The 72,089-nt window shown below is 40.0% G+C and overlaps 2 protein-coding genes across 2 annotated transcripts in view; both read right to left on the bottom strand.

Moving 5' to 3' along the window:
* LOC136696499 (V-set and transmembrane domain-containing protein 2-like protein) overlaps positions 1 to 7,228 on the bottom strand; it is a 47,644-nt gene extending 40,416 nt beyond the window's left edge. Inside the window, exon 1 of the mRNA XM_066670949.1 lies at positions 6,925 to 7,228. Coding sequence (XP_066527046.1) covers positions 6,925 to 7,024 — 100 coding nt within the window. The 5' untranslated portion in view covers positions 7,025 to 7,228. The remainder of the gene's footprint in view (positions 1 to 6,924) is intronic.
* Positions 7,229 to 13,483: 6,255 nt separating this feature from the next.
* On the bottom strand, positions 13,484 to 57,377 carry ctnnbl1 (catenin, beta like 1). Its single transcript, XM_066671816.1, has 16 exons — positions 57,193 to 57,377; positions 55,567 to 55,749; positions 55,221 to 55,327; positions 54,607 to 54,746; positions 53,349 to 53,446; positions 51,231 to 51,324; positions 48,067 to 48,158; positions 45,331 to 45,403; positions 43,840 to 43,898; positions 43,512 to 43,660; positions 40,656 to 40,837; positions 31,472 to 31,569; positions 30,574 to 30,654; positions 22,789 to 22,926; positions 22,009 to 22,081; positions 13,484 to 14,436 (listed from the first exon to the last, which is right to left on the bottom strand). The coding sequence occupies exons 1-16, from the start codon at positions 57,220 to 57,222 to the stop codon at positions 14,348 to 14,350; spliced, it is 1,686 nt and encodes a 561-aa protein (XP_066527913.1). The 5' UTR covers positions 57,223 to 57,377; the 3' UTR covers positions 13,484 to 14,347.
* Positions 57,378 to 72,089: the final 14,712 nt, after the last annotated feature.

Genomic DNA, 72,089 nt, shown 5'->3' with positions numbered 1-72,089 from the left:
AACACCCTTAAGTGTCAGCACACACATAATTAAGTCTCCAGAATGAAGTAGTGCATCGGTAAATGGTTAATAAACAGTGTAGTTTGTTATGAAATGCTCAGTTCTAAAGAAACCTAATGGATTTTTAAAACTTATCACAATAGTTTTTTAAAAGGTTTTAGAACTGTTTTAGAACACTTTTAAGATATTATTAATGCATAATCATGCTGTAGAGACACTGACACCCACAGGTCTAATTCAGTACAGAGAGTGTGTGCCTGGGGCTCTGGCCTTGTGTGAGGCAAGCTTGTGGGGGTCCAGACCATGGACAGAAGGTCATTCTTCACACAGCAGAAAAGCCGTGACCACAGTCACTCAGACACTGCTGCATCATTACACAGCGCCCCCCCCCCCCCTCTCTCTCTCTCTCTCTCTCCCTCTCTCTCTCTCTGTCTCTCTCTCACACACACACACACACACACACACACACATGTTAACACTTAGTTCACTGAATAACAAAGAGTTTGCTGCAGTCACACATTGACAGTAACAGATTTACTGCACTAAAAATGGCAACAGACTGTGTTAGAAATACACATTATGCTTAAACAGAAGGACAAATGAGAACACTAGACTGGACGAATTAGACACTGGACATCCACTGTGTTCTGTTTTCGACACAGAGATGGATTTACGAAAGGTGAGTTGTGAAATAACGGTTAAGACAGCTCTCATCAACTTTATGTCTGAGTCAGAGACAGCAGCAGACTTTATTAACTTCTTTAACGGTAACTTTCATTCATTCATTCATTATCTGTATAGGCGGAAATACACCCTGGAGGGGGCGCCAGTCCTTCACAGGGCAACACACACACACACACACACACCTACGGACACTTTTGAGTCGCCAATCCACCTACCAAAGTGTGTTTTTGGACTGTGGGAGGAAATCGGAGCACCCGGAGGAAACCCACGCAGACACAGGGAGAACACACCAACTTCTCACAAATAGTCACTCGGAGCGGGAATCAAACCCACAACCTCCAGGTCCCTGGAGCTGTGTGACTGCGACACTACCTGCTTAATGCACGGGTCGAGAAACCCTGAAAAACTGAAAAAACTAAAGTTGGTCAATATTAAAAAAATCCCAAACTGCTCCAGACCTTATGAGCTGGCCATGACTCATTATTCTGGTCTACACTTATAAACATACTAGACATACTGCGATGTTTTTGTTGCACTATTTTATAATTTGATGTGGGTTTCAAACACTAAACAAACACTTGAATGCAGATGAGTTGACAGTTCTCCTTTTAGTCTCCTGCTGCAAACACAAGCCATGCCCAGGATACAAATGGGACACAACACAGCAACCAGTCAACATACCAACTCTGTTTTAATAAGAGAAGCCCCTGAGACAAAAGACTGTGTATCTTTTAAAGAAATAAGTATTCAATGACAGTAATCAAACAGTGGTTCAGACAACAGCCAATGAGGAGCAAGAATATTTAACAACGTTGAAGTATCAGGACCCAGTTTGCTATGTAATATTTCCCAAGCTCTCACTGTGATATCTGCATTACTCAGCTACATGTACTCATCCCCAAGTTTCATTTTCACTTCTATTGTTTGCATCAAAGCACAAACAGTGTTGGGGTTCTGAGAGCTGATTCATAGCCAAAAGTCATGTCTGTTATACAAGGTTTCTGTTGTCATCTAGTGTGGATGCCCTTACGACATAAACAGCACAGCCTTCAGTGAAAGACTAACAGTAAGCGTGTGATGCTCTACATTTTGGGATTGTGAAGTCAAAGTGCTTCAGGTGACTACAGCAATTGCATCTAATTTGTATAAGAAAGCACATCAAAAGCCTATTGTGCATGGACTGCTTTTCTATATTACTGTGAATTATTAGGTGTTATTTACTGAACAGTCTGTTTATTCCGTATGTCATCGTTGTCGCTTGTGGATTTACATCACAGTGATTTATCCACAAGGACTGGCGCCTCCTCCAGGGTGTGTTCCCGCCTTGCGCCCAATGATTCCAGGTAGGCTCTGGACCCACCGCGACCCTGAACTGGATAAGCGCTTACAGACAATGAATGAATGATTTATCCTCATCTAGGTTGTTTAGGAATGAAAGAAGGAAGGTTAATGACTCTCTTTAACTTCAGTTACAACAGAGAAGCACACAGTGGCTTATTGCTTTTATGAAATGACCACAGATTCTACGTCCTGAAAAACAAAAACAAATCAAGTAATCAAAAAGACAGTCTGTTCAGTTTGTTATCCATTCTTCAGGAGCCATTTTTATCTGTACTCCAGTAAAACACACACACACACACACACACACACACACACACACACACACACACACACACTCCAAAAAGAGCACTGAAAGGCCAGACCAGCCATGGTATTTGAAGGCCTGATGCAACGTGTTGTAAAAGTAGACAGACGTGCTTCTATTTCACTTTAAAGCCCTAAGCATGAACAAAAACCCAGAAAATTAACCCTTTACCTCTTGACTGCACCAAACCATGCAGTTTCTCGTTTACTTCATCGGCTAAGGAGGAAAAAATATAAAATATAAAATAAAAACTGTTGTTTTACTGTCTCTGTGAACTAATTAGAGGTAGTTACAACCATGCCCGAGGCCAGTTTGATGCCCCTTGTGTTTTGTATACAAAAGGTGATGGCATTGATTTCCATAGAATCATATTACTGAGAGGTGAAAAAGCTATTAGAGGAAAATCACTGGAGGAGAAAGCATACGAGTATGAATCGTCAATATTCTAAATATGGCTTTGGCCAAAACAAGCAAGCACTGCAGATCCGTTCGAGGCGCTCTGTTTCTGCTTCGTAAACTCTTGAGGAAAGAGCAAGTGATTGAACAATGAAGAGGCACGGAGCATTTGAACCTGATCCAAAGAACAGCCTGGTGTCCCAGCTGTTATTGAATAAGCCTCAGTGTGATTAGTGCAGGACTTCTCTTATCACTAAACTTTTATTTTGCACTGATGAAGGTGATTAAAAGAGCTATAGGTATCAGAACCATGTGCAGAAAATGCAGGGTGGAATATATCTATAACCCTTATCCAGTTCAGGGTCGCGGTGGGTCCAGAGCCTACCTGGAATCACTGGGCACAAGGCGGGAATACACCCTGGAGGGGGCGCCAGTCCTTCACAGGGCAACACACACACACACACACACACATTCACTCACACACACACACATTCACTCACACTTTTGAGTCGCCAATACACCTACCAATGTGTGTTTTTGGACTGTGGGAGGAAACCGGAGCACCCGGAGGAAAACCACACAGACACAGGGAGAACACACCAACTCCTCACAGAGCGGGAATCTAACCCACAACCTCCAGGCCCCTGGAGCTGTGTGACTGTGACACTACCTGCTGCGCCACCGTGCCGCCCTCAGCTGAATACAGTGGTTATGAATGAATGAACGAATGCATAAATTATATTTTAGCCAAATCACCCACCCCTCTGCAATAGAAGAATGTTTGAGTATTTTGATCAAAACAGCCAAATTTTAGATGTTAATTGCGAAGGAACATTTGCAGTTAAATTAAAACATGTCACGTCTATTAGTCAGTACGTGCTGTTTAACCCGAACTGCTGTAAAATAAAATCAAAGCATTAAATAGAAATGTCTATTTCTAGTCAAACAACTACAGCAGTTTTATCAAAGTCAGATTCATTGCAGTGACATATAATTACATTATAGTTTGTCATTTGCTGCATCCAAAGAAAAAAAAATTACATACTACACTATTGAATCCAATTCGAATAGTGGTGGGCAGTTTTCCTCTATACTATTTATGTTGTTTTGGGGACACAGCCATGGTTATTTATTTATTTATTTAATATTTTTGGGGGTTTTTTGGGGGGTAGCAGAATATTTGGACCGTTGCTTTTTCATACTGCACTTTGCCATCTTGCATGTACAATGCTGTGTTTTGGTTACTATCTTTTCTTATGGATAAGTAGCAGAGTATAACAAACACACACAGAGTTTGTGACTTCATTCTCTGCTCGTGATACTTTTACTTCACTATGTCTTCACATTGAAATTAGTTGTTTGCTGCTAGGGCGGTGGCGCAGCAGGTAGCGTCGCAGTCACACAGCTCCAGGGACCTGGAGGTTGTGGGTTCGAGTCCCGCTCCGGGTGACTGTCTGTGAGGAGTTTGGTGTGTTCTCCCTGTGTCTGCGTGGGTTTCCTTCGGGTGCTCCGATTTCCTTCCACAGTCCAAAACACACGTTGGTAGGTGGATTGGCGACTCAAAAGTGTGAGTGTGTTTGTTGCTCTGTGAAGGACTGGCACCCCCTCCAGGGTGTATTCCCTCCTTGCGCCCAATGATTCCAGGTAGGATCTGGACCCACCATGACCCTGAACTGGATAAGGACTACAGATAATAAATGAATGTTTGCTGCTATATAAATGTTTCAAATATTATATATTGCATCTTTAAAGGCAAATATTAGATGTTCCTAGCAGCTTGTTAATATGCTTAAATATCCACTTAAAAACATGTTCCTCTAGCGCTCCTAAAGCCAGGTACCTGTGGCTGTCACCAGCTTGTAAGGCTAGGGTTAGAATACATTTAAATATTCATATTAAAAAAACACGGCATTATCTCCTTTAATGTAATCCTACATTTTAAATACAAAAGACATAACTTGTTTTTGTTTTAAGGAAATTTGGAATTCCTGGTTAATGAACAGAAGAAGCTACATAAACCAAACCAGAGCTTTGTGCTGCTCGATCTGTTAAACAGTGTTATAACTGGTCAAATATTGGTTTTCAGTGGTAAAAGATTTCAGCAAATCGTTCTTTGTTGAGAAGAACAGAACTAGATGCAGGTGCACAACTCAAACGCTGCCTTTTTTAGTCAGAGGCAAAAGTTAGTGAAACTAAGAGTTGGTGGAGAGCAAAAAAGGACAAAGTAGCAATAATGTATACACTACTGACACTTTTTAAAAGTACTGGGTTAACATTGATATGTCAAGGCTAATGGTCAGTTAAGTCCCTTGTAAGTATTCACAGAGCACGCCACCAATCAAATACACTCCACAGTACAGCTACACCTCCTTCAGACACAAGACACAGAAATGTGAGACCAACTCTGGTGCTTAATCATTCACAGTATGTTTTAGCATCATAAAAGACCATTTTTGTGATTTATTGCATGTTATAAATGACCACGATTTACCATCTTGCAACGATTTGTCATATGATTAACCTGATTAAAGGATATAACATGACTGCATTCACTGTGAGATTCTATAACGTGTTTCCTTTGTATGAATTATCTACATTCGGCCGTGTAATTAGTTCACATTTTTCTCCTTTTATCCCAGCAGTACACTTGGGAGGTGCTTTTATTTACAACAAAAGTCTTTACAACATTTTTCATTTTTACAGGGCCATTTCTCAACCTCTCTTTATCCCTTAGAGTTCAACAGACCAGGGATACACAAATCTGCTGATGCTCACTAATGCTGATACCTTAACAACGTTAATACAGATTTAATGACGATATTTAAGTATACAGTCTTTCCTATAGGAAGTATTCAAATTAAACCTATGTAGATATTTTAACACATTCTGCTCTTCCAGAGTACAATCAATACTTCATCTTACACCACTTTGATTTACATATCTGTCGGATAAATCAATCGAACATCTGCCGAGACTGATTTGATTCTGACATCATCAGGCATCGTGATTATCACGACTTTAGAACTGGTGTCTGTAAATAGTCTTCCCAGTAAACAATTAACCGTTGATTCAACGTTGAAATAACGTAATGACTGCCGTCTAATCAACGTTCTCTTAAGGTTGAAAATGAAAGTTGAAAAGACGTCCAAACACAGACATTAGAAAGACGACTATTAGACGTATTTTGGACATCCATTGACGTTATTAACTGGTCCCGAGATAAATGACTTGTATAAAACGCGTTTTGGACGTCCACTGACGTTATCGATTGGTCACCACTTAACTAACTTATTAAGATGGATTTTGGACGTCCATTGACGTTTAAAATGTCATTGACAGACAGACTACTTTTAGACCTATTTTGAACGTCCAGGGACGTTCCTTGTTCATTGGGTTAACACATTTTACTCCAGAAATGGGAAGATGGTTTTCTTTTATCCTATAAAGTGCCCCCCTTTAAACTAATCTTCAGACACCTACTCCATGCCTAAAACCAACTGAAGCGTCTTTTAAATGGTTATAAATGTGATTATACCTACAGTGAGGGATTTATTATTAGTGAATATGTGATGTACTGGCTTTGCCAGAGTCATAATAAAACGTGATGTCGTGAAAACCTGTTATTTATTCCAGTTTTTGAAGGTTTCTATTCCTTTCCACCTTTCCACATCAGCCTCTGCATTCTGCTGCAAACAAAAGATAATGGCTCTCTTTTGTATGGCAGGCAAACAAGGAGTTTTCATTAGTTATGTCCCATTTAAAAGACCACGACAGAAAATAAGATATGAATGAGCTGATGAATGAACGAGGAGAGCTTTAACGATATTAATCAGGCAATTTTCTTGTTGTTTTGTTCAACTGCATCAAAAGGTCCCCTCCCAAAACAAAACACTAGGTCTGTGAAGAAATTACCAACAAGCAAACTAATTTTTCTAATTGAACAATTCAAATCAGAATCCACACAAGCTGCAGACTGACAACCTGTGACTAAAACGTAGATGAACTTGACGTCTTTATTGGAATTTCCCCTTCCATCTTAAATGGCGGCGCTGAAGTATATGTTAACATCTAAACCGCTTAAGGTGGAACTAGAAACGAGATGAAACTTGTTTTCATGTTAGTTTGTGAAGCTAGATTTTAATCCTCATTAATCCGAGGGATTTCTAAAAATAAAAAAAAACTTCTGGTGGTTTCTTTACCGTTGCTGGAGATGTGGTTCTCCACCTCTGTTTGGCCGCTGAGTTGAAGGTAGAGTCCCATGTAGTGCAAACTCCCCAAAATGACTCCGAACGCGCCCATCGCTGCTGCTAGCGACCACCGTCTCGCATGAGGTGAAAATTTAATACAGATCCAGGAAAGGCGACTTATTTTTCTGCCCGTTTTCTTTTCCTATCTTTTCTCTCCTTCTCCTCTACACACACACCTCGGTTTAATGCGAGTGTGTATAAGGGAAACGTCAGCGTCTCCTGTGTCTCCTTCAACTCCCTCTCCTTCTCCTCCTCCTGCTGCTGCTGATGCGAGTGAAGGATCTAATGTTGTGCGGCTTCCTTTTGCTTTTCTACTTTCGAAACCCACCCGTATTCGGGACTAGGCCCCGCCCACCTGGGCTGTGATTGGCGAGGAGTTTAGAACTCTGTAACAATCCTAGGGATGTGCGATAGCGCGTTAGAGTGATGTTATCACCGATCTGGAGGCCAAACATGAATGTCATTACTTTAGAGATAATAGGTAAATTATTTTTGAGCTCTCGCGAGATCTTGACTTGTTATGGTTTTTGTGTGTAAACCCACATATATTTTATAAATGGTCTCTGTTTGATTCTAATTAACCATTATGTGATGTAAAAAAGCATTTAATTATGGTTTTTGCTTCGACAATACATTAATTTTGTGGTAACTTGTTTTCTTACGACAAAATCCTAAATTTTTAAAACATATTTTTTTTCCCAAATATATTTAAAATGTGATATCAGTACTGTGTTCTACGCACAATAGAAACTTGAAAAACCATAGTTTTCTCTTGGTTCAGGCAAATACAACGGAAGCATATAAATATGGAGAGCTAGTAAATGGTGAGGAAGCATCCTGAAAAATGTTATGATTACAATCTGAACATTTAAAGCAACTTCATGTCCTTAATGTAAAGGTTCTTTATCAATTTAAAAGTCATTCCCCAAAACAAAAGGTACTACAAATAATTATTTGAGTGATCCCATAGAAGAACCACTTTTATTTCCATAAATAACCATATTTATGGAAATAAAAGTGGTTCTTCTATGGGATCACTCAAAGAAATATTTGCAGTACCTTTTGTTTTTAGGAGGGTACACACAACTGTATCTTGTCATGCGAGCTATTACTGGTTCTCCTGCTTAGCACCATGGACAGCGTACATCAAACCTGCAGAGGAAATGTAAACTCTCTTTTGTTTCAGACCTTTCCCATTAATTAGTATCTCTATCTGGAATCTTTAATTTCCTTTATTCCATGTTTTCTAAATTTGTTTCTGTTACATATTTATCAAAAGTATAGATTAAAAAAATCCCTAGCACTACTACAACCATTATGTACTTAGACTGGACACCATTCTGAATAAGACAGGCTGCCACATGCTGTAGAGCAACTTCAAGTTTGAAAACATATATATATATATGTTAAATAACGTTTAAAATGAGCAGGAAATGCCATTTTTACAAGAGCTTTAAGACACACAATGCACTTGAGCTGACGTCACTGGTAAAATAACTGCTTTCAAGTAATGTTTTAGTGTACACCTAGATTTGTCTAGTTAAGAAATGAGATAAATTCACCTAGTGCACCTTTAAGTGGATTCCCTCTAGAGGAGTAGTTCACTTATTCAGTTACAAAGTTAGCCAAGCACGTCATCTGGCCAGGGGCATCAACTTCTGCCTGTATTCATCACTGATGTCTTTGATGTAAATGAGTGAGCCCAGGTCACTCCCGGCACTTCAAGGACTCCATGGTTGTCTCCATATCGATAGTGATCAGGAGTTTGAAGCTGTATGGGCGCGGGAAAAGGTGGGTCATTGTGACGTGTGTGGTGATTTGCATATAAAATTGGCGGGAAGTTTTTCCGCGGAGTGTGGTGGCGGTGATGATGATGAGCGCGCGGTAATTTCACACATCAGAGAGCGCGAGCGGCGAAGTAATGGCCTTTTCCGAGTGATTGGCCTCGAGCTCCTCCCTGTTCTTAACGTTAAATTCAAACAAAACCCAGACCCAAGCCTTAGTTAAACACAGGGCTCGTTACAGAGGGAGACACGGCTGTACCGTTTAAACAACTGCCCCAAACTGCTGTGCACTTTATAAACACAGCTGCCCCAGGCACAGTTGTACAATTATAAACACAGCTGCACCAGACACTGCTGTATGTTTCAAGGACACTAGAACTGCCCCAGACACTTCTGTACCATTTCTAAAAACAGAACCACTGACTGCTGTACAGTTTATAAACACAACAACTACCCCGGACAGTTCTGTATAGTTCACACACACAACAATTGCCCCAGAAACTGCTGGGATGCACTCAGGTGGTCCTAACTGTCTGTTAGGATGCTAATAATAATATATATATATAATAATTATTATTATAGTTTTGAAAAAAATATACACTTGCCAAAAAAAAAGGCTATCCAATTTTTTGGGGGATGGTTTCTTTTTTTTGTGGTTTATTTATTTATTTTGATATTTAAGGCTCAGACTGAAGGTCTAAATCTAGCAGTGGTTGTTTACTGAACAACAACAACATAAAAAGCAACAACCACAATAATAAAACCTGTGCCCTCATTGGGACCAACCACAGGAAGCTTCATGTTTTCCAAGCTATACACACAAACACGCTTGATTTTCTGCATATCTCACACAGTTTCACAGTCAGTTTTGCGTTTCCTTTTCCAAATTTACTTGGCACTAAGTGTATGTAATCAAGCTCAAACAGCAGGCCTCTTCATCTCCAGCAGCTCACTTGTGTTTTATTCCCTTCTCCAGTCTTTGTGATAATGTTGGCATGTTTAGAGAACGCAGCAAAATCTCCAGCCTTGAGTTAGTCCACCACCTGTGGTCATCTAGAATCCAGCTCCAAATCAACAGCATGACACTGAGCTGAGCTCTGAGGATCTGGCAGTTCAGAGTCAAGTTAATAAGACTCTCATCTACTTCTAAATGGAAACATCCAGAATAAAGTTGTCCTGTAAAAAACATACAGGCTTAACTGTGAAGTGAGAGCCTTGTTATCAGTGTGATCAAATATCTGCCCTATTCACTATATAACACACTATTTTGGGTTTCTGCCATTGGAGTAGTGTCTGAAAACCTAGTGGACAATTTTCAGCGCACTCAAGCAAACCCATAGCACACCACAAACTGTAGTGTACAATGCATGTACACTAGCTGACACTAGTGGATAGTGGATACCCATAATGCACTGCAATGCTTAGAATAAGGTAATGTCAGAAAATTTTCACTACCCCCTTGAACTTGGTTACCTATAATAGTGCACTGTTTAGTGAGTGATACCCGGAATAGTGAGTTTTTGTGAGATAACTATTCCCTATATTATTCACAATAGTGCACTACTATATGAGTGCAAATAAGCAAAGTTAACCTAACTAGCTCGATGACAACAATATAAAGAACAAATAACTGTCTCCATGGTAACAGTGTGAAGAGAGATGCAAACTATGGCAAATGTGCACAAAAGCTGTTAGTCTTCATGGTAACATTTCACGTAAAGTCAAAAATTTCAATGCCAGCTAGTCATTTTCTGTGGTAGCAATGCAAAGAACAACTAACAGTCTCTCTAGAAAGATGAGAAATTAACAAACAATTATGCGAAAACGTTGTGGTATCTGTCTCCATGGTAATCGCGCAAAAAATCAACAATGCTAATCAGGGCAAATGCACAAAAATATTATCAATTTCCACGACAACTGTGCAAAAACCAGTGCGAATGATCTCCTTGGTAATACAAACAACAACCACCTCCATAAACAAAGAGCCTTCCAGTCTCCATGGCAACAGCGCAAAGAAAACTAACCGTTTATTTAGCAACTACGTAGAGACGCTATCGTGTCCATGGTAACTGCGCTAAAAACAATAATGGTTTGTTGATACTGACAGCGCGTGACCTCCAGCATTCTGCGTGCGGCAGAGAATAACGAGCTGCAGCACAATAAACAAACACCAAACACTGGCATATAATTTAATAAACACACAAACTGGGGGTCTCCTGAAGGGGTGTCGAATGGTGAGGGATTAATATGCCGCCAGTGTGTGGGCCTGAAGCTCGCGCGGCTCCACAGAGGACCACACATTAAAAAAAAGGCGCAGGTAATTCCTTCAGTTCTTAACAGAATGCTTATTAAAGACCAAGACTGAACACATTTAAAACAGAGCAGCCAGTCAGTGTCTGTGCCAACCTCCATTCCTTCCACACTTAAGGCTTAGGCCTGGTCCGCACTATACCCCGGATCGACTGTGAGAAAGCTGGAGAAATACTGAGCTGCAGGCTTGTGTTCCCTCAGGACTGCAGTCAAAACTCTGCTGTAAAAAACCCCCACCACTGCGCAGAAAACAGGACAATTCACTAAACTCAGAGTAGCTTTAGCAGTAGCCACGTTTCTGAAATATTTCCAATTGCCAGCTAATGTCAGCTAGAGTTCATGGGTTGTACACTATTTCTTGCAATGCATTGTCAGATTGAGTGCACTGAAAATTGTCCACCATATTTTTAGGCACCCCTCATTTGGTCAGCATTGAAGCAAAATTATAAAACAGTACAGCTTCAAAATGGTTCCTACTTTACACAGTAGACTCTTAATTAAAGGTTCACTAGGCGAAATTTGATATTTTGCTCATTAGCTCCCCCTATAGTTGCAGAGTGTAAATTACTTAGAATGGCCTTGAAATCAAGGGGAGTCGCTTCCTACTCTCTTCCAAAAGTTACATAATACAGTTTCTGCTGAGCAATTATGGAGCATCCGTTCGCCCTATTACAGGTCAGTGAATCATTACAGTGATTTTGATGTCCTTTATTTGAGGCATTTATTTTAAAGGCTAAGCACCACTTAATGGACCTCCATGAATATTTCACATTATTGTAGTCACTGACATATATAAGTATGAATTTAAATGAAAATAGCAGCTTAATGACGGAAAAACCCGAGCTCGCTGCGGAAATTCTTGAACGCAACCGTGACGTCACTGGTGGACAACAGCTAAACAATGCCGATGACTGACTGTTATGACAGTATCTAGCTAAATAACCAACACTATTCATGACAATAGCCTAGCAATAAGCTAAACTCAAATTTAGAGGTACCGTTATTCTTGTAAATGTGATCGAAGTCGAACTCGAATTCATCCGACACTATAAACCTCCGTAATGCTACGTAGCCGAGTATAATCTGAGCCACCGAGTTTAGCAGGTCAAGCTAACGTTAACTAACACCAACTAAAACAGGCGAAGTGAGTGTCCTCACCCTGTTTACCTCCATGTTACAGAGGCTCTTGAACACCTTTCGTTGGTGTCCTTACATGCCCATATTGTTGGAAAAGCGCCAGTGAAATGAGCTACAGATAACGGAGTGAGCGGATGGTCCTTTCCAAAGTGCCCGTTTAAAGTGGACAAATTTAGTCAATTTTCTGGATATTTTGGGATCTTTGGGCCATTTGTTCACATATGTCCCACTGTACATTGAATTATTGCAGCCAAAAACAACACAGCTTCTACAGTTGTTGTCCACCATCTACGTCACAGGCAAGACGCCTATTAGAGTTTCCGAACACCATTGGGGGGGGGACTAACGGTCTTTTAAACCTTATTCTTTGAATTAGTAAGAAATAACATGTTTTCTGACTATCAATTAACACAAGTTAGGAACTCAAATTCCACTGTTTTTATTTGTTTGACACTTTCATAGAGCTGGTGCTTAGCCTTTAAGGCAAAAATACTACTTCCTAGTGTTTCTTTAATGTGTAAATGCTACAATGAAATGTAAATAATGACAAGAGTATTCAAAGTATTCCTAAGTCCATGATTATATGCCTGACAGAAGTAGACAGTTCTTTGATGGTTACACTCAATCAGATTTCTCTAGAATTGCTGAACCTTTTCGACATTAAGTTATGAAATTTAAATGGTGAAATTCCTTGATTCCTTGCACTCACATGGTGAGAAATGCTGTACTTAAAAATGTTTTTCACAAAGTGGCAAATTTCAGTGTTTCACCTGACATCTACTCAACTGTTGATCTGTGGAAAGGTCCATTGCTGAATCCATAACCTCCAACACTTACATCAGCTCTTTTTTCAGTCATTATAAATAAGGCATTTTAAATCACTAGGACAGGACACTAGAAAAGAGCAGATAAGAAACCACTGCTTTGTGCTCTTGCTAAAGCCATGTAGCTCAGCATGCTTGTCGTTAATACGAGTGGGCTTTTTTGGCTCATTAACACTGGACAAACATTGAAATACTGACCATTAGAACTCCCACATGAGCCAGATCTCAGATGAAGCAGGGTGCACAGTAAGGGAAAGAGAAAGCATTAAACTAGAACACCTTCTATCTAACATGACGGAGAGTTTAAATTAAAGCAGAGACCGTTCCTTTAGGGCCTCAGCGAAAAGCACGTAAGATCTGGGCATATTTTCCCCACTCTTAGTATATAATACCATATAAAATTCAGTATTTGTACCATACAGGATGCCAAATAAATCAAAATCCAAGCACAACACATTCAATAAAGAAAGAATTTAATAACATACATACATTTTCTCAAACTTTTTCCAAGTCAAACTTATTTATAGAAATAGCCCAAAAGACACAATGAAAAAAGGCAGGATTCACTTCTACTGTAAGACTGAGGTTGTAAAAAAAGCATCAAAAAGACTGTTCTTCTTTCCTAAATTCCTAAGCTGCTGGATGTGTAATATTAATCAGCACTGAGCCTGCAGAACTTTCATCTCTTCTCGAGAGTCCTTCCCACATCAAAGCCACAAAATACCTTGTTGGACACTGCAGTGGTCGCGCACTTAAACGTTAAAACTCTTACAGACCAGGATGTGTTTTAAAAAAGAAATTCCAACAATTTGTTAAACATCTCTGCAGAGATCAGTTGTTGAGATGGAAACAAAGTCAGTGAAAGTATTGTGGTGTACGGTAGAGGAACATACTCAAGGTTTGTTTTACTGTGTTGGTGATAGAAACCAGGCATCTAGGTTCCTACAACACATACCATTTAAAATGTTTTAGAGAACATGTACATTTCTTTATAAAATAGATTACAATCTACTTTATGCCAAATTCTAATCTGAAAACTATGGAAAAAAAACAAATATCTCAGGCATCATGCAGTGTATTCATGATTAAATAACAAAATTATCACTGGCTCCCATCACTGCTGTGAACATTTTTGAATCCATGTTTCTATAAAACAGAGCATTTCACCTCAAACCATTCTCAAGATCATTGTTTACATATAACCATTCAATTATACTTTGTTTTTTGTTCAAAATTCCCTTGAACAGAGCACACTTTATTTACAGAGGCTGCTGGAGGGAACCTGGCAGGAGAGTCATTGCCAGCGGCCTAACTCGAGATTTAGAAGCTCTCCAGAAGATCCATAATCCTTTTCTGCTCGCTCTGCCGGAACTCCTCATCCTTACCGTCGCCGATGCTTTCTGCATATTCTGCAAAACAGAGGATAGGCTGTTCAGTCGGCAGGTCACATTCATTTACGAAATAAAATGCATTTAAATCTGCTCCAGTGCAATTCTACAAGAACACACAGCCTAATTCATATAGTGAAAAAGTTCAGACACTTTGTCTAAACTTGCTTTTACAAATCCCATTTGTTGGATGGGCATTTTATAATATGCAATACCAAATATCTGTGTTTCTTCGCCTTGAAGCTTTGTTTTAACAGAAAAAAATATGCTCATCAACTGATAACATTTAAAATATGAAATAAAAAAGAGGCACGGGGGCTCGTGGCTCACAGCAAAGAGGACAAAAATAACATTTCTCAGCACAAAACTGCAAAAAGTTTGGTCTTCCGTAATCCAGCATACATAAAAAAATAAAAAAATAAAAAATCTAGAGATGTAGCAGTCAGCTGTGGGGCAGCTGGAAATCACTGTTGTATGTATGAGACCTTCAAACCCTCAGATGGCACTGCATGAGAAACTGTCAAGCTATTGTCCACAACCATATCAAGGAATGCACCATGAAACTCAATCGCATAATGAACTGCAGATCATCTGAGACGAGCTAGAACTCAAAAACCCCAGAAGTTTCTGTATAGAACTGGTTTTCTATAGTGTCCAGGGTGTTCCTGTCAAGGCCAACGACTCTGGGCTGCATCCATACACACTGTGACCCTGATGAGGATTAAGTGTTTACAAAATAGTTCAATAAATGAATGATCTGAGTCAGTGAAAGCATTACAAATCTTTTCTACATTCCTTTTATTTAATTAATTAAACTGTTACGATTTTAAATATTTAATATAAAATGTGCACAAGCCTCAGTGTGTTTCAGGTGCGTTCTGTCCATTCTCACATTTTCCCCCACATCCTCATTCCTACTCCAACTCTCTTTCTTGTCTCTCATGCTCTCTGAAGCTGGAAGGCTTGAAGCAGGCCCTCTCTCAATGCTGTGCTCTTTGAAGGCAGCTATTTGACAGTGTAATGGTGAGAGAGAAGAGGCAGGAGTGGAACAGAGACGTGTGTGTATTACTTTCTGAGTCCAACTCGTCCTCCTAGAGCGGTAGGAGAGGGATCAAACCGCTAAAGAAGGAAAGGTTAAATAAAAAAAGGCAGACTTGTATAGTGTGTCAAAAGAGGAGGGGGAGCAGCAGGGAGGTGGAGGGAGGGGGGTGGCTGCGGTAGAGAATTGAGTGTACTATATGCATACTTTATAAATGGAGAGAGGAGGAGGATAATCCCTGCTTGGGCTCAGAGGTGTTGGAAGCCTTTACACACCCAAGATATTTTATTACATAGCTCTAGGATGCATGCAAAAAAAAAAAATAGTGTGATGCCACCACCCACTTAGTAGAAAACAACACACAGATAATGACCAATCAAACACACACAATTTCACAGACCATTCACAGCAATAACGAGAGAGAAGCTGGACAGACTGCGACCAGAAGAGATTCCAGACGACTTGAAACGCAAAGTCTTATTAGCTGTAGGAAGTGAAAGAGGTCCTTATTATAAGCTCATTAATGCTCTGTTTTCCTGATAGCAGGGTTGTGAGGGCATATCTGCCTACAGTGTGTGCAGTGCATCAAATATGGTTCAGCTGTACGTGCTGCTACATTTGAGATATACCGACAAAGAGGGGTGGTTCCACCATTGGAAAACCCAATGTGCTGAACCATGATACACATAAAACAAAAAATAACAAATATTTAAAAACCGAACTATTTACTCTGTCTTCCCAGTATAGTGTCATACTTTGGCACTTAGACTTAATAAAGTAAAATAAAATGGTGCCATTCTATAAACCTAAAGTGGTACCCAAAAGTGTCCTCTCATAGCGGTACTAATCATACCGTGATATCTGCGTATTGTTAAACGGTCACTGGAAAAGAGCCGACCGGTGCGCGGCACTGCAAAGCTGGAGCTTGCAGACAAGAAAAAAAAATGACCTGTCTTTGTATTTGACGGGTCAGTGAATGGGTCTCTGCGCTTGACCCACACTGTGGTGCTGGAGGTTGCGCTGCTTGATGAAATCCAGCCTGAGGAGAGGGGAAAAAAAATAATAAAATAAAATAAAATAAAAATATGATCGCAATGACAGCAATCTGACCAGATGTGCCACACTCAGGACCCGGAAAATAGTGACAACTTGGCTTTCTGTGAAATGAGGGAACTTTGTGACTGCCTCTTTTAACTACTGTTAAAGTTTAAATGAAGTTTGACCCAGAACGATCCGGAAGCCACACGGTTTCATTCACCAGTGTCTAACTATCAAAGCTTTTATGTATGTTGTATGTCCATTGTTCAATATACTTCCTGAAGTATTCTCTAGCCTAAAAGGAGTTATTCAACCTGAGCCAGTCACACGGAATCTAATATGGTAAGTCTGTACTATACTATCTGTCATAAAGGAAAGGTCTCAAGCACAGTACAATATAGTCCAAATCCAGTTAACCTTAAGTGTAACTGGTGTTGTTGACATAATATTTCCTTGCAGTTGTTGAGAAAGTGTGTTTCACAAGGGTGTGGTTTTGTTGAAGCACTTGAACCATTTGTAATTGAATACATTTCCTAGTAGGCCAAAAGATTCCTGTTAAAGTACGCAGTTCATGGCCATGTCCAGCAACTACAGGGGTTGGACAATGAAACTGAAACACCTGTCATTTCAGTGTGGGAGGTTTCATGGCTAAACTGGACCAGCCTGGTGGCCAATCTTCATTAACTGCACATTGCTCCAGTAAGAGCAGAGTGTGAAGGTTCAGTTAGCAGAGGGTAAGAGCACAGTTTTGCTCAAAATATGGCGATGCACACAACATTATGGGTGACATACCAGAGTTCAAAAGAGGACAAATTGTTGGTGCACGTCTTGCTGGAGCATTTGTGACCAAGACAGCAAGCCTTTGTGATGTATCAAGAGCCACGGTATCCAGGGTAATGTCAGCATACCACCAAGTAGGACGAAACACATCCAACAGGATTAACTGTGGACGCAAGAGGAAGCTGTCTGAAAGGGATGTTCGGGTGCTGACCCGGATTGTATCCAAAAAACATAAAACCACGGCTGCCCAAATCACGGCAGAATTAAATGTGCACCTCCACTCTCCTGTTTCCACCAGAACTGTCCGTCAGGAGCTCCACAGGGTCAATACACACGGCCGGGCTGCTATAGCCAAACCTTTGGTCACTCATGCTAATGCCAAACGTTGGTTTCAATGGTGCAAGGAGTGCAGATCTTGGGCTGTGGACAATGTGAAACATGTATTGTTCTCTGATGAGTCCACCTTTACTGTTTTCCCCACATCCGGGAGAGTTACGGTGTGGAGAAGCCCCAAAGAAGCGTACCACCCAGACTGTTGCATGCCCAGAGTGAAGCATGGGGGTGGATCAGTGATGGTTTGGGCTGCCATATCATGGCAATCCCTTGGCCCATTACTTGTGCTAGATGGGCGCGTCACTGCCAAGGACTACCAAACCATTCTGGAGGACCATGTGCATCCAATGGTTCAAACATTGTGTCCTGAAGGCGGTGCCGTGTATCAGGACGACAATGCATCAATACACACAGCAAGACTAGTGAAAGATTAGTTTGATGAACATGAAAGTGAAGTTGAACATCTCCCATGGCCTGCACAGTCACCAGATCTAAATATTATTGAGCCACTTTGGGGTGTTTTGGAGGAGCGAGTCAGGAAACGTTTTCCTCCACCAGCATCACGTAGAGACCTGGCCACTATCCTGCAAGAAGAATGGCTTAAAATCCCTCTGACCACTGTGCAGGACTTGTATATGTCATTCCCAAGAGGAATTGATGCTGTATTGGCCGCAAAAGGAGGCCCTACACCATACTAATATATTATTGTGGTCTAAAACCAGGTGTTTCAGTTTCATTGTCCAACCCCTGTACATCCATCAGACTATTCAGCAAGAGTCAGAAGTCTACCTAAACTTAAATCTAAATCTCCAGTTCTTTTCGTTTACCATCAGCCATTAAATGCAGCATCCACTAGCAGCTGTGTCGGGAGAAGTATCCCTTTGACCGAAACAAACCCCTCAGCTAATGTCAATGCAAAAACAAAGCAAGGAGGGGGGGCAAGTTCCAACAGTGATGTTCTCCCACTGCTGTGCGCTGCCTGCAAGGCTGAGCTCTGTCCTGGCAGAGCTCCCTCTCCACAGGCCTGCTCAAGGCCACAGCTGCTACCAGACGGCAGGAGAAAATTTCAATTTATCACCACGGTGGCAGCAATTCCTCTGCTAAAGCAAGCCTCCCACACACAAGTTGCTCTCCAAAAGAATGAAGGAAGGAAAGAAAGAGAGGAAAAGGTGCCATCTGCTTGGAGGCAGTCTCAGCGCCCACACCACCATTTAAACTGTGCAATAAAGAGAACCTTTATTAAAACTTGACAGTGTGCTCTGAAAATTGCGGGGCCTTAATTCCACCACATAATGTTGGTATGTGTGGAATGAAACAAGGCGAGAAAAAAGGAGGAAAACTTGAAGCCACTTGTGAAGGACATTTCTGACAGCATTTTTATTTCTCATATATATATATTCATTTATAAACCAGACCTCCAGATTAGCAAGTAAGTAACAGAGAAAACCTCCAGGGGTTTAAGATCCTCTGAGAGGTCAGCGCAAAATATATTACCTTTTATTCCAATTTTGATGCCTGTAAACTTGAATAAAACATCCTTAAAACAGACAGAAGTGATGCTTGGACACAAAAGCTGAAATCCCTTATTTCACCTGTCAAAACCATGTGAGGAAATGGAGGAAAGAGACAAATGTGATGGATTCATGGTTCCACATACACCAAAAGAAAAAAAATAAATATATATGTTGTGCATGTTTTACAGACATGAACATCCACAGATTAAGGAATGTATTGCCGAAAGCTCAAATTTACGCCTTTTTCAAATAATTTCAGATGAAAAAGTCAGTCATCCAGGACAGAAGATTTGGGTCCCAAATTCTCCTTTAGTTTTGCGTTGGAGCTATGACAACACCGCTGAAAAACACTAGGAAAAATATGATGTCTACTAATAGTTAGCCACTTTGGCCAAGTAACTCCACAGAAAGAATATCAGAAATCTGTCCCAGAGCAGTCAAGTGATAAATAAATGTTGAGAACAGTGTGCAGTCAAAGGGGATAACAGTGTTTAATGAAGGGACTTTCTGGATAGGGGTTAAAATAAATAAATAAAACCAAAAATATAATTTCCATGGTACTCATTTACAAATAAAAATACACTTATTACACCATGGCTCTGAAATCCACTTGAAATGAATGTTAGAGTGGACGTAGTATTTTGAGTTTTGTTAAAACTCCAAGCTTTTAAAATCCAAAAACAAAAGAAGGGTTAATTAAAAGTGGAACATGTGAGAAAGTCATCCAAAATGACCAAGTAAATTCTTCAATATGATGTGTACTATTTACTTCAAAGCTGTCGTGTTTTTATATTAGTGGGGTTGTTCCCATCTGTAGGGGAGGTGGACAGATGTTCTGATCAGGAAGATGTTTTGCTGGCCTTCTCTGGTGGCCATTTTGCAGTCAGGGGCAGTTTAAACAAGAGCACAGACTTGAGCCTCCCCTTTTCATTAATCATTTATAACTGAGCTCTCTAAGCATGCTCAATGCAGGAAAAAACCAATGTCTGAGAAGGCGGCTTCAGAGGATGTTTGCTGAAACGAGGACTTAATTATATTCAAAGGCCCTGCTGCTGTTGTGTTTCATTTGCTTGATTATGTACAGAAGGCATGCAGACAGCAGAGGGCTATTTGCACCCATTCGTCCTGCAGCATAACCAGCGGGGAACGTATCTGTCTCCTAACAATGGAAATGTAATTTCTAGACTCTGCTAAAGTAGGCAAAATATACAACAAATGCCAAGCACATTTGCTGCTGAAATTTCTTAAAATTACTATAATAGCTCGACTGGATGAACAGAGGATGGTATTCATAAAGTTTCTCAAATCACAACTGCTGTACGGTCTACTGTTGTAACAAAAATCAAAATTATTTTTTGGTGCAATTCAAGCTGAAACATATTGCCGTTGTTCATGAACAGAGAGCAGACTCAGCATTGGAATAGTGACAGGGATGACTCTGTTATTCATATATTCAGAGGACTGGCTTGATCAATCGTGCCATCAGAAACATTATTAGCCACCAATTAGCATAACATAAATAGATGCTTATATGATTTTATTAATTGTTTACAACAGTAAGAATTGTCTAAAATATAACATGAAATATATTTTTCATTCATTTCTATTTGTAGATATTAAACGGTTTGTTCAATATGTTTCTCAGAAATACAGTGGAACCTCTACTAACGAACTTTCCAAGATACAAACCAGGCATTTGAATTTTTTTTGTCTCCACCAATGAACCATGGCTCTAGAAACGAACCCGAGCCTCCACCGAGCCGGCGGCTGGAAATGTCCCCTGACCCCAATAGGAGAGTCTCTCCCAGCGCCCAGACTTGAGTGAGCTTTTAAGATTAGCAAATTGTAGCTTTAGCAATTTAGCATTAGTGTAAATAGCAGACATCGAAATTCGTGCTAAATTAAGCTGTATCTACGCTTCGTCTCCCCACATTCACCCGCCTACTCTCCGTTATTCCACCCACCCCCCACCTCCCGTCATACAGCCAGTGCCTGTGTTACTCCTCCAGCCAGTCGTCACGTCTTCAAGGTAGTGATGTGTAACCACTTAAAAATGTATTATTACTTTTTTATTACTGTTTCCACTGTATTTCTTTTTTATTTTTAGTAACGCTACATGTATTTTTTTTACTAATTTGAGAGTGTTGTAAACATATATCAGTGCAAAAAGGGTGACTTTCGGGGTGGGGGTTGGAGTGCATTAATTGCTTTTCTATAATTTTTAAATGGGGAAAATTGACTCGAGAAACAAACTTTTCCACTTACGAACCGGGTCACGGAACGGATCAAATTCGTAGGTAGAGGTTCCACTGTACTTTACATGCATGACAGTGAGTTTTGGTAGGAATGCCACCATGTTATATTCATTCATTTATTATCTGTAACCGCTTATCCAGTTCAGGGTCGCGGTGGGTCCAGAGCCTACCTGGAATCATTGGGTGCAAGGTGGGAATACACCCTGGAGGGGGCGCCAGTCCTTCACAGGGCAACACACACACTCACACCTACACACACTTTTGAGTCACCAATCCACCTACCAATGTGAGTTTTTGGACTGTGGGAGGAAACCGGAGCACCAACTCCTCACAGACAGTCACCCGGAGCGGGAAACGAACCCACAACCTCCAGGTCCCTGAAGCTGTGTGACTGTGACACTACCTGCTGCACCACCGTACCGCCCTCACTATGTTACCATTAATCTTTAATTGTGAGAAACCTTTGATGTTGTGACATCATAGGGATTTAGTAAAAACATAAAAAGGCCAAGATTACGGAAATGTATATGAAGACAGGACTAAATGAAAGCCTCGCTTTGAAAAACAACACAAAAAGCTAGAAAAAGACAACACTGTGAAAATGCAGTGATGAAGAGACGAAGTCTCGACTCACCTCTCATAACGTGTCGTACAGTCTTCACTGAGCCCCCTCTCAAGTTCAGGATCTGATGAACTCTCTGCTGCAGCTGTAAGTGTAAAACAAACAGAGACACACATTTGTATTATGTCCACTTATACACTTGCACTTAGATGTCAACCAAACCAAGTTTTACGAACCAAGAAGCAGAATCCATAAGCGAGAAATTACCATTAGAAAAAGGGGAAGACTGCTTTTAATATTGAGAGCTTTAAAAACAGGTTTATAAACAGAATATTTACTTGTTATTTTATTTTCTATCAGCGCTGCACTCCTAGATTACGCTTCTCTAAATATTGTTTTAGTTCCAAAACCTCTGAGTTCCGCAGTCTTGCATTCTCTTCAAAAAGCTTCTGAGCTCCGGCTGTTTTTACTGAAAGGCGTGATCTAGTCAGCCATTGGCTGCTGGAGATAAGCCCTGCCCACAGAGTACATTCTACATGCCACGCTACGGCATATTTTACCTCTACCTCAAACTCAAAAACGACGTTTTGGGTTGAAAATTAGCGAGTAAATATGGAAATACTTTCTTTATCAACTTGTTTTTAAACCTCTCAATAATTATAACAGTCATCTCCTTTTTGAACTTTAATTTCTCGCTTATGGATTCTGCTATTTGGTTCTCAAATATTTTCGCCTTACTTTGACTCCATATCTAAGGCTTTGTGTGTAAGAGATTGTAAGAGATACAGTACGTGAAAGAGAAAAAGAGTTGTGTGTGTTTTAGAGATCGAGAGAGAGTGAGTGCATTTTTACCTGTGAGATTCCAGCGTTGCTGATTTCCACCATGATGTAACAGATGAGCTGTAAGACAAAGAGTCCAGCATCTAAACGGCGCAAATAAAACTCTTCCTCCATAGAGTCATCCAGGATTTCCCCTCGTCGCACCATTTCCTGAAGAATCAACAAGCACCTTCGTTAGAAAGATGTGCTGTGAGAAAAGCTGAGGTGCTACGGCTGGAAGATACATTTTGTTCATATTGCAATATCGACAGCAATTATTCTATCACAAACACCTCATGGATGGTCTTGAGCTGCAATCCCCCCTCCCCCTTGTGCATAATCTGCCCCTTAATTTAAGTGAATAATATATTTCTCAAAAAAAACTTTTAGATGCAGCCCATCTACTGGAGCCTTCAGGACCAGTCTCCACTCTAATCATCTGTTTGGGACTTAACTGGTGTGGAGACACGCGAGCGCACACACACACACAAACATCAATCTTAAGCACTCAGTCCATACGTCAATATCCCAGCCTTGTCAATACTCTCTAAACAGGAATTCATCACCATTAGAAAGCTTGCCAAGGTGTTTTCAGGCCAAAACAAAGCAGCCTGAGGCATAAAGCCACTCCATCATTTAATGGCACTGACAGCTAACATCTCCTCACTGGAGATGAGCTGCTGCTTCATTAAAGTTGAACACAAGAACTAAAAACCCACACCGGCATAAACACAAACCCTACACAGCTGTGGAGAACGTCTCATAAAAGCACAAGTATATACAATCATAAATAATTTTACAGTATAGAGTATCTGGGATGAGAGCAACTTATAAAAAGACCTCGCTGAACTGAAGCTTTCCAGTAGACTGAGGTCAGCTTAGCCGCGATGCTTGTTAAAAATGCATGGAGAGTGAGAGAGAGGAAAAAGTCAAGTAAGGCAAACTTAGCCACTAAATTCAAGGTCCTTTCCAGCCCTGCAGAAGATAGACGTAGACCCTGGTAAACATTCTAGACTGAACGCTTCTTTAAAAACGGCCTGGAATCAGCCCAAAATGTAGTGCAGTGAAATATATCGATAACAATTCCACTTGATACGCTTCATCCATTAATTATTGTGAAAAGGAATGGCAACATTACAAAGTGGTCAATCATTTACTGATTTTGACATTAAAGTGAAACTAATATTTACAAAGTATTCATGCTCTTGGTGTATTTCAGGTCAGTGATAATTTACCAATCACAACAAACTTTTTATCTAACCTGGTTTATAAATGACGGGGGGAAGGCTGTAATCAGCTGCACCCACACAGAGAGCTAAAGGATACGATACAATCAAAAGTAAAGGCTCAGGGATGAAAGTCTCCATGTTGCCGGAGCTGCCGGCGTTCCTTCAACACCTGGAGCGCTGCTCTGAAGGGAACATGACAGTTGGCATTTTTGCACTCTCTAATTGCTGCAAGTGACATGGCCCTCCCTCCAGGGAACACAAGCTTTCTCAGGCAGAGATGCAGTGTGTGTGTGGGGGGGGAGGGGGGGTACAGATATATACCATATTATGGGAACAAAAACCTGTCTACACTCCCATGTTACGTCTTTATTATGGGGGAAAAAATTATGTCACAATAACTACCCTCCTATATTTTACATCACTTTTGTGGTGAAGATATTTCTAAAGGTTAGTGTAAGGTAGGGTTTAGTGTGATGTTAGAATATGAGACACGGATATGAGAATTCATGGGCAAGTCTACCTGAAATTAAGGCATGACCCTACGTAATGACATGATAACGACAAGACAGGCTTTGTTTGATTGTGTGTGTGAGTGTGAGAGAGAGAGAGAGAGAGAGAGAGAGAGAGAGTGTGTGTGTGTGAGAAGTGCTGGGCAGGGGAAACAAGCTACACACAAGCCTGAGAACACAGACCAGCAGAGAGACAGTAGCGAGAGAGCATCACGAGAACAGCAAGACAGGAAAGGAAGAGCGTCCGTCATGCGCCACTGAGACCCAGTAGAGCTTTGCTGCTCTTCTCCAACAAAATCACTTTCTCTAATGAACTCCGCCTCCAAACATGGTTCTGCATGCCATCTGCTCATGCTGCAGTACAGCGAGGTAAACCTGCACAAAACTGAGGACAAATGGGTGATTCTTGGGTTTCTTGAGCTAAAAAAGAAGCTGTGATGTACAACCAATGTCAATACTATGTCCAAACACATGCAGACACTATAACTACATCTACCCACCCAGAAAAATAAGAATAGAGAGGAGAGAGAGAGTCAGAGTCTGAGACTTACTGGACCGCTGGCCACAGATGGCTGCAGAATTGTAACTACTTCCTGGGGGAAATTGTGTGAATGAGATTTTTCCCCATTTTTCAGAGGCAAAGCCTGCAGTTTAGTGGAAGTGGCTGCTTTGTATCCTTTAAAATCTAATGGCTGTAAATTCACTTAGTGTAGGAACAGGGACCTACAAGTGTATGATGACGATTACGGGCTCTAGCCACTTATCAAGCCATTACTACTTTAACTTTCTAAAAAATCTCAAAATCTGAGAAAGAGTGGGAGAAAAAAATCCCTCTGAAAAGCATTATTTTCTTCTCAAGAGACCTTGAGGCACATTGTGTCATGGGTTCCTGCTCCTTTCGACTGAGGCCTACTTTTGACTTGGACTTCTTTTAATGGGCTACAGGGGATCAAAATAGTTGCATAAGGCTTATGCAAACCCCAGGGAGTATGTGCACATGCGTGCGCGCACACACACACACACACACACACACACACACACACACACACACACCTTTCTCACACTCATTACGGGAAAAAGACAGAGAAGGAAAAGGAAAGCAGCAGAACAGGGCTTAGGCGAGTCAATTACGCCCAGCAGGGCCCAGGGGAAACAGGAAGCGATTTTTAGTCACTTTGTGTTGGAGAATCGCAGGTGTTTAATATGACAGTGGGGAAATGTTGTGAAATCTGTGCTTTTCTATCTCCCAAAGACTAAAATTAACTACACTGTTGCCGTCAGCACTTTCCCCACAGACTAATGCCATCCAAAAATATAAAGCACAAGAAAAGAACAACAGCCCAGTAGTTTCAGTCGTGTAGCGCACCACAAGAAACTGTGGAAAATTTCCAAGTTTTAAAACAAATTTTAAGTTGTTCTCTGCAGAAAGTGTCATCTGAGTCTGCAGCATTCAATCGATGCAATGTCTGAAATTTACTGTTTAAAGGACGACACCTTAAAAGGCAATGACTGAAATTTCAGCAAAATATACACTGAACAATACGTGGATTAGGATGCACTTGTACCAGCGCAACACACACACATTACCACTGTGTCACTGCAGCGCTGAGAATGACCCACCACCCAAAATCACACCTGTGAGGTCCCAACCACTGAAGTGTGGATAAGAAAGTATGCAGAGAAACAGGTGGACTACAGTCTGTAATTGGAGCACTACAAAGTGCTGTTGCATGGTCAGTGCAGCTGATAAAATGGACAATGAGTGTAGATATAGATAGTGATCGTTCAGTGTATAATAGTCACACAAATGTGAATCTGTAACATATATATTTATAATTTAAAAGAAAGTTGCTTCATCGAGGGCTGTCAAACGAAATGTCATGCGATTTACTGTTTAAAAACGTCCAACCTTGAAAACGCTGAATGTGGCACTCAATATTCCACCTCATCACACTCCACTCCATCACAACGTCCAATCAACTGGCCTGAAATACTCTGTTCTGAGTTTTTATTTCCAGTGAGTACAACTACATCCCGTACTCACTTAAAGAAAAACCCCAGAGTATTTCAGGGCTGTAGATTGGACGTAGTGATGGAGAGGAGTGTGATGAGGTGGAATATTAAGTGCCACATTCTGCCAGTAATCAACACATGATGGACATCTACTTTAAACAAAGGAGTCTAGAGTACTCTCCTGCAGTGATGTAGTGTTTTATGTTACATGTTAATTATAAAGATTCAGTTGATCTAGCTTTGGGGCATATCTAAATGTAATAATCAGGTTGATTTGATTAGAGCTGCAGTAAAACTCTACAGGATTATCACCAGGAGCAAAACTCATTAAAAATCACTTACACACTACAGCAGCAGATATTTTACACCTCGCTGAGATCTCAATTGAACGTTTCTAGAGGCTGCTGGACTTTCTTTGGAACCTAACTAATGTAAAATGTATAATTTACATATCTATTAATATTATTATTCTTTATTATATTTTAATTACTTTTATTTTATTAAATTACTAATTAATTTATTTACATATTTGTCCTATCTTACTTTTAATAAAAAAGTGTTAACATACAGTGGTTTGGAAGAGTTAAATGCTGATGATTCATTTGTGTGTTCATTTTTATTCATTTATGTATAAAAAAAAAACATTTTCAATGTTTCTATTCGCTGACCTCTTTTAAAATGTGCTACTGCAGAGGCCGTTATGCTTGGGTTGTGGTAAATGGCAGGGAACAACAGGACTGAGGAGAATCTGTGACTGCCATCTGCCTGTTTATATATAAAAAATAATAAAAACCCAGACAACCTGAAAGAAACAAGTGGCAGTGATAAGCCCCCGAACGCTGAAACACCGTCCACTGTAGAGGCAGGAACAAGCACAGGACCATGTCACACACACATTCACAAGAACATTGAAATCACTGGGGGAACTATACACTGTCAGACGTTTTGTCACAGTGGTGGTACCCTCAAGCGTACATATTTGTACCTTTAATTAGGGAATATAATTGTACCTTATTTTATTATAATTGTAGATTTTAAAATTGTGTTGATTTCATACGCCCCGTTTCATCTCCAGGACTTTTATTATGTTATTTTTTATATGTCACAGTTCTATATTGAAAGATTACAAACATGTATCTCTTTAAGGAACAAAACTGGACTTTTAAACACTGTTTGTACGTTTAGTCACCAACATGGTCCCTCCACAGTAGCTTTTTTTTCTGAGAGTATGAGGCTAGAGAGGATCCATGCTCTGATCCCTCAATCTCCTCAACTTCATCAATCTCTCAGCGCACGGCTCAATTACTGCAGCTCACACACTCACAGAGTTGTCCATAACAAAGTCCACACAGTGTGGCTTTTCAGAAGTTGCTGCAGCTCAGCAATCACCAACACCACTTACAGCTCCGGAACAACTTAAAGGCATAAAAGGAGGCCACAAAGAAAAGAAAAAGAATGAAAAGAAGACAGACAGAGAGAGAGAAATGGGGGGAAAACAGAGCGCACGAGAGACTGAGACAGAACGAAAGAATAAAAGAGTGCATTTCAGCCTGAAAGTGTTTTCCTGCAGAGAGCAGGTCTAATGTGATCAGGCTGCTGTAGACGGAGACAAGAGTGTAATGGCTCTGCAGCAGGACCTGTCAGCAGCAATAAGTGCAAAGAGGAACACAGACAAGAAACACAGTGCTCCTGATTATTTAACGCTCGTCACCATCAAAATAAATGAGCGAACGCCACAGAATAATTCCATGGCACTTCTCATCCCGTAATGCCTCGGGGCAAGTGACCCGTCCGCCCGCTTGATCACTCAGGGCAAGACAGAGCAATGGAGCTGAAAGTGCTTTCAGCAGAATTTGTACTTACACACTGCTGGACAATACTGCTGCCTTGGCACAAACACTCTGGGGTGAAATCTGAGCTAGGGGCCTTTGGGACCTTTATGATCTTTTTTTTTCTACTCTGAGATTTTAAACAGCTCAGTTCACAGTGCTGGAAGTAAGAGAAGTGCAGTTGTGAGCAAATAGAAGTTTACTAACAGAGAGTTCATTAATATTAGAAAAATACAGCTTAGATTTCCGTAAGTTCTACTATTTTTAAGTGTCGGTTACGGAGAAAAATGTGTAAACCTATCATTTTTAAATCCCTACCATGCCAATTCACTGGACAACAAGTGATACCAGACTCACTTCTGCCACAACATCTCCCTCAGCACACACCTACACTTCTGTCTGGAAGCAAAACTCTTCCACCTACTGATCAGCAACTAGACCAATAATGGGCAGTTCTCCTCCTCCATGCCACAGGGCATTCAGGTTTTAGTGGAAGTCCTAAACATACACACTCCTACGCTCAGCTCAAAAACACAGAGGGTGCTTAAAACCTTGCACACACAACAAGCTGTAGATTTCATGAAGCAACCAGGTCCTTTCTCATACAAAGTGCCACGACAGAAACACCAGGCACTGTGATAAATATCTTGTAACTGATTAATCAACTGATTATTTAATTGAGACCGGGATCATGTACCACAAATCTATAAACAAATCTGGTATCTCCATCAAGTTCACAAAAAGGTAGGGTGAACTGCACGCCTTAACTAGGGCTGGACAACATGATATATTTCTTAATTTTGGTCGACACGATATCATTCAGACATCAATATGAACGTTATAATCCACTGAAAAACTGGAAAAACAAACAAGACATCACCATCAAACATAAACCTACTGGCTTTATCGATATTAATATCTTTAAACTAAAATTTAAATTGAAGGCGCTGAACTGACAGTGCCCTGTAATGACCGTCAGTCAGTGACAAATGTTGTGAATAATGTATATTGATATTGAACAATACACAATGTGTATTCTGCAGAAGATGGTAGTTTAAAGCAGTAGGAACTGGAAAGCCAGCCTTGAGAAAAGATTTTGTGAGTTCATGTAAAGCCCACTCTGGGGCTGGACTAGTCTTGTCCTGGGGGTTGGGTTTGGGAGGAGGTCACTATTCACTATAACAAATGAGACCACGGATGAGATCTAAATTTAATCCATTGTGAATAAGTAATGTGTGTATTTATTATAGTCAGACAGTAATGAGATGAGATTTGAATTCAGTGTGAATCTGGACTGTTTGTATTTATTACAGTCTGACAGTAATAATAGTGAAGTGACCTTAATACAATATGAATTTGGAGTGTTTGTAGCTTTTACAGTTAGACAGTATTAACCGCAAAGCCTCTTTCTGTAACTGTCTCAAACTGGAGCTCTTTTTAACAACAATCCTAGTCCAGTCAAAGAGTGGAATAACAAAGCCTGCTAACAGATTGATGTTGGTGCTATAAAGTGTGTCCTGGGTTGAAATGAGAATGTGAACATATAGACTACAGCCTTTAGAAATGCGCATGGTAAATTGGAAAAATTGTACATTTTTTTTTTGGGCTATTCAACTCTCATAAGACAAATGCTTTCCCAGTAAACATTTAGCTGTTGATTCAACGTTAAAATAACGTAATGACTGCCATCTAATCAACGTTCTCTTAAGGTTGAAAATGAAAGTTGAAAAGACGTCCAAACAAAGACATTGAAAAGACGACTATTAGACGTATTTTGGACGTCCATTGACGTTATTAATTGGTCCCGAAATAAATTACTTGTATAAAACGCATTTTGGACGTCCACTGACGTTATTGATAGGTCACCACTTAACTAACTTAAGATGAATTTTGGACGTCCAATTAACGTTTAAAATAATGTCCTTGATGGACAGACTACTTTTAGACCTATTTTGAACGTCCAGGGACGTTTCTTGTTCACTGGGTTACCACCTCCTTTAGTAAAACTAATCCAGCGTCAATAGCGCTTACAGCTGGAAAGCAAGAAGTGGCTGGAGAGAGGCTGAGTGAAATGTTAAAGTCGTGCACTGGTGCTGAGTGGGGTGATGTGAGCTTCTGTTATCTCTGCATCATCTGTGTCACTCCCATCGCTCTGATCTGACCTCCAGCTCAGCAAGGTGAGAGGAGGAGCGGAGTGAGAGGGGGCGGGTAAATAAACGCCTGTGTCCGTGTTCTTACGTGCTTCTCTCCTTCAATCCTTTTGTCAGCGAGCTGAACGGCATCCAGGTACTTAAAATGCAGCTCCATCAGTCGGTCCACCTGCAGAGAGACACACACACACACACACACACACACAAATAACACCACTCAAACACAAGCCTACACGAGTATCCGGCCCAATTTTTACTTGGCTGATTATTCTCACACCAGGCTCAGCTGCAGCCACCTTGAGCTCCGTTGTTCTTTTGACAGTCCATGAAGTTCAACAAAATACCCTGAGACGTCTTTTCTTTTATATATATATATTTGGTGTTTAATATGGCACAGGGATAATCATGCTACACTCAGCGCTTTGCAAATGATTGAATGTACTATGCTAGGTGGCTATTTTTTGTGTCTTGAGCATGCAGTAAGTAAGAAGAGACAATATGGCATGTAATTTGTGCGATAAGAATCTCCGATTTAAACACAACAACATCAGACCATGAGATCTGAGACGAGAATGTGAAGAGCTGAAGGCGCTCTAATCTCGAAATACGACTTTTCTGGACAAACTTTACGATGTAGAGAACCATTTACAAATATGTAATTTAAGATGTGTTAGAACACCAGATGGGATAGAGGGTGTCAATTTACTCGGTTTCCTTATGAGTCGCTTTGCTAAGGGGCATTATCCATTCAGCCCATTCTATAGAGAACACAGGGAGAAGGGTCTGAGACAAAGCCCAGGACTCGACTGTACTATACACTTACTACAGGGTTGGACAATATTTGTTGTAAGAGTGAATTAGCTATGTCTTAGATATATATTTAAATATATGCTCTTTAAAACCAGCATGACCTGTGTATGTTGATCATGCACCGAAAAGATTGCTGCACAATGTGAATGTGTGTGTGTGTGTGTGTGTGTGTCTACCTTCTCGCAGTCATTCTCAGTGAATTTGCTGAGCAATCGGCTTCTCTGTTGGCCCTTCAGGTTCCTCAACATCGATGCCAGGATGGAGCAAACATGTTCTGGAAGAAGATATTTTTTAAACATTTTAAACTACTATAAAAACACTCCCATAGGCATAGGTTTCTAAAGAATCAAAAACAGGAGAATAAAAGCATCAGCTTAAGAACACGAGCTGATTTAAAACAGCTAAGGCAGCAAACATTTCTATTAATATTGAACATGATTTTTTTTTTTTTAACAAGCAAACCCAGTGAGAATTCCTGTACTTTCATCAGACAAATGCAAAACATAGCATTCTTACAGTTCATGTAAATAGAAGACAGTGATAGAGTCAGGACTCATTAGTGTCTTTGGGAGTGGTGCAAGACCAACTCCTCAGAGGAAAAAAGAGCTGTGAAACTACATTATTTCTATTTTTCTATTTGATGAGCCCTGGTGGGTGTCCAAGATTTGCTACGGTTTTGTTCCTCTTTGTATTGTAAATGTGCATATAACTAGCTGATCTCATATTTACGTGACAGCCACACTAGTTGTACATCATTCCTGTTTTAATTCAGTGAACAATGCAGAAAATACCCACAAACACAGACAAATAACCATTTCCAGAAAAGTGGGGATGCTGTGTAAAATGTAAAAATGTGCAAATAATTTAAACTCTGTTATTAATTGAAAAGAGTACAAAGAAATTGTCAGGTGTTGAAATGGAGAAATTTTCCTTTTGGAAAAATATATGTATATTTTGAATTTAATGCCAGCAACACAAGCAAAATACTCAGACATTTGGTCTAACAGTTCCTCTATGTACTAAAACAAACCAGAGCAAGGTTTCAACCATTTCACTCATTGTTCATTAAAGAAAAAGCCATTCTTAATGCCTTGAAACTGAGTTGTTCAATTTGCACTATATTAGGTCAAAGACATTACTCAGCACAAAGCAGATCAGTGGTGTTAATCAGAGGAGGAAACAGAGCGGTGGTGTTAATCAGAGGAGGAAACAGAGCGGTGGAGCTAATCAGAGGAGGAAACAGCGGTGGTGTTTATCAGAACAGGTAATCAGAACAGAGCAGTGCTGTTTATCAAAACAGGAAACAGAGCAGTGGTGTTAATCAGAGGAGGAAACAGCGGTGGTGTTAATCAGAACAGTTAACAGAGCAGTGGTGTTAATCAGAGGAGGAAACTGAGCAGTGGTGCTAATCAGAGGAGGAAACAGAGCAGTGGTGCTAATCTGAGATGGAAACAGAGCAGTGGTGCTAATCTGAGATGGAAACAGACCATTGGTGCTATTTCGAGGAGGAAACAGACCAGTGGTGCTAATCTGAGGAGGAAACAGACCAGTGGTGCTAATCCGAAGAGGAAACAGAGCAGCAGTGTTTATCAGAGGAGGAACCAGAGCAGTGGTGCAAATCAGAGAAAGAAACAAAGCAGTGGTGTTAATCAGGAGAGGAAATATATTAGTGTTGTTAATCAGAGGAGGAAACAGATTAGTGGTGTTAATCAGAGGAAGAAACAGAGCAGTGGTATTAATCAGAGGAGGAAACAGAGCAGTGGTGCAAATCAGAGAAAGAAACAGAGCAGTGGTGTTAATCAGGAGAGGAAATATATTAGTGGTGTTAATCAGAGGAGCAAACAGAGCAGTGGTGCTAAATCACAGGAGGAAACAGCAGTAGTGTTAATCAGAACAGGAAACAGAGCAGTGGTGTTAATCAGGAGAGGAAATATATTAGTGTTGTTAATCAGAGGAGGAAACAGATTAGTGGTGTTAATCAGAGGAGGAAACAGAGCAGTGGTGCTAAATCACAGGAGGAAACAGCAGTAGTGTTAATCAGAACAGGAAACAGAGCAGTGGTGTTAATCAGGAGAGGAAACAGATTAGTGGTGTTAATCAGAGGAGGAAACAGATTAGTGGTGTTAATCAGAGGAGGAAACAGAGCAGTGGTGCAAATCAGAGAAAGAAACAAAGCAGTGGTGTTAATCAGGAGAGGAAACAGATTAGTGGTGTTAATCAGAGGAGGAAACAGAGCAGTGGTATTAATCAGAGGAGGAAACAGAGCAGTGGTGCAAATCAGAGAAAGAAACAGAGCAGTGGTGTTAATCAGGAGAGGAAATATATTAGTGGTGTTAATCAGAGGAGGAAACAGAGCAGTGGTGCTAAATCACAGGAGGAAACAGCAGTAGTGTTAATCAGAACAGGAAACAGAGCAGTGGTGTTAATCAGGAGAGGAAATATATTAGTGTTGTTAATCAGAGGAGGAAACAGATTAGTGGTGTTAATCAGAGGAGGAAACAGAGCAGTGGTGCAAATCAGAGAAAGAAACAAAGCAGTGGTGTTAATCAGGAGAGGAAATATATTAGTGTTGTTAATCAGGAGAGGAAACAGATTAGTGGTGTTAATCAGAGGAAGAAACAGAGCAGTGGTATTAATCAGAGAAAGAAACAGAGCAGTGGTGTTAATCAGGAGAGGAAATATATTAGTGGTGTTAATCAGAGGAGGAAACAGAGCAGTGGTGCTAAATCACAGGAGGAAACAGCAGTAGTGTTAATCAGAACAGGAAACAGAGCAGTGGTGTTAATCAGGAGAGGAAATATATTAGTGTTGTTAATCAGAGGAGGAAACAGATTAGTGGTGTTAATCAGAGGAGGAAACAGAGCAGTGGTGCTAAATCACAGGAGGAAACAGCAGTAGTGTTAATCAGAACAGGAAACAGAGCAGTGGTGTTAATCAGGAGAGGAAACAGATTAGTGGTGTTAATCAGAGGAGGAAACAGATTAGTGGTGTTAATCAGAGGAGGAAACAGATTAGTGGTGTTAATCAGAGGAGGAAACAGATTAGTGGTGTTAATCAGAGGAGGAAACAGAGCAGTGGTATTAATCAGAGGAGGAAACCGTGCAGTGGTGTTAAATCACAGGAGGAAACAGCAGTAGTGTTAATCAGAACAGGAAACAGAGCAGTGGTGTTAATCAGAGGAGGAACCAGAGCAGTGGTGCTAATCAGAGGAGGAAACAGAGCAGTGGTGCTAATCAGAGGAGGAAACAGAGCAGTGGTGTTAAATCACAGGAGGAAACAGCAGTAGTGTTAATCAGAACAGGAAACAGAGCAGTGGGGAAAAGGAAGCTCCGTGTCAGCACTGTGAGTCAAGCAGTGGGACAGGGATAGAACATCACTACAGAACCAGAACACACTGAGAGAAGTAGGGAAAAAAAGACCACAGGGGCAGAGAGAGAGAGAGAGAGTGAGAGAGAAAAGAGGTGTGGGGGATAGACTTTCCTCACAGTAAAGGAGGCAGGTATTAGATAAGTGTGTTATCTCTGAGCTCTGCCCTTGGATATAAAGCAGGAGGCTGAGAGAGGGAATGAGAAGGAAGCAGAGAGAGAGAGAGAGAGAGAGAGAGAGAGAGAGAGAGAGAGAGAGAGAGATGCTAAGACTGTTGCTACAGCACCAGGTCTCCGTGGCAACAGGAGGAGAGGCCATTAGCTTCAGGCATGTGGGCATGTGGAAGCAGCTGTAGAGTGGGAGGGGGGTTGGTTGTGGGGTGGCTGTGTTTGCGCGTGTAGGACTGAGTTTGTGTATAATGTGGATGCTTTTAGCATCAGGTCTCTGCCACAGCTTCCACTCTCATTATATTCTCTATTAGAGCCGCTGACCCGTTCTAATGACACACATTTCACTGAGGATAATGGAGCACAAGCAGCTTTAATTCACACTCACTAGTACAGCACGCGACCAGTTTCCTGCTTTAAAAGAATCTGCTTACAGCAGACCTCCGCAGGCAGACGTTATCAATCAGATTCTACAACACTATTGTCTACAATGAAACAGAACACTTTGGAGCTTAAACGTTATTTAGTCTGGATTATTTACTAGGATTGGGGGAAACGTTCTTAAACACTTTGAGATTTGATTCTGAAAGACATAATTTTGATACATCAAACATCATCATCATATGTTTATGTGACACACAAAAAGGTGGAATAGGTACAGTGTCACATCAGTAGTAAGTAGAGGGCACAAAAACACGAGATAGACAATATAAACCAGCAAGTTTTAACATTTCACATGTGTAAACATCCCTCTCACCAGCGCAAATGTGAAAATCACAATCTCAGGCTCAAACTGTCTTTTTCTTGATTCTCAAAAGTTTATTACCCTCTTGAATTTAAAATTTCCCTCTTTTTCTCTTGAGAGGCTCTTTTTCTTGAGAGGAATGTGCACACTAGTTTTGAAATGGGTGGGTTTTGACAGTTTGGGGGCGGGGGCAGGACATTTTTTTTCCCCCTCAGTGAATGCTATTGGGGGCGGCACAGTGGTGCAGCAGGTAGTGTTTCAGTCACACAGCTCCAGGGGCCTGGAGGTTGTGGGTTTGATTCCCGCTCCGGGGGACTGTCTGTGAGGAGTTGGTGTGTTCTTCCCGTGTCCGTGTGGGTTTCCTCCGGGTGCTCCGGGTTCCTCCCACAGTCCAAAAAACAATTCACGTAGGTGAATTGGCGACTCAAAAGTGTCCGTGAGTGTGTGTGAATGTGTTAGTGTGTGTGTTGCCCTGTGAAGGACTGGCGCCCCCTCCAGGGTGTATTCCCGCCTTGCGCTCAATGATTCCAGGTAGACTCTGAACCCACCGTGACCCTGAATTGTATAAGCGGTTACAGATAATGAATGAATGAATGAATGAATGAATGCTATTGGCTGATGTTCTCTGACTGCCCGCCTCATACACTTTTATATAACAATCACACGCATGCACATACAAATGTTCACACACTAAATCAGTCCTGCTGCCCTTTTTACCTTAAACCTTAGTAAATTCAGAACCCCAGTAAACAGTGCTATGAGATAAAACACATAAATATGAATGAAATAACTATTTTTTACTTATAAATGTAATTTTGCATGAAAACATATTTGGTATCTTTAGGTTCCACACATTTTCTCTCACTGAGTTTTGAGTGAGAAATAATATCAAATCACAGCATACTTTTACCATTAACGACAAGTGCAATTTGAGAAGTTTTAGAGGAATTTATGTACCCTGGAACAGCTGAGCTTTAAAATAATCCCCTCATCTTGCAAACATAACCACAATCTCTGTTGATAATCCTTGGAACAAAAAAACAGAAGAATCAATTACCAAAAGCTTCACAGGGACACAAATATGGCCAATCCATTTTCAGCTCAAATAAGAGAACACAGTGAGACTTGATTAAATGTGATGGGGGCGATTAACCAAGCTCTTTCCATGCCATTTACTCAGATCATTGAACAATTACTAGGAATAATGCCAGTCTGTTTCATAGGGAGAACTTTAAATGGAATTATTATTATAAAAACGCACTCATTTTCTTTCTCCATTTACGATGATAACCTCTAATGGTAGCTTAGTGCTGTGGGTGGAGGTCCAAATGCAATCGCACATGTAGTCACTCATGCTCTTTCAGACACTAGCGCACGCACGCACGCACACACGCACGCACGCACGCACACACACACACACACACACACACACACACACACACACACACACACACACACACACACACACACACACACACACACACACACACACACACACACACACACACACACACACGACTGCTTTTAGCTGATCTTTTGCCATTTACATTAATCAACATCTTAAACTGTCCCGATTCCTGCAGTGCCTTAATGAAGCATTAGTCAAAGTGAATGACTTGTTGTTCGACTAAAACACAGATTAATGTCCATTAAAGTGAGTGTGAGTGTGAGTGTGTGTGTGTGTGTGTGTGTGTGTATTCATGTAAACAGAGAAGAGTTTGACAGAGACAAATCATCTAAGTTAAGGAGAGGGGAAATTCAGCTTAACACTATAGACATTACAATTAAGAATACACACACCCACACCCACACACACACATTGACAGTTAACAAGCAAACTGACTGTATTGGCTTTTGTTTCAGTAACAGTTTAGATTATAGATGCCCTTAAAAACAACAGTTTAAAAAAATCATGTTCAACTGAAGCAACTAAAATAAATTCCAATATCCAGCTTTGACATTCATTCCAGATACGTCTGTGTGATCAAGGCCTACGGCACCATACAGGTTCATACACAAAAGATCAGTTTAAAACACAACTATTCCTTTAAATTAGTCATGACTGTCCAGAGTTTCCTCAAATGCCAAAGTTTGCAGAGAGCAGGAGAAACCAAGTCTCCCAGTAATGTTTTATTCTGGGTTAATGGCTGCGTGGAGGCGTTCACATGAGTGTGTTCCACAACAGGTACATCATTAGGAAGCTAAAACTGCTCCTGTCATAGGAAGACTTCCAGAAATGGGGCATCAGTCACAGGGCACAGAAACAGCGCTTTACAACCTCGCGTGCCCGCTCCTTCACTCCCTCAGTCCGCCTTCTACTTCCGAAAATAATCTGCCTCATTAAGATCCAGCTGGTAGAGCAACAGTAGCTAAATTTCAGCTGTGTGCAGAGACCAGGAGCAGAATACAGATGACAGACACACACTCTGGCTGTAACTTTCACTCTCTCTCTCTGACCGTGACCGGCAGAAATTATGGCCGGGGGAGGACAAATCTCATCTCATGATGCAACAATGTCCATTTTTCTGTCTTTGGCTAATGTCTGGCCCCCTTCAAAAAAACAAAACAAATAAAACAACGAGGACTGCATCTGAAAGTTATACACTACAGATTGCTGGTAATTTTTTCAGAAGCAGTTTAGAGTGATAACTGAAGGCCCCACAAACCTGACACGAGATGCTATTTGGACATATTTAATATTTCAAATTTACTGTGAATACCAAGACGTTCTTTAAGCTTCATGCATCAAATACGATGCATTTGAAACAGGTTGAAAAGAGTAATATATTTATATTCAAATCACAATTTGAAAATGATATTTTCATATTGCAAGGAGTGAATTATTCATTACAGCTTGCATTATCAGGAACAATGTCTTACAATGATTTTACCTGGGTGTGTTCTCTCCGTGTCCGCGTGGGTTTCCTCCCACAGTCCAAAAACACACGTTGGTAGGTGGATTGGTGACTCAAAAAGTGTCCGAATGTGTGTGTGTGTGTGAGTGAATGTGTGAGTGTGTGTGTTGCCCTGTGAAGGACTGGCACCCCCTCCAGGGTGTGTTCCCGCCTTGCGCCCAGTGATTCCAGGTAGGCTCTGGACCCACCGCGACCCTGAATTGGATAAGCGCTTACAGATAATGAATGAATGATTTTACCTGTGATATGTAGCTTCCATGTAACAGATTCAGACCAATCAGAGGCTTCTAAACACTGCACTTTGTACATGACAACCACAAGTAAATTCTTGGTCTGCTTAGTTATAAACACAGGCCTAGAACTTAATTTAGAAAATAAATGCAATATCGTCATCGCAATATTGCCCAGATATTAATCCCAAATCATTCAGCCCTATCTCTGGATATAAATGTAATTTGTATTATCCTCAATGTCCTACAGTAGCTACAGAGAATCAACTAAAGCTCTATTCACCATTCTGGACCTAGGTATAATTTGTATGTATCATTTGTTTTAAGGCTAACAGATCTAAAAAGCAAAATTCATGTAATCAGAGCGTTATTATCAGAGAGTCAAAGAGATGTTATTGACAGTGCACACAGCTTCTCCTCGGCTGAGAGTGCTCCCCGCGATAGTTCAGTCGACTCAAATGTTAGACAGAAAACAGATCTATTAATATGAGCTTTCTTAATGAGCTTGTTACAGATGCAAATTGAAGCTCGTTAATCCCTCCTCCTGCTAAAGTGTGTATTTCAGACGGGATTTTATGGGATCAATCTCGGGTTTAACATTCAGCATGAGAGCGTGACTTTATAATTACTTCAAAAAGACTTGTTTGTAATAAGAATTGCTACTGATTAATTAACAGTGTTTGGCAGCATTGTGCTCTAGAGCAGCACCTCCTCCTTCACCGGCTTCCGACAGCACTCAAGTCGACAGAAAGGTAGGGACTACAAAAGAGGACACAACTAAAATAATCTCATTATGAGAAGAACTCACAGCAAAAATCATGTATTCCCACATTTAAAGGTAAACAGATAATTGAAGGACAAATATAGAAAACATTCGTTTGAATTAAGTTGGTTAAAAACAAACAAACAAACAAAAACATCCATTTTGTCTCATTTCACTAGCCTTTTAAGCACCATTTGTCCAACGAACCAATGACCAACGAACCAATGACCAACGAACTAGCGCAATCTCGGCAGCATATGCTGTTACTGCAGACAGTCTGCGATGGAAGATGTGTATCAAACGAATCAAGGCCAGCCAATGAGAACAAGGGTCATTTACATATCACTGTCTCGGACAAAAAAAGCAAATGTCAAACATTCACCTAGAAAAAGGAAACAGCAAAAAGTGATCTCTTAAGTAGCCGCTGCCCAGAAGACTCACGGCACTTCAGGGGAAAGAATAAGCTTTTATTCACTGTAGCCATGACGAACCAATCAGCATGAAATTCGCCACAGAGCTGCTGGGAAAGTGAGAGCCACCCAGAGACGTGGTGCCCATTACCAACCGCAGGTAAATAAACTCTGTCTCTAAACTGAATGCTGCGGCACTGAAACACTCCAACAAATCAGAAGAGAGTTCCTGGCCCTAGATAATACCAAGTAACAAGAGGACGGTCTGTAATAAATAAAAATAAATAAATAAATTGATTTAAATGGAACTAAACTTTGATTCAGCGTTTCAGAACTACTATAAAATAGTCTGTATTTCCTATAAAGTATTCAGGATCTGCTATCAATTATTCACACACTAGTATTAATTATTCAGCAATTCACCTCTGAGTCTAAATCTAATATTCCGTAATTACTATAAAACAAATATGTTGTTATTCTAAATTAATTGTAGATACAGAAATTTAAATATCTCAGCTTTTTGAACAAGGAAACACATGAGTGAGTTTTACCCTTAATGGTCTCAGTCATACTCACTGGGAAGAAGTTACTGTGCATTCAACAATACAATCGTACATAAAGCCTGCTGCATCTTTAATAGAGTGAATAAAACCTCAGAATTAAAAGGCAGCATTAGTTAAACCTCAGAATGAATTGCCAGTGAGATGCTTGATTCACCAGACTTAAATAACACAAGCATGAAAAGATGAAACAAAGTCAGGTACCTTCATGATCCTTGTCTGAGATCCCTGCTTTCCTCAGCTTCTTGGGGGTTTTCATGAAGAGTGGAAAAATGGTCCGCAGGCCCAGAATGTCCACGAATTTATGGCAGTTATCTGAGCCCTCGGGGCCAATCATGCCATGGTCCAGAACCTTCAGAGCACTCTTCCGAGAAAGTTTCTTCTCCCTGAGCACAGGATTAGAGAGTTAAGAAAAGAATGATCCAGAACATTTTATAAGCCAGAGCCACATGTAAAGACAACTGCAGCAGTCCCTCAATGTGACTCTAAAGCAATAATTCTGGAGACTTGGAGGGGGCAAAACAACCAAAACATATTTTTCTTCCTCATTTTTACGGTGTCAGATTGATAAATAATATCAAAGAGGTTGGCTTTTATTACACTGCGAACACAAAACAAGATTTGGATTTTTTTTTTACCCCCCTAGTGTAATTCATTTTTACAGCACTGAACTTAAATCAGTGGACAGGGTGAGGGAGTGGACAGGGTAAGGTTTCCTACCCTCCTCCAAAACATACATAGTGCAGTTTCTACAGTGCTGAGCCAACAGCAGCAATAGCAAAAGCCCTTTTCTCCCATTACAGGTCAGTGAAACACCACAATGACTTTGAAGATGACAATTTTAAGGTAAAATATTACAAAGTGTTCCTTTAAATATACACTAATGAACAGCTCTATGGTTTAGAAAGCCAGTAATAAAATACACAAAATGGCAATGTAATTCTAAGTTTGAGCTCAAAATTAAGCTCAATTTAAAAAATAAAAAAGCAAGCAAATGGCAGATATGTCTTGGCTCATCTACAGTTTTAACGCAGCATGAACCGGTGCATTTCAGATAGCAGAAAAAAAAATGTGACAGATCTGGGCGGTTTGCATTCTCCTCTGACACGATGACCTGTTCAGTGGCACTAATTTGGCAGAATTTCTAAAAGAATCAGTGGGTTGGCTTCCCATCTCCAAGTATGCACATGTCCACCCCAACCTCGTGAGTCTGATGGCACCATGTGAAATCAAGGGAGACTCAATGACAGGTGGAACTGCTCACAGCTATTAACTGGGCAGAAAATACAGCAAATCTTGGGAATAGGCTAAGTTTTAAATAAAGAGATACACATATATGAGAAAAACAACCAGGATGAAACAAATGCTTCACCCACAGAAATGAGTGACTCTGTAAATAATTTATTTCCTGCACTCAACGACATAGGATTATTAAATTCACACCACAAAATAAGATCATGGGTAGGAAAGTAAATAAATACGTAACAAAAGCCCACACAAAGGAGTGAATGGTATTCTCACAGCCGAGCCGGAGCTGGAGCTGCTCAAACGCAGCCGTATCACAGCTCTCCACAGAGCTCTGGCTCTTGGGGAAATGTAGCTGTCTGTCACTCTGCCACTCTCCACCCGGAGATGACAAATGACACTGTTTATCTAGCCCACGGAAAATATTTCAGATGTCAAGGTAGAGAGATAAAAAGGGTGATCGAGAGAGAGAGAGAGAGAGAGAGAGAGAGAGAGAGGCAGTCAGTGAGAGTGGAATAGAGAGTGAGAGGGGATGACAAAGAGGTAAAAGAGAGGGGGACAGAGAAAGAAAGTGATAGAAAGAGGAAGGGATGAGAGAGAGAGAGAGAGAGAGAGAGAGAGAGAGAGAGAGAGAGAGAGAGAGAGATTAGATTTCTGAAGCAGAACTGCTGGCTCAGATGGAATTCCTGCTCAGCTGTAATGAACGTCTAAATCCACAAGACGGATGACAAAACACAGCAGTCAAACGCCAGCCAAAAGAGCCGAGACAGTTCTGGATCCTTTTTCTTTTGTGAAATGTCACTATAGCTTATTTTTTGTTTCTCCACAATACTATTTGTGGGACATTTATTGCTTCATACATTTAAAAAGTAAATAATAAGCAAGTGGCAACAGACTGTTCACTAACAGGAGGGCAACTCAAATCTGAACCTCTTGATTATTGGGTATTTCTCCTCAAAAAAAAACACCCATACAAACAAAACATAAACATGTCTAAAGCTTGTTCTTCTAAGTTCTACCCTGAACAGTACAAAAGCCTAAAACGATGATTATTCCCACAGTCAGTGACCTGAGTTTATGACTGTTTAAGAAATTAAATTAGGGGTGGGCAATATTTAGAATATGTGGGTTTTGAGGTGGGCTTGTTCTGTGTGGGATGCTGTAAATTACTATATTGCGAACATCAAGTCCTGTCTCCTGAGGGAGTGTGACTTATGAGACTCATGTTTTCATACTGGGTTAGAAAAGGGAAAGAGCCACCAAAGTGAGTTTAAATGCGTTAATGTGTAAATCCTGAAAGATTTTTGTCATTTTTGTTATGTTTTATCACGTAAGCTAAACAGCCTGGCAGTTGATGCTGGCTCCGTTATTAACCACCTTCCAGAAATACTGTAACAGCTCTGGAGCCCGAATGCAATCACTGCAGCATTTAATGTGGAACAGAGAATTCAAGGAAGCCAGCTTAGCATTGCCAGATTTTTTTATTTTTTTTTTTATTCAAATAAACTTAATTAAAGGGAATTGGACACACAGAGATGTCTATTTATTTCATTATCAATTTATTCCCATCATAATTCAGCAGGAATGTTATATATTGGGCTTTTACCAATAATAAAAAAATCAGAATATTAATCATAGGGCTTATTGACCAGGCTAAATTAAATCTCCTTTCATTTATGCAGGCTTATAAACACTTTATCATACCGTTTTTAATGGAACCCGTCAGGCCAGTGAAGCTTGGCATTCCCAAATGTTGGCAATGTTCATCAGAAATATGTATCAATTATTAAACAACTCCACCAGCCAATCACAAACCTGAGCATGAGGTTCATCAGCTGAAGCCCCTCCCCCCTGAGGAAGCGGTCACGGTTGGCTGGCAGCATGAGGCAGGAGCAGAGAGCATCGAAGAGGTTCTCCATCATCTCCTCCTCCTCCACAGTGGATGGGTTGTGTCTCTTAAACACCTGCCGCACAGAGACACTTTGGTGCAACTTCATAAAAACACCTTAACATTACACGCAGAGCATTTCCAACGGAGCTTTCCATTAAAGCAATCAAATAAACCTTGATACGGAGTTGTTTTTTTGACCTGATCTGAGAGAGAGAGAGAGAGAGGGAGGGCAGAATTTAGCAGGGGCCTTACTGAAAGCTGCTGCAGTAGAACATCAATGCCGTCCATGTCCCCCAAAAGCTCTCTGGTATCTGAGAGAGAAAGAAAGAGCAGTTATGAACAAAACAGCAGCAGAAAAAGGTGAAATAGATGGAGTGAATAAAGAGAAAATACAAAAGCAATTTGTGCTATTGAAAGAGATACAGCTTTGTAGTATTGTTAGGGGTGGGGAGAAGGAGAGGGGAGAGGGAGAGGAGCACAGCTGGAGTGCCTCAGTGAGAGAGAGAGAGAGAGAGAGAGAGAGAGAGAGAAATCAGCAAGAAAATAACACACAGCTGGAGCACTGTATGAACACACCGCCCACACCACCATCACACACAAGCTGTGTCTGAAATGACGCTCTCTTCATGACGAGAGTCTGTCATTTTGCACTGGTAAAAAAAAATCTTCATGAACAATATCCAGTGCACAATTTCCTGATGAACAGTAACAAAAGTAATGAGGAGCTTTTAAAAAAAAAAGCTGTTTACTCCCCAGAGCTGATTCTAAACAGTTGAGAACTTCAGTCGTGTGTCTAAATTTGTGGACACCTACTCTTTTGAATCATTTCTTTTGAAACTCAGGCTATTAACTGGGGGTTTGTCTCCCCTTTGCTGCTTCTACTCTGAGAGAGATTTACACTAGTGTCCGGAAAAGTCCTGTGAGGATTAGATGGCATTCAGCTATGAGTTCCATGCATACTCAAGGTAATTCTGAAGGGCAGTGTATTCCTCTAGCCCATACAATGGCAATGAGCATACATCTTAATACTGATCTAATACTACTCAACAGTGATTAAAGACTAAACCTGTTCTGTGTAATACTTCTACACTGATTCTAATTTAGGGAATAGTGAAAGAGAACCCAACATTTGTGCACACTCATTTAGTAACAGTGCTGATATCCCCAAGTGAAGGCTTGTCTTGAATTCAGCTGACCTGTAGAGAACCATCTACTATTCCTGCTGTGTCTGTCTACCTTTTCCCACACAGACCAATGTGATGTGCAAATGATTTATGATGAAATTTAAGTGCAAAAACCTGGATGCTTTTTAATAGTGTGATGGCGGATAATTGGCTTCTATTTTGTTTTTTTTTTCCTTATTTCTGCAGGCAGCATCCATTTTATCAGCCCCAGTTTCTATGTAGGTCCACCGTAGTTCACTAATTACACACTGTATTTCATGTTCTGCTCTGCGTACTCTGTTAGCACCCTCGCACATTGCTCTTCCGTGGTCAAGACCCTCACAGGAGCAACACAGGGCAGGGATTATTTGGGTGGTGGAAAACATGTTGTGCCAATTGCATGCATAATTAAACCAACAGGGTTGGCTTTCCCTGATGTGGATTAAGCCTTGTTTGGAAAGACTTATTATTCCAAGACTAGGATAGCATAATAATATATATATTAAAAAAAAATCTAGGATGGTAATTAGATAATTTTCACATCTAGTTTGAAACTGGGGTGTTTTTAATCTCAACTTACTATCGTTGTTCTGAAGTAGAATGGCCAGGATCTCACTGCAGTACAGCTTGTTAGCGTCAAAAGGCATCTTCGCCTGTTTGATAAAGAGAGAGAGACACACACACACAAGTTTGAGCTGCATTTTCATCATTTTGACCTGTCAGCATATTTTCCTGTCCCTTTTACTGTGTCAGTAACTGCAAGCTAATTCTGCGCCTGTTCAGTCAGCACCTCTAATTCAATCAAACTGAAACCAGTGTGACGCTCCCATCTGACCTTTAATTATTTGGTTTGTGAGCTATTTTTTGGGTCATAGTCCCTCATGGCTGTTCTCAGGCCAAGCAGCCTTCATTAACTCCCAATCAGCCAATCACATTTCAGCATGAGTACATTAAATGACACTTCTCTGAAACACCACATAGATTTTTATGTAATGAACACACATTTCACATATATTAATTATTGTGGTTCAGGAGCGATCTCCTCATAAGAGGATAAGAGAGGCTAATGTCCTCGTCTAAAAATAGATACATTAGACCGACTGCACATAACATGTTCAAAGCTGACAAATGAATGAAGAAATAGAAATGGCACAAAAACAACTGTTCCCCCAACAGCGAGCCAAAACCGTCATTAATGTCTGCTGCATGAATAAGAATATATTGAAATGAGTTCATTCTTTTAGCTACAGTCAGATTCACACAGACTTTTCAGCTTAGACATTCCTCAGGATTCAAAATTTCCCAAGATTACAGTAAGGTTCAGACAACATTTGACCTACAGTTGGATTAAGGCACATTTTATTGAGCTGAATATTATTTGCTGTACTCAGATCAGTCATAAAGTTCAAAGGTGATATTAATTTTTATTTCATATTTTCTGAATAAAGCTCTACACTCAGAGCCAATGTGAAAGAAAAATGCAAATCTCTCCGCATCACATCCCCCCAATCATTTGATTAGTTTGAACAATGTGTCTGCTTTGCATTTGAAGCACGCTCCTTCCTTTCTGCAAGAATCCCACTGCGGTGTTTGCATCTGTGAAATTCAGTCGCCTTTAAAATTAGCTCATTCTCTGTCTAGCGGGAGAAAATGTGAGGCCTCGTCCCAAAGTGTGTTATGAAGCACCGCCACCACCACAACAGTGATAAACCTCACAGACAGCTGATCAATTATGCAGTAATGTTTCAGCTGGTTATGCACTTTGCGATGGAAATCCTGCATTATGCAGCTCATCTTACTGCAGCTGCCTTCACTTTATCAACAACTGCAGCAGAGATTTCCTACAAAGAATTAGAGCCATCCAGCCAGGATAAGAATTTCCATTTCCATGTATATGACGCATGCAAATTGCTTATTTTTTCAGTTGCTAAAGAAATCCCATCAAAAGCAGAGAGAATAAAAACAACACACAGTAATGTTTACTTTATACAATATAAAGCAACTGCATAGATCTAAAGAAAGCAAGCACTACAGCAGCATCAATCTTTTAATTTATAATTTCCTTCCAAAGAACAGCTGAAAGAAAAAATAAAATACAAATGAATCATAGCAGAGGTGGCCACTGAATCGCAGTTATTTCAGACTAAAATACTCCGGAGGTTTCTCAGGTCCAGAGGGACCAGAGCCCTACGTGGTTTCATTTCCATAGTTTTTCCACACTCACCTGCTTCGGCTCAACAGCTTATTATCAAGACGTTAATGAGCTGAAGAACGTGTGTATGTTGGAGCAGAACCCTGCAGCGTCATATCTGAGTTACACTACCATACAAGAATAATGAGAGCTGCTCTTGTAGTTGAATAAAAAAAAAAAACAACTTACATATTAAGACCCCTGAGAAATTACTGCAACATTCAGCTGGGTTCATGAGTCTATAGCATCTGAGGACTTGTCTTTTATTAGTTTTCTAAAGTCTGGAAAGGCACTGTATTCAGCTAGTATTCTGTATTCATGTACTTCTAAAGGAACTTATTAAAACATGAATTTCATGCCAAATTGGTTCATAAGACCTCAGTTTTTTTTTGTACAACATTCCTAAAACCTACATGTTCATAACCGTTAGCACACTGGCCTTGATGCTTGTCTGTCAATGTTAAATTAGCATTGTACTGCAGACACTTTACATTTTATAAAAAATTATCTAATTTAATGTGAAATTTCACAAGATAGTTTTACAATCAAATGTTTTATAAATTATTCTGCTGGAGTGTAACAGGAAGAGTAAGCTGATGTAAGAGATGCTCATAAATCATTTCATGAGGAAATTCTTTACTGTTGCACTGTACCTCTCCCCTCAGGTTCAACATAGCCTCAGTAATGAGCCTTAAAATGTTGGTAAACCTTCAGTCAGCAACACAGAAAAAAACAACCACAAATGTTTAAAGTGGTGCTCTATGAGACACAACAAAACAACTTGAATTGACCGTTTTGTCTGGAGTTTGTTCAGGAGGCATGCTAGCTAACAAAAATGCTAAACTCACTCAAGTTTTAGGGGAAAGTGATCTCTGATTTTTTTACATTAACTGACAGCTCCAAATAACTATTCCACTTTAAATGTGATTTTATTTTTGTTTTGTGTTCAATAAGTAATTGCAGTTTTGGTGAATATTAGGGAGGTTTGAAAACAAAAGATGTTAAAGTGTGTTGGAGTGAGGGGCTAGCGAACATGCTATCTGAACTAAATGACAGCAAATCATTTCAACTAGTACTAACTGCTGGTAATATCAATTCTTTCATGAATTCACATTGTTGTCTTACCTTAATCCTCTTAAGGAGCCACTGCATTAGCCCCTGTTGAGCAGCCTCTGAACACAGCCCAGGCCTGAACTCAGCCATGTTCTCCACGATCGCTAGAACAATAGCACAGCCACAGGAATTTTAGTTTCACACTTCACATTTAAAATAAAGAACTACTATATAATAAATAGGTTTAACAAAAGTGCAGTCAAATTAAGCTGATCAAGAATGCAAAGAACGACATTCTCTCAGCTCCACTGACCATACAGGAGCACCCTGTCATTCTACAATTACAGATTGTAGTCCATCGGTTGCATACTTTGTATGCCCCCAGTCACCCTGTTCTTCAACAGTCAGGACCCCCACAGGACCATCACAGAGCAGGTATGAGTGGGATGGTGGACCATTCTTACCGATGCAGTGACACTGGTGTGGTGGTGATGTGTTAGTGTGTGCTGGGTTGGTACAAGTGGATCAGACACAGTAGTCCTGCTATAGTTTTTGAACACTGTCTCCACTCACAGTCCACTTTATTAGACACATCCACCTTGCTGGCTCACCTTGTAGAAGTCATAGTTCATCTGTAGCTGCACAGTTTGTGTTAGTAGTCCTCTGGCTTTTCATCAGTGGACTATTCTCAGTTCAGCAGTAACACTGAAGGGTTTTAAAGCACCAGGAGCTCTGCTGTGTCTGACCCACCCGTACCAGCACAACATACATGATCACACACCAACACCCCCACGTCAGTGTCACTGCAGCACTGAGAATAATCCACCACCCAAATCATACCTGCTCTGTGATGGTCCTGTGGGAGCGCTGAACATTGAAGAACAGGGCGATTGGCCGCAAATCATGGCACGTAAAACAGGAACAAAAATAAACAAACACAAGAATGGCCATAATCCACTGACAGAATCTTATGCATTCAAGAACGCTACAACTGATTACTCATCGTAAATTTTCTGTAATATTTCTGCTCTGTTTTTAAAATTCAAAACAGTCAGAGCTCATTTTGACAAGCTCACAAAAACTTTCACTCACTTTCTGCGAGTGTGTCTTTAAGAAACCCTGCTTTGTGAAATTTGGCCCTGATCAATTTTTTCACACAATAGGATGCAAAGTAAAAATAAAACACACAAGCCAAGAGCAACGTTTCTAAAAAGGAGGCCGTTTTAAAAGTGTCACAAAAACAAGCAGCTCTTGAGGCAACCATGTGTAAATGCTGTATGATGAGGGATTACACTCAGGAGCTGGGTGACAAGATAAAGTCACAGGAAGAGGGTGCACAACACATTCAGGGTTTTTTTTTTTTTTAACAATTTTCTCCAGCTGAACATTAAAGGCTGGTGTGTATGTAAACAGCTTTAGCTAAATCAGCACTACCCACACATACTTACTTACACACAAACACACACACACACACAACTCCAGTCCAGCAGCTCTGACCCACTTTGGTCAAATTCAACTTGGAGCTACAGTAACAAACACCTCTAAAAGCAAATGCATGACTGAGGGAATATCTCCAACCAATAGCAGACTTTCCCCTATAGCCCAAGGCCAAGAGATTAGCTCTCTATGGCCATACTATGCAGTTTAAAAAATGTGGAATTAAACATATCATATTAGCCTTTCACACACAAATAAATATAATAAAATAATAATAATAATAATGTATTACTTCTCCACAAGTATTGTAGCTGTTGAAGCAAAATCTATTTAGAGTGTTATAAGAATTAAACAGATTATTATTCTACTCTCTGAGGTATGTACATGATCTCAGGCTGAAAATGCTCCAAGGTGAATAAATTTATTATATGTAAATGAGCCATTTTCACAGCTGAACTTGCATTTAATTTTAGCTGAAGAACTGTATGGACATGGGGGACATGGAGCACCCTTTGAAACTTGAATACAAAGTGGATGTAAACCTTTTTTTTAAAAAATAATAGAGTGAATTGAGTATCTTTAATATTAATCAATGTGCTATTTAATGAACATTCATGAAGTAACTTTAGTAGTTTGGGGCCTATTCTCACACACACAGAGAGAGAGAGAGAGAGAGAGAGAGAGAGAGATTAACAAAGAGTGGAAGGAAAGAGAGTTTAACAACAGAGAGGCCAAGCAGAAGGCAGAATAAGAACAAGATGAAATTGAAAGACAGAATGAGATTAGCGTGTAGAAAGCAAGAGAAAAGAGAGGGAAATAGTGAGAAAGATTAAAGAATAGTGGAAGGAATGGTGAGAGGCGGAGAGAATATATCTCTGCTTGATGCATAATGCCTAGGGCAGTTTCCCACCTATCCAGTCCTGCAGGAACATGGGACTGTTCAGCTCTAAAATTTCTTCCCTTCAAAAAAAACAAAAAACAAAATAACAACCCCAAAAACTGTTGAATAATTTAAGATCGTACATCATACAACATATCAATAAGCCTCTATTATTTATCTATAGCTCATCTTCTAAATCCCGGCATAAAAAAAAAATAATCAATGCTGCATCTGTTCTTATTCAGCATTTTGCGGTTTGTTAGCACACAGTCAGACAACCTGTCACTGCAGTGGCACCTTTCACATCACTGAGGTGGTCCCCTAAGGGGTATCTCTTGTATTTTTAGTTAGGCAACAAAACTGTGCCATATTTGAAAAGAGAAAGAAAAATGTGACTTAAGTAATCCCTTTGGGGAATCTCAGTCCCTGTATTTAATTCAGCTCTGGGAGTGAAAAACACACACACACACACACACACACACACACACACACACACACACACACACACACACACACACACACACACACACACACACACACACACACGAAGAAGGTGGGGGTTAGGAACATTCAGAAAGGGGACATGAGCCATAGATATTGATGGAGGAAGCACAGTTCCTTCATTCACTACCCACCTATTTTCCTACTGGTCCTAGAGATCAAACCAGAGACATTCCGGTCCCAAGCGCACTTCTCCAACTTTAACGCTACTGCAGCTAACCCCCCTTCAACAGGGAGGAGAAAGCTAACTCTCCAGACTAGACTGGCTGTGCCAGCTAATGGACAGAGAAAAAAAGGCAGAGAGTTCTGCTCTACCACTGCTCTACTGTCAGGACCTTCAATAAACATGAATGTACTTGTACAGCGCTTTTTTTTTTGGCATATATTGAATGTACTGTTATCAGTGTGTGGGGCATACCCAGTGTGTTGTGGACGCCGTCTGCTTCTTCTTTCGTAGTCTCATCCAGCCTCTCCATATTCTGCACCAGAAGAGCTACCACCTGGCCCTCCAGCTAATAAACAAGTCTCACATTAATCACCATGTAAACAAAGTAAACACAAACACTAACAAACGCCACAGGATGTAAAGAAGCATGGGGTTACTTTCCTATGTAGTTCTTTGCATTTTGTCTGTAACCCTTCTAGGGTCATACGCACCATAAATTTATTATGTATTTCTTACTTATTAGTTATTGCTCCCACCTCAACCCTGAACTGAATAAGCAGTTTCAGACAATGAATGAATGAATTTCAAGGGCATTGTGAGAAAAAGCTTCCTGTACACTTTGGATGTGTATTAGTCAATACAAAAAATGTAGTATAATAATAATATTAATAATAATAATAATAATAGAGATTTAAGACATACTAAACTCTAATTTCACTGCATTTCTTGTCACAAAAAAACAAACACCTCAATGCATATCTGCACACACGGCATACATTAAATTTAGCCCCAGCAATTCATACAGAAATTAAGCTTTAGTTTTTTTTTGACCCAGCCTGCTTTTTATACAACGTACAAATATTGTATCTGAACTAGTGATTCAGAAGGGAAAGTAATCATGTCAAAATAATTATAACAACCATGTTTATAATCAGACAAAATATCACTGAGCAGATCTCATTAATGGAATCAAATAAAATAATGCAGGATATGGGCTATTCAATAAGAGACATACAGGATTAATATCACAATCTCACTGCTAAGGCCTATCATCACACATCAAAGGTGTTTACACATTATTGATATCTGTAATACTGTTTCTGTGAGTAAAGCTTTAGAGACTGAGCAATATCTCCATTGTGTAATTGTGATCTATAGAAAAACAAAGCCCAGGTGTGTACGAATGAGGCAAACAGAGCTGAGATTACACCAGTTCCAACACGGCTCACATGTCAATATTGACGCGTTGCTAAGAAATTAAACCCCAAGGTTTTTTCAGTAAAATTTTTCCCCTTATTGTTATGGCTCTGTTGGCAATATAAAAAGATTGTGACTGCATATGCAGCATAAATGGCATGGATACAAGCCATTTCATACTCCAGCATGTGTCTCTGATATTTAGAGATGCAACCCAAAACAACCCTCACCCGCCCTCCCCATTGCACACTGATGGAATGACTCAGTAAATCTGGTTTCTAAATGTCAGTAAACCGATGCAAAAAAAATAAAAAAATAAAAACACAGTTCGAAAAGCAGGAACAAACAGCTAATCAATACCTAATGGTAAGTGGGGTCCTGACATTGCACAGTAATTGAACCATGAATTTTACCTTGTTTGTAGTATGACACTTAAAATATTCTTTCAATTTGATTTGCGTCTCTCAACTTGCCAACGGTCAGTTTGACTCTAGGAGGTCAGCATACTTTTAATTGTATTTGTAAGCACTGAGTTCTTGGTGGTAAAATCTAAATTATTTAAGGTTAACCACATGTTAACTGACAATATTTAAAGCAGGAAATAACGGTAACAGATGGCAAGTTGTGACTCTAATTCTCAGCAGCAGTAACCTGAAAGTTTTAATGTAACAGATTTTGTTTTACTCTAATGTACTTAACAAATGAAGTTGATCAACCAAGATATTTGTTGTAGCTGTAATTTGTTTCTTTAATTTTACACTGGAACTAAAGCAGAGAAAATGTATTAGAAACTTATAACAAAGAAATTAATCATATAGTCATTAAATTGTTTCTTAATTATCACACATTAGAATTCTGAATTAATTGCTTAAATAAATACGGACTAAAAAATGTCTACCAGCAGCCATGTTTTGGAATGTATCTCTGTATGTTTTTATGTATAACACAATGGAATACAGTGACAGAAACAGCTTAAGTGAGTATTTTCAATTATGTCTTACCAAGGTTTGAGGTAAATGTGTAAAATTGTAGCCTAATTATTAGCATAATCCAGGTACATTAGCCTAATTGCTCCAGTGCTTTACCGGACGTTCTCATACCAAACATTTTAAATGCTTTTCTATTAAAAGTGTTCACTGAATTGTCATTTTAACAAAATGGGTATTTTCTCACCAGGGAGTCAATGAGGACCTCTGCTCCTTCTTCACTTTCATGCAGTGTGTCAATGTCTGTAAGCTCCTGCAGCAGATCCACCACAGCAATAGAAATATGTGCTACATGTTAAGGAGAACACACAGGGTCTGTAGGGAAATGAGCTCACAACTAAACAAACGAAGTGGTTATTTTATAATGAAATGGGGAAACATAGTAAGACAAAAAAAAGAGATGGATTTTTTTTAGTTGTTGACAATAAATTTAAAGAGCTAATATTTACCCTAGATGAATAAAACCAATATAATATTACAAATTAATTTTACCAGACATTCTGCTACAGTATTTTACTTTAATTAATCTCCATTTAATCTCAATGTTAATGTCCTGTGCTTTAAAATATGGCTTAAAATGTGATATCAATTATATTTAATGCAATATTTTACAGAATTTAATTAATGAAGCTAGGCTTACAATAAAACCCCCCACTTACTGTACAGACTAAAGGTGAACGTAATTATGTGCGATAGATATGTGGAAGACAGAGCAGGTGAGTGCTGTGTTGTGTTATTGCAGCTGATGTATTATGTAATGTATACAAACAGGGGTTAGACAATGAAACTGAAACACCTGGCATTTTAGTGTGGGAGGTTTCATGGCTAAATTGGAGCAGCCTTGTGGCCAATCTTCATTAACTGCACATTGCACCAGTAAGACCATGTGGATCCACTGGTTCAAACATTGTGTCCTGAAGGCGGTGCCGTGTATCAGGACAATAATGCACCAATACACACAGCAAGACTGGTGAAAGATTGGTTTGATGAACATGAAAGTGAAGTTGAACATCTCCCATGGCCTGCACAGTCACCAGATCTAAATATTATTGAGCCACTTTGGGGTGTTTTGGAGGAGCGAGTCAGGAAACGTTTTCCTCCACCAGCATCACGTAGAGACCTGGCCACTATCCTGCAAGAAGAATGGCTTCAAATCCCTCTGACCACTGTGCAGGACTTGTATACGTCATTCCCAAGACGAACTGATGCTGTATTGGCCGCAAAAGGAAGCCCTACATCATACTAATAAATTATTGTGGTCTAAAACCAGGCGTTTCAGTTTCATTGTCCAACCCCTGTACATCTGGTGGCACTGAGCATGCATTAACGGTGCCAGTGGGACTTGGTACAGCCTTAGTCACGACTGAGGGCAGTTCAGTTAAGGATAAGGTTGGGCTATAAATCTAGCTTGGAAGAGGGTGGTGTTATGTGGAGTGAAAAGATATCAGTGTTGTCGTGGCTCAGCAGTCCAAGTAGAGAATGGACAGCATTCAGCTCCACCAGCAGGTGATACAGCTCTGGAATAGTGGCAATCACATGCATCTCCTGGATTATGTCGTTTAGGTCCAGTTCAGACTCCATAAACCTTAATTTAAAAAAAAATAAAATAAAATATTAATTGTGTATATTTCTGTGTATTTGTAAATATATTTTTCACGCATTCACACACTTACACACTTATGTAAAGCAAGAATGTAAAGCACTCTTTCATTCTTTCCTTTTCCCTCAGAACTGAATAAATTTAATTTTTAATATATATTTTTTAAATTCAGGAGATTTAGTTCCAGTTCCCCTCTCACAAAGATTTTCTCCACTTTTTACTTGTTTTATATATAATTGGTAATTCAGTGTGAGCAGTAGAAATGGTCCAAGAATTAATGTTAATTAACTACCAAAGTAAGAGCATTTTATTCCTTCTCCTGTTTTGTTTCCAAATTTGACATTAATTATTTTTATTATGATTTATTATTATAGATTTTATATGCCATAAATAACAGAAACATTTTTCTAAACAGATGACAAGAACCGTATTGTGTGTGAGTTTCTTTTTTTAACTCACTTCTCTGGGTTGTCTGGGAATTTAATCCTGAGTTCCTGGTTTTTGTATGACCTTTTCTCAAAGGTCAGGATCATCTTTTTGACCATGGCCTCATCCACAGGTTCAGCCTGTTAAAGCAACAAAGACGTCCTTGTTTCAGCGCTTGGGATTCATCACACAAACATATTAAACCACAGCTGCAGCACTGTATGATACACAGCACTACATTCAGCAATTTACATTACATTTTTAAATATTTACTCTGAAACGTACAGTACAAGAGAGCAAATTATGTAAATACTTATTTCAATTTTCTCTTTCTCAGCTGGGGTCTGAATGTCAGGATTCAGGAAATGAAAAAAAGTACCTCTGGGTCAACCTCATCCTGGTCCATCAGTTTCTTCAGGACCTTCTCCTTGTCTTCTGGATCCTCTATCTCAGCCTCAATGATGGCTGCAATTCTTGGAGGCTCTCTACTGGACGTCTTCTGTTTGACTCGGGATTCCTCACCGCCATCTTCCTCTCTTGGCCTTTTTGCTCCTCTATCGGGCTGTTAATGGTGACAAGAGAACATGAATGCAAGACTGGACGTTTTAATGTCTGTTAAAATTATATATTTTATATATATGAGATACTGCATATATATGGGACTCCTTCGAGCCATACAAGACCTGGCCTCCACCGGAGGGAGGGAGAGAGAGAGAGAGAGACATACATACACAAATAAATTGCCATATTCACATGTTAATTTAGGTTCAACTGTTATGCATTATTATTTTTTTAATGTTTAGCATGTTATTATTATTATTATTATTATCGTTACACTTATATAGCGCCTTTCTACCCAAGGACGCTTTACAATCTACACTGCTCAGAACACTCAATTCACACACACACACTGGCGAGAAGTGGCAGCCAAACTCTCAACCAGAAACGACCGTCCACCTGGAGGACTGCATCGGGCACTAGGAGACCCCGGAGGAAACCCACGCAGACACGGGGAGAACATGGAAACTCCACCCAGGTGGGACTTGAACCCAAGATCCCAGTGCTGGGAGGCGAACGTGCTAACCACCAAGCCACCGTGCCGCCACATGTTCCTTGCCTCCCACTATCCTTTAGACTGCTCTTTTATCAACATAAACATTATTATTTGTATTGTTTATTCATTAATTATTATCTCCTTTTAATGAATCAATATTGTTGTATTAATGCTTTGGCAATACTGTATGTAAATATGGTCATGCCATTAAAGCTTATTGAATAGAGAGAGTGAGAGAAAGAGAGAGAGAGAGAGAGAGAGAGAGAAAGAAAGTGAGAGAAAGAAAGAACGAGAGAAAGAAATAAAGAGAGAGAGAGAAAGAAAGAGAGAAAGAAAGAAAACAAAAGCTGCTGCTGGCCCAGATGTTTGGTAGTAGATTCAAAATTCAAGAGAAGTTTTATTGCCATTTCAAATAATGACATGTTCATATAATGTTGATTTTGAAACGAATCAACGTTCCTCCAGGACCACGTTTCAACCCAAAACAAACACAACGAACTTCCACAACTGAACTTTGGATGTGTGAAAAAAACCTCTCTGAAATCAACGCTTCTATATTAATTGAGGCGTCTGTGGAAGGTTATTTTTCTGACAGGATATTTAGTGATTTTGTAATTCAAAACGGCTGGTCGACAGCTCCAGGACAGTCCTGTAGTCTCTCAGTATTTCAGCTTTACTGAAGTCAATGCCAAAGTGTTCTGAGGACTAAAGCAAAATCCAGTGCTAAGAAATCATATTTTATATATGACGGTGGTTATTTACATGATGAGTTTTAAAAGCACTTGGAATATATCCGTATTTAATCCTTCATATTAAGTCTTTAACCCGTTTAAGCCAGTGTTTTCAGGTCTGTAGCCCTGGAGTAAACATGCTGCTCTTACCGGTGTGATCCCAACTCACAGGCGATATTAGCCTCCGTCATCAACAAAATAGGGTTTAATTCACACTGACCTGATAATTTAACAGCTCCCCGACGTCCATAATCCCTCAAACTGCTTCTAATCTTCAGAAAATGTAATTAAAGAATAAAATCTGATGCACAATGAACGTTTCCCTGCAAAAACTTCTATTTTCTTGGTCGGTGTCTATGCTCCTGGGGTGGATTTGGGTGACACTGCCATCTACAGGCCCGGAGAAAAACAACACCCCATCACAATCCCTGTTCTAGTTCACTCATCATATTTCGCCCATAATCTTAAATAATAGTAAATAATCACACACACACACACACACACACACTCACACACACACACACACACACACACACACATATTCAACATTTATTTAACTGACAAAAAAACAGACAATTTCCAGTGTTATCTTAAAAACTTGATTGTATTTTTTTTTTTAAATATATTTTGGTATAAAAGGTATAATATTTTGTATTATACATGTGTCCATCCTGTGCTAATTAAACCTCTCCACATGCCTTTTAATGGTTTGCCCAGTTCAGAATAGAGCACTTCTTTTTCAAAATAAAGAAGTCTACAAACGTTGTCAGAAGGTAGATTCCACTGAGAAGATGATGGATGAAGAAGCTCAAGCAGTTCTTAGTGAATCTGAAGATTTAGCCCACAGTGTGGGAGATTTGAGCACACTGCCCAATCAGAGTGTCTGAAAAAGCAAGCCTGGAACAGAAGATAGGGAAAGACATTGACTGTGGTCAGCAAGCCACATGGAAGGCAATGCTGGTGCTTTGAGGAGCCTTGCTTTGACAATGAGGAATGTCAGAGAGCGTGGAAGAGCACTGGAGTCATGATTGGTGGTGTCAGACAGCACAGGGCTCATAGTTGGGGCTGACAGTCTAGAGAGCTGTGCTCTGCTGTTAACATCCAAGGAGCTGCTTTAGAAAGTGGACCTAAGGTAGAAAGATGGGGCAACCAACGTCAAAGCCATGAGTGGCAGAAGAGGGCACACACCCATAGTCAGCAAGGGAAGGGATACGTGTTCTGATGTTGTTGCCGGCAGCCCCCAGCTCTAGTAATGAATAAACAGCAGCAACATAGAAGTGGTGAGGAGCCTATTAGAACAGGTTTGGATTAGCAGTTATTAATCTAAACATCATGTTGAGGGTAGTAGGTGCACCTTAGGGGGCCACACCCAGAATAAGCTGATGTCGGGGGCCGTGTTGACACATGCTGCTGATGTCATCTGTGAACCTCAAACTAGTGGAGTCTAAAGTGTAAAAAAAAAAAAAATCCTACAAAATTATATTTTATTAAACAGGAAATAGAAAATGCCCCCATTAGAGAGTTTATAAATCATCTAAATGCATGGGGGTAACACCAAAGTCTTGGGCATAGGAGGGGGGTGGAATTGCCAGTTGTCTCAGAAAGAGTTAATTGAAGAGAAAACTGCCTCCACTGTGTTGTCTTTTTCTTTGATTCCAAAGCCACAGTATCCATAAATCCTCCACCTGTCCCTTTCTCTGCCCCGCTTCTTATCTCTCTATTCCTAACTCTCACTCCATAAGCGTCACCTCCCACACACACACATTCTGTGTGTGGTAATAAATTGCCCCTCATCGTGATTTGTTGTCCACTGTCACCTGTCCTCCATTCTATTCTGTGAAATTTGATGTGAACGCAGAGGCAGTGAGAAAGAGCTCATAAATCCATCTGTTCACAGCCCCAGAATCCTCAGAATATTCACTGGCTCTAACCACTAGGAGCAATTCAGTGTCTCAGTGGGCTACAGTCCACTCTGAGGGTCCGTCAAGGATCAACCCAAATCTCATTCCATCACCAACAACTCCTAAAAATATTTTTATCAGTGAATCCTCTTAATTCCACTCTATTGAAACACAGCACAAAAAGTAAGGAAATTGGTGTTTGGAAGATTATTTCTTTGTTGTAACAATGCTTCTTGGCAATAAATCTGATACCATTGGAAAGCCTGTTATTTTCTCTTTTATATGGTGCCACATTTGTAAGGAACGTGCATTTGTGTGATGAGCAGTAGAGCTGAGTATGTGGGTTGCGCCCATGAAAAATTTGCCAAATCCTCTCTGCCAAAGCCAAACAGCTCATTCTGCCACTGATTCGATTGGTGTTTGATGGACTGGAGGATTGAAGTTTGAAGAAACAAGACATACTGGCAATTTAACAATTTATTCACTTAACAAACAAGGGCCTCAGTAGATTTTTTTTCTTAGGTTTATCTGACCATATGGTTTACATATTTTAAAAATATTCATATTTATATCCAGTACATTCTATGCTTTGTATTTTTCACTGTATAACCAAGACCCACCAATATACAGGGGTTGGTCAATGCCTGGTGGCCAATCTTCATAAATTGCACATTGCACCAGTAAGACCATGTGCATCCTATGGTTCAAACATTGTATCCTGAAGGCGGTGCCGTGTATCAGGACGACAATGCACCAATACACACAGCAAGACTGGTGAAAGATTGGTTTGATGAACATGAAAGTGAAGTTGAACATCTCCCATGGCCTGCACAGTCACCAGATCTAAATATTATTGAGCCACTTTGGGGTGTTTTGGAGGAGCGAGTCAGGAAACGTTTTCCTCCACCAGAATCACGTAGAGACCTGGCCACTATCCTGCAAGAAGAATGGCTTCAAATCCCTCTGACCACTGTGCAGGACGTGTATATGTCATTCCCAAGACGAAATGACGCTGTATTGGCCGCAAAAGGAAACCCTACACCATACTAATAAATGATTGTGGTCTAAAACCAGGTGTTTCAGTTTCATTGTCCAACCCCTGTACATCTCATGCATGTAATTAGGGCTGTCAAACGATTAAAAATATATCATGATTAATCTCAGAATTTCATATAGTTAATCGCGATTAATCACATTTTCTTTTTAATATGTGTAACTGTTATAGAAAACAAGGATTTTAAAGTGAAATGTTACAATTAAAATGGTGAACACGTTTATGCTAAATGTAATTGTGTTCAAAACTGCTGGGATAAGAGAAACAGTCAGGGAGTCGGACTTCATTAAGGTGGCACTCTGGCGCAGCAGGTAGTGTCGCAGTCACACAGCTCCAGGGACCTAGAGGTTGTGGGTTCAAGTCCTGCTCCGGGTGACTGTCTGTGAGGAGTTTGGTGTGTCCTCCCAGTGTCTGCGAGGGTTTCCTCTGGGTGCTCCCGTTTCCTCCCCTGCCCCAAAAACATACGTTGGTAGGTGGATTGGCGACTCAAAAGTGTCCATACGAATGTGTGTCACCCTGCCTTGTGCCCAGTGATTCTAGGTAGCCTACGGACCCACCCTGAACCGGATAAGCGGTTTCAGACAATGAATGGATGGACTTCATTAAAGATGTGTAGGCCTAATTCAAAATCAAGCAACTTGTTAAGTCAGACCAGTTAATCTGAACAGCAACAACAGGTTGGCCTTAATTTTGAATAACGTAAATAGACACACCTACTATTTTGCTGACCCAAGCCAGCTGCTTAGACACACATGTCTGGTCACATTGAGATGACAAAGCAGCTCGCTTTTTCTTTTTCAAGTGAGCCAACTGGCAAACTTTTGAAATGAAACTTCCCGTTTAACAGACTTTTCTCCATCACTCACTCTCTCTACTCTTAATGAGAGCCAGTCGAGTCTCAACATGAACTACGGATGACTCGTAGAGCCAAATAGAATTTGCGTTAACGGTTTTTATATATGTATATATAGCATTTTTGAGATCGCGTTAATGCGTTATTATCGCGTTACAAGGACTACTGACGTGCAGACTGATCAATTAAATGTTTACAGAGAACGTGGTCGACCAATAACGGTAGCGCTTCAGTCAGAACGTCCAATCAGAAGATTTTAGGCTACTTCACCACGCCCCCTTCTCACTCAAGCGAACCAATCGGAGTAGGGGAGGGCGGGACTAGTTTGTGAACGAAACGCTTCTCGAAGTTCTATGTAAGCTCCAGAAAAACAAAATCCCGGGCGCTTGAGAAATTCCGTTCGGACATTTTTTTAAGTCTAAAAAAGAGGACATGTCCGGGTAAAAGAGGAGGTCTGGTCTCCCTACGCGTTATCTACGACAGCCATAATAATATATACTTCAGATTTTCCACAGGTTACATTCTCTATGTTTTGCCCCAACACCATGTCAGTTTTACTCGGGGAATCCTAAGCACTACAGAGTTTTGGAATGTTACTTTTCAAGGTGAGATTTATTCATTAAGCATTTATTCATAAAGAAAAAAGCTCAAATGCTGTGAGGTCAGATATTTATATTTATACCACGTATGTGTGAGGACATGAAGAGAGTATTACGTCATGAATTCAAATCATGGCCGTAATCTGAAAGAACACAGAGTAAAAATATATACAGCTCAGAGGTTTAACAGTGTCTCACACAGGCACCATTGTGCAGTCTTTAAAAGTATGGGAATGTGATGTAGAGTGCCATGAAATTATTTTACGGAAGTAAAATGTAATGAAAGCACAGCGCATGAATACCAATCAAGCTTTATGTGCTGCAGCCTACAGAGCTCAGAAGCTTTCTATGTTTTTTTCAATCATGCTCACATGTCATAACATCTCTCTCTCTCTCTCTCTCTCTCTCTCTCTCTCTCTCTCTCTAAACTGTGCGGATGGAGGAATGTTGAGCATTTGCATGTCATCAATCTTTTGGCCTCCTTTTTTAGACCCTCTCCCTGGTGGACGGTAACTATAGCAACATTTTCTGAAAATAATGTCAGATGAATATTCATCCTTTGAAAGAAAGATTTTACATTTTTTAAAGGTCACAAACATTTTTTTTCTTAATCACCGTCTGTGGAACTACGGAGGCCTAGACATGTGCTTGAAAATAATCTTAACGTACATTGTGCCTCACAGATGATTATGTCCAAGACGTGTGATGAACTGAATTGTACACAGCTCTCCAACTGAATTCTTATTAAGAACCTGAACTCAATCCAACCCAATGCTAAATACATTTTTGCCTAAGTTTGTCCAAATGACATATTATATTTAATATTTATTTTACATTATGTCGATCAATTCAAATATTAGGAAATGCATAACTGGGAAAAGAGGGCCCTTTCGTATTATAGTTAAATATATATAAGACGGTCTGTAAAAAATCCATAAATTGACTTAAATGGACCATATATGGCCTAGTTTATTCAAATATACACATTTATTCAGGCTATTGTGTTTGTGTAAATGCTGCTATTAGTTTTCAACAACAAAGGCAGCTCTATAACAGTGTGATTGAATTAGCTTTGTTAAACCAGTATGAAGACAGAGACACTGGAAAAATCTCTCAGCCCAGATATTTAAATCCCTCCTCATTAAAGCACGGCAATTAGCGCTTCACCAGCTAATTAATAATCCTCGGCAGAGTCAAAGCGCTCAGGGTGGAGATCAGGCCGTCTGCAGATGCGTGTGGTGTGAAGGACGTTGCTTTGTTTTTTGTGGAGCTGGACAGATAAGAGAACAATAAGCTTTTAAAGCACAGAGAGTTTCTAATGACTTCACTCACTCTCTACGACAATGAGAACGAGAAAAAGATCCTCAGGCTGAGGGAGGGGGCAGAGAGAGAGAGAGAGAGAGAGAGAGAATAGGAGGTGGAAGAAATAACAGCAGAGATAATGAATGAGTTTCATCATCATCTGTGTGACAGCACAGTCAGATTATGGGTAATTCTCAGCAGGATACTATACTCTCACTGGTGTACAGCACCAATGTCCACATCACACACAGCATTTTCCAGTCTGTTACAATACATTATCATGTTAAGCAGAGACAAACTAAAGATATACATATCTTTCCTGTGTTGTCGTAGTCGATCCAAGGCTGCTTTCACAATATGCCGTTATCAGTTTTCTTTCTGCACTTATTCAAATGACATTTGGATGTAGTTCAGAAGCAACTTAGCCAAAGTGCCACGCTGCGTGAATGTCATTCTAGGACACTGTGGCAGAGTGATGAAATCACAGGAATTCATAATCAGACTTTACTGGCTGAGGGTTTTTGTAAATATGTTCACATTTACCCTTTTTCACCAAGCCAGATAATGCACCATTCTGAGGTTGTTTCATTTTTGAATCTGAAACCCAGTGGCCTACTAGTCTTTCAGAGAAGTCATGATCATTTCTGAGGAATAAAAATGAAAATGCGTGGAATTTCTAGTTAATTTTTGCGTGTTCCTCATGCGTGTTGGATTTCAACACTGCCAGGATTTTTCATCTTGGTTGATGTATCTTGGCAGATTAAGTCAGGCATGTTCCCATATATTAGGACTTCAGGAGCAGCACCAAAGGCTAAAATGTCAAACTAATTCCCAACAAATGTGTCTAATGTACTGTCAGAAAATGTATCACTGTGGTGGTACCATTAAGCATACTTTAATTAGGGAACATAATTGTACCTTATTTTATTATAATTGTAGATTTAAAAATTGTGTTGATTTCAAATGCCCCTTTTAATCTCCAGGACATTTATTATGTTATTTTTTATATGAAACAGTTCTATAATGAAAGATTACAATCATTTATCTCTCCTTCTGGAGGAGAGAATGTAACATACCTTTAAGGAACAAAATTGTACTTTTTAAACAATGTTGTACCATTAAAGGTACATTTACACCGTTTGTACCTTTAGTGACCAATAATGTACCTCTACCGTACCCTTTTTTCTGACAGTGTAGGGAACATTGATTAGGGACCATTTCTGTTCTATTTAATAATATCTTATATATGGCTGAATTTCTAACATAGGGAATATTGATTAAGATATCTGTGAATATTTAGGGATTGGCTTATCAGCATTTACCCACTGGTGTGCTGAAATAGTGTTATATAAGGATGTGGAGAATTTAAAATATGCCATGCACCCAACTGTTAGTGGCCTTCGGAGAGTGAATCCAGGCTGCAGGTGTGGGGTTTAGAGGCCAGGTGTTGGGTTATAAAGGTAGGATTTAATTGAAACAGGTGTGAAAGTTCAGAATGGGTCCGGAATGAACAGATGCTCCAAGAGGTGGAGGGAGAGGAGGGGAGCTTCACTAGCCAACAGTTTTAAATAATTAGAATATCTGTGCACTTTTCATTTTAAATGTGGGTGAAAAGAAAACTAATGCTGATACCATCTAATTACTACACAGCTAGCAACAACAAAAATAAGTGAATTGCAGTTCTAAAGCAACCCTTGTAGCCAAAAATATTATGTGAGCTAGCATTTAAGTGCATTCCATTTGTAAAATCTTTTATATGGTTTCTCTCTTCCTTTCTCTTTTTTTCCTAGTCTGATCCTGATTTGAATGCTAGTTGTTTCCTTGCTTTAATGCTAGCTGAATTCTAATGTGAACGTGTGTTAAGTTCTGGTTTGAAAGATGGTGTATATGCTAGTTTGATCCTGGTTTGAAAGCTAAGCTAAATGCTATTGGTTAAAATAGTAGTTGGGTGCTATCGTTAATTGTAGTGTTAATGCTAGCTTTAGCATGGTTTCAGGCCTAGTTCTGAATATTCAAAATTTGATCATGTTCTCTTTGCTGTTCCAGTATACTAACAGAAATAGTAAGCAAGACTGAATCCCTTTTATTCAGGTTTGAATGCTGTTTAAGAGCTGCATGGATATGAATCTGTGCTTATCTGTGCAGATTCTACATTCTACTGCATTCAATATCAGAGAGTTTGAATCATTGCTAGAAACATCCGCTGAAGGCTGTGTTCTAACTGGATGTCCAAATGTTCAGTTACAGAAATCTAGGACGTCTGTCTTCAGCTCAGGTTGTGGAACCCTCGTGACCAGTTGGACGTCTAGAACCACAACTGGCTTGGAATTATGGAAGAGCAGATAAGTTGAGCCTGAATTTGTGTACGCTCAGGGGATCAAGAAGCAAGTCAGGCATGCTGGGGGAGGTGATAAGACCTCGACTGGAAATTCAATTAAAACTCTGACAAGCAGAACGGGGCGATAAGGAAGAGGTGGGGCAAAGGGCAACGTGAAGGTGGGATGTGCCCTGGGCTTTTATCTGGAGGCACAATGTAAATTCCTTCACCTTCATGACTTTGAACACTGAGCTGCTGGGCCTCAGTGTAGCTGACAGACTCATCACCTGCACACGTGTCTAGAGCAAGAAGTGATGGTCCATGCTGTCTATCTCCATACACAATTTTAATAGGCAGAATATCTGTTGAGATTTTCATAGGTATTCCATGGGAAATACTGAGTGCTGACTGAATGTATACAGACTGCAGACTGCTGTTTAGATGCTAGTTGTGTCACACTACAGCTGGAATGAATACTGATTGAGTGTCTGTTTGAGTAGCGTACGGAATGTTAGATTAATTAAATTTATATTGGTGGTGTGAATGCTAATTTGGGATTGTAGTTTGTTTTAGGGGAGTGGTTCTGGAATGTGTGATGAATGTAGGGATGGGATGTTTTTGTTTATACGTTTCTGGCTTCCACTTACTGCTTCCTACAAAATCATTTTTTGTTAGTTGGATCCTTGCTAGTTAATTCTAGTTAACCTTAAGTTAAAATGCTGGCTTCAGTGCCATTATGTATCCGTATTTTGTTGGGCCCTTTGTATGCTTGTTTAAATGATGTTTAAATCCTTTATTATGGGTTTTAGGTCAGATGTTTTATCTAAAAATGAGGTTAAGATTTATTTCAGCCTGTTCAATTATTATCCAGCATTATTATGCATATGAACACAAACAAATTGAATCTAATTATTTTTAACATCGGAATACAATGACCTCCCACTGAGATAAAACAAACCCACTCCACTCCAAATGACTTTTGTTTGTTACCTGCACCGAGGACCTGTCTGATCAAGTGGAGAGATTAGAAATGGGAAGGTTAATGAAATTTTTATAAAGTGTCTGTCTGGCAGTTTAAAGCAAGATTAAATTGACATTCGATAATTAGAATTAATTGACCTGTGAAACGATGCCATCCCTGCACGGTTAGGAATTGATAAATAGGAGGGAGAGAGGGAGAGAGAGAGAGAGAAAAGCTGATAAACCTCGTCAGTGTCTGTGACGCATATTAATGTTGAAATTTGAAGCTTCATGGGAATTAGTTTTTCTCCACTTCAAAGGTTTAATGATAATGCAGATTCCTTCCTTCCTTCCATTCATTCTCTTATCTTCAGATTTTCTAAAAAATATAACTCCACAACAACACTTAAACGCATAAAACTGATTGTCTGTTTACTTGGGCAAGTCCTTCAATCGTCTGACTGGTTTCCACTCATTTTTACTGATATCTAGACATTCCACATGTTTTCCTTAAAGCTTCATTAGATGTAAATATACAAACTCCATTACAACAAAATTTGAGACATGGTGTAAAATGTAAAAGAAGAAAAAAACTCTTGAAGCTTTATTTTAGTGACAAAAGCACAAAGAAAATCCTAAAATGTCACTGAATATCTTCATTATTCCCTATAAATATATACACATTAACAAATGTATGACTGCAAAACACTCCAGAAAAGATTGAGTGTTGAGCACTGTTTTACATCATTAATCCTTTTAATTAAACTCTTTAATAATAAGGTGACGTTCACGATTGTAATAAAAAAAACTCCACACGTTGAAAAGCACAAACTGAAATGAGAATAGTGTTCTATTCCTGCTCCATATGTGGGTAATACTCACTTATATTTACTGTTTTGGATCATTTAGATGGAAATGTCTCTAAACTCGGGAGGCAGCTAACTGCATTCCCAAAAGTGGAACAAAACTAAACAAGAGTTACAAATGAGTTTCTGTGGTAATGCGAACAGTGAATAAAAACGTACAGAGAAGTGAAACTTAAGCCACTTACGAACAACAGTTGTTTTTCCCCCTTCAAACACACCATTCCACTTTAAAAGACAGTAAGTCACAGAGTGTCAACCAGAGAGAACTTAGTCCATTCTGACTTGATACATACCTTCAGCTGCTCAACCATCCATGGTCACTGTTGCCTGATTCTCCTCTTCATGATGCACTATCACAGATGCTGGCTTTATAACCGTGTGCTTGAGCTGGATGGCATCTCTCCTCTTTAGCTCAGAGGACACTGCATCTATGATTTTCAAAATTATTTTAAATTAAGTTTTTCTGGCTGACAGGAGAGCATGGTTTCATCTTTGCATGAAGGAGTTTTAACTTGCACTTGTGGGTGTGGTTACAAACTGCATTCATAGACAGCGATTTTGGCAAGTGTTTCTGAGCCCATTCAGTTATTTCCAATACAGAACCATGTATGTATTTAATGCAGTGGCACCCTGAGAACCCAAAGATCACAGCCAGCCAGTGTTGATTTTTATACTTGTTCATTCCATATAGAAATTTCTCGATTCTCTGAATCTCTTAATTGTATTATGTACTGTACATAAAGAAATCCCTAGGTTCTTTGATATTTTATGTTGAGAAATCTTGAGAAATTCTGAAAGACTCAGCCTCTATGAGATGCTCATTTTAAACTTGAGCATGTCACTGACCTGTTGCCAATTAACCCAATATGTCTTGTAACATTGCTGGACCTGCATCCTGCATTTGTCCATTTGCACAGCATTCATTCATTCATTCATTCATTATCTGTAACCCTTATCCAGTTCAGGGTCGCGGTGGGTCCAGAGCCTACCTGGAATCATTGGGCGCAAGGTGGGAATACACCCTGGAGGGGGCGCCAGTCCTTCACAGGCACACATTCACTCACAGCTATGGACAGTTTTGAGTCGCCAATCCACCTGTTTTTGGACTGTGGGAGGAAACCCACGCGGACACAGGGAGAACACACCAACTCCTCACAGACAGTCACCCGGAGCGGGAATCAATCCCACAACCTCCAGGTCCCTGGAGCTGTGTGACTGCGACACTACCTGCTGCACCACCTTGCACCTCATTTGCACAGCATCCCAACTTTATTGGAGTTTCTTAAATTGCTTTTGTAGTTATTTGCCATTTGAGTATAATTCCATTGTATTCCCCCTATGTCTGGTGAGGATACAGGAGAATGTTTGAAGTATTCTGTCAGGAAAAAAGCATGTTAAACAGCATAGCGGATAATTTCTTCTCAATGTTTATCGGAAAGGTTTCACAAAAGCATCTTGAAGTCCCTTCGCCAGTCAGTGCACACTCCATTGAGGAAAGCCTGCTTGCTTTTATTCATTATTGCTGCTCCTCTTCTTCCAAGCTATCGTCACCACTTATCTCCCTCCTGCGTGTCATCTTCATTTTGGTCGGCGTCTTGGCCCTCGTCAGAATTCATGCTTTCGTAAGGCTTTACCTTTACAGCTTGTTATTATGCTGATGGCTTTCCCCCCGTATCACCCCCTCCATTTTTGTGACATTGCATAAAGTGAAACGTAGCATGAAAATGTCATTAATATGCAAATGAGCACAGGCTCAGAGCGCAGTTAAAGACAGGGGGCCTGTTCGGGCTCTTATTATCACCTTGTCCTGCTGCGCCGCTGCTGTTAAAAAACGGCAGAACGCCGATACATTAAATTAACGCTGTTCTCTGGTGAATATGCATTGGTCCACTGTGCTGCTGTGACAATGGGAACAGTGTACTAAGACATTTGTACATACAGGTGAAGGAGGGTACTATGAAGTGGAGAAATGATACAAAAACCCTAGCAAAAAAGACTGCCAAATAAATATGTTTTAACGAGTGAAACAATCCTAAATCTACACACTATCATGTTCATCTAATTAACGTTCTGATTATGAGATTGTTTTAAAAATATTATACCATTACTCAACCAATCTTGTGCTTGCAATTTCACTTTATATATAAATTAATGCTTATTCATGAGCAATGCAGCAGTTGAAGTGCAGGTCCTATCATTGAGAAATTGCCCATCTGATCTTCGGTGATGCCTCAGCCATTCAAAGCTAGCAGTCCAAAACGGCACATTTGTTCTTATTCTCTGTGGGTAGGATGTCCCTCCCACCTCTCGCAATACTGAGCATCATGCTAGCCAATGCCAGCATCTATTAGCTGTCATAACAGATTTGGCTTGTTAGGTGCTCTACTCCAAGTGTGTTGAGGTTTCCAGAGTCATAGTGGAAGTGGAAGTTCAGAAAGAGGCAACAGTTATCAGTGATAACATGTACATACCCTCATCCTCCCAGGTGGAAGCATGGAAAAACTGGGGGAATCCTAAATAACACATGGAATTAATGACAATTCAACTGGGAAAAAATGTTTGAAATGAGCATAATAATATTTCATATAACACAGAAAATGATTATATATTGTATATACAGAAATGCTGCTATATGCTAAATGCTTCTATTATATATATATATATATATATATATATATATATATAAGCAGCAGGTAATGAATGTGTGTGTGTCGCCCTATGAAGGACTGGTGCACCCTCCAGCGTGTGTTCCTGCCTTGCGCCAAATGATTCTGGGTACTGTCCGGAAACACAGTGACCCTGAACTGGATAAGTGGTTAGAGGCAATGAATGAATGAATGAATTATATATATATATATATATCATTTGAGCTGTGAATTGTTTTACACTACTGGGAATTTACCCTACTGAGATGTACTTCCTAGACACACACACACGCACACACATATAGGGACGCAAATGGAAAAGCATTGTGTGAGAAAATGGGAAATGATTTTACCTTTGTCTTCAGAGGAGACAGATCATTGGCTGAATGAGTGTGGAATAAATTATTAGCAACTTTACCCTGAACGCACTGCCACAAAAGCAGCAGAGTGAAGGAGTGGAGTCAAGAAAAGAAAGAGGGGAACGGATGGTGGCGAGAGTGCTCAGAACAGGTCTCAAGAAAAGCTGTAAATGATGAATGGTTGAAGATTTATATATGAGTTTCCATCTCCATTTGACAGGCACATGATGAGAAGAAATAAAAGCAGCCCTCCTCAGTCTCGCTGTCTGATCGTCAAATCTCAGACACCATTTGCCTTTTCAGAAAATTCCCTTTCATTTTTCACAAAGAAATTTGCAGCCACATCTTGAAGTTCAGCTTTAGTATTTAGTTGCATCTGCCTCTTACGACTGAAGTAAAATTCATACATGTTGAGGCTTCTTGAAAGTTCCACATCCAGGTTCAGAGTCAGGTTGAACTGTCAGAGGGGAAATATGCATACAAACATTTGTACATTATTTTTTCAAATCTGAAAAAAGGGGAGCTTAATTTTCACCTGTATTTTAAAGATAAAATATAACATTTTGTTTGATTCATTGGAATTTGCTGTTGTTATGGGTTACAGTTTCTCTGTATCTTTTAATTTCCGTTTCCATTTATTGTCATTTAACATTCTTGTTTTATATACACATTAATTTGTATCATATAAGCTCAGAAATATTAATAATTTATTCATATATTTAATACAGGGCAGCACGGTGGTGCAGCAGGTAGTGTCACAGTCACACAGCTCCAGGGACCTGGAGGTTGTGGGTTCGATTCCCGCTCCGGGTGACTGTCTGTGAGGAGTTGGTGGTGTTCTCCCCGTGTCCGCGTGGGTTTCCTCCAGGTGCTCTGGTTTCCTCCCACAGTCCAAAAATTGGTTTGGATTGGTGACTCAAAAGTGTCTGTCTGTGTGTGTGTGTGTGTGTTGCCCTGTGAAGGACTGGCGCCCCCTCCAGGGTGTATTACCGCCTTGCGCCCAATGATTCCATGTAGGCTCTGGACCCACTGCGACCCTGAACTGGATAAGCAGTTACAGATAATGAATATATTTAATACATATTATGACTGGAAATGAAATAAATTAAAAGTGGTCTTTAACATTACACTGTACATCAGAAAGTAGGTGTTTCTGATAAAGAGGCAGGAGAGAGTATGTTGTGTTAAAGGTATTTGTTCTTTGTTTTTATAGAATATAGCTCTGCAGTAGTGTATTGTCAGTGCCTATTGCCCAGAGATGGCTTTTCCATTGACTCAGCTGTACAGAAAGAATGAGGTTGCCATGGCCACTGAATTGCTAGCAACAGTAAATACCTATTGGCCTCCAACTCTTTTCTTCAGGGGCCAAAATGAGCAAGGCTTTTCCTGAGTGGAGATGTTGTTGTAAAAGCCATAATGACTCAGGGGGTCTAGAGAGTGGACCATTTTCAGGTCAGCATTTTAAAGGCTGGCGTTTTCAGACCCAGATTAAGCCTAGGCTTGGATTCGATTACACTATCCGAATTGATTCTTTACAAATCCATCTGGTCTTTTTTGTCTAGAAATAGGGTTAACCCCTTAAATGTTTTGTACTTAGGAGTACTTTGAAAAATCCATGCTACTTCACATGGTTTAACGCTGCATCAAGAAATGCACCCTGAAACTGTATTATATTAAAAATATAGCCCCAAATGTACTCTGGGCCTGAAATCATCTGGAGCTGGAACCAAAACAGTGGAAATGTGTACTGTGGTGAGACTCCACATGTCAACTTGTTTTTGGGAAAATTGGTTTCCCAAAGATAAAAAAAGACAACCTGGACTGTTGTGTATTAGACAAGGGTTCCCAATTGATTAAAAAGTATAAAAGAAAAAGTAATATGACCCAGTCATAAATGTACCTCTTTCCTAACTTGTTTGAGTGTGCTGCAGGCATCCAACTACTACATTTACCCAGACAGCGAACGTATATCGGTTCAAATGGCGTAAAAAGGTTGACACACCATTGACTGTAGACCATTGCTGGTCCACCATCGAACCACTCAGCACTCAGATTACTGTCCTGTACAGGATATAACTCATTTATAATCTCCTCAAACACATTTTACATTCACAGGGACTTTTATTCTGGAAAACAAATTAATACCAGTATTACCAACAACTATGAGAGATATAATAATGTGTATAAGCCTGATATAAAAAGATTATGGTAAAAATGTTGACACTGTGCTGGATTAATACTATTTACTAATCTTATTTAAA

Source organism: Hoplias malabaricus, chromosome 5 (genome assembly GCF_029633855.1).
Source record: "Hoplias malabaricus isolate fHopMal1 chromosome 5, fHopMal1.hap1, whole genome shotgun sequence".
Taxonomy (NCBI): domain Eukaryota; kingdom Metazoa; phylum Chordata; class Actinopteri; order Characiformes; family Erythrinidae; genus Hoplias; species Hoplias malabaricus.
This window is presented reverse-complemented; position numbering and strand designations above follow the sequence as displayed.

Coding starts and splice junctions, on each gene's coding strand:
- ctnnbl1 (XM_066671816.1), bottom strand. CDS start 57,222: ATGGACGTCGGGGAGCTGTTAAATTATCAG. Junction 51,325..53,348: donor AGGTCCTCATTGACTCCCTG/GTGAGAAAATAC, acceptor CTTGTTTATTAG/CTGGAGGGCCAGGTGGTAGC. Junction 31,570..40,655: donor CTCAGACAAGGATCATGAAG/GTACCTGACTTT, acceptor ATCTTCTTCCAG/AACATGTTTGCTCCATCCTG.